The following is a 72089-nucleotide window of genomic DNA, read 5'->3' on the forward strand; positions in this document are numbered from 1 at the left end:
TCACACAAAATAAATTACGTAGTCAACAATTCGAATAGTAAACTTTATGAATCGTTTTTTTTTTAAATTGAATAGAATGACGTCGCACTATTTATATAATGTTTTTAGCTTACCTTCTCTTCTCTAACACGAATCTGATATTCTTCAACGCACTATTCATTCATCATGCAACATCTCCGAAACCATTTTTTTTCATAACTTTGACTACTTTGATCTACACATAAATAAATATATTGATTTTGATTTTTGATATGATAGAGACGGAAAACAGTGTTTCTACGATATTCTTCATTAATTCAACTCCAATAGTGTTTCAGTTATTTTCAATATTATTTTCTTATCACATTCCATCTCTTTCTTGAAGTTCTTTTATGAAAGGACAGACGAAATATGCTGAATTAAAACAAAAAATATTAAAAAAGAAACTCGTATGTTTTTAACATTTTCTCTGTTTTGCACTTAAACTATATTATTTTAATTATGTTAAAAGTTCTTCGAATATTTGTTGTTATTTTCTACATGATTTCTGAACAAAATAACAGTTTATAAATGATAATCTATGTGTTTTAACGGATTTTAGTAAATGGAGATCAATAAGTAAGAAAACTAATTATCCTCGTGATAAAATTTGATTTCCATTTTATTGCTTGCAATTCGAAGTCTGAATATTCATCCTTTATACAGCTCTACAACAGTGTCTGTCGTATCATTTTTTTTCGTGACATCTCTTGTCTTTTGAAGTTATGTTTTCAGTTTAGTAACAATAGTTTGAATATGCGTATTATATATACGCATTATACGTATTATATGAAATTTCTCTCTCTCTCAAGGCTCGACATGGTCAGGTTATTAGAACACTTGACTCGCAGTCTGTGTGTCGTGTGTTCGAATCCACTTACACCGAGCTTGCTAGACCAGGTGCCGTCATAATATGAAGACCATTCCCGTTATTCGTTGGCAAATACAGTAGCCCAAACGTTGGCAATGGATGGTTATGACTGACTTCCCTATTATCTTCCTCTGCTAAATTAGGGTAGTTAGGGCAGATCACCCTCGTGTAGCTATAGGGTTTATCAAAACCAAATGACACTAGGTAAGTAATACCTAAGGTTTCTTTTTTCTGCGTAGCTGACCAAGAAATAATAAACGAAACACAGCAAAAAACTGTAACAAAATGTCTTCTCATCTGTAGAATGTGTCGGTATATCTTCGCTTACAACGAAGTAAATGCAAACTTGTATTTAATTTAGAGAACTAGTGGATTATCGAACTATGGCATACCCTCAGGTTGAAATATAAAAAAATATCTAACTGGTAAGAAGTTTCATAATACAAATGTATTTTATATTACACAGTCAATAATTCTAACAAAACATAACACATCGTTTATTTTGGAAATTGAATAGAACTTTCTGACGAAGAACACTTATTCGAAAGTTCACCATTCTTTAGATAAAAATTACATAAAATATTGGCGATTGTTGAACATTTTATGCAATTTTGATATTTTCGTCATCTATGCGGCTCTAACTATATTTGCATTTTAATTATTGGATCTTTTATTGGATGTTTCACAACTAATCATTTATGTCATTTAATGGGCACATTTTATTACAATAAAAACAGCATATTTCATTAAATTCGTGCATCATTATTACTAAAATATTGTGTTTCCATTCTGAGCAGTCACATAAAAACTTTAACTCAAATTATATAACTGAATAACATGACCCTATTGCTGTCATCTTTTATCATTAATGAAAAGTGTCATTAAACTACAAAGTTTTAAAAATATATGAGTTTTATAGGGTATTTTAAATGTTGTGCAAAATATACGAAATAAATAAGCCAAAAATTCTGTTCTATATGATGTTTGTTTTCAGCAATTTTTTTCAGAAAACCCTAAGGTACTGTTATAAAACTTGAGCAGATGAGTAAATCTTGAGAGAAGATTATATAAAACTCTTTTACAAATATACTGAATAGCTCAAGGGATCTTACAAAGTATATTAATAACCAATAACATATTTTATTTTAAATTGGAGTATTATATAATATCATATATTAATTTTTTACAATGAAGAGCAATGGTACAAAATAACTTACTAAGGATATTTCTACTCCAATTATCATTTCCCTTAAGATCGGGGAAAATTTATTATAAACTTCAAATATATAAGTGTAATGATGTGACATTTCCTTTGTCAAAACACATTACGTCTGCTATTGTTATTGTAATTGTAATTCACCTCAATGTATCTGGTTTTATAATACTTTGAAATCTGATATACATTCAGTTTAAATTACTTTAAAAATACATGGATCGCATTTGTTATTTTTTTTTACTCGTAAATAAAATCAATTCGAACACGTTTAGAAAATAAACGTGAATAAGAAACGAGATTTAAAATTACATTGACATTTTATAATTCTACGGCAGCACTATTACAGCAGATCTATATTTGTTTTCAGGCTGAATTGCATGTAATGAACGTTACACTAAGTTCCTTCATAAGTACACGTTATGATGTATTGCTGAACATAGAAACATTATATAGAATGAATTATTTTATCACCCATTAACAGAAATTTCCCACAAAAATGTAGAAGTAATTAAACGAGAGCGAAATAAGTAGTCTACTCTCTACATGTATATACAACTAGAATTTATTTTTATCTTCCCAATTATTGTTCTTTATTCAACTAAGTTGTAGTTTTACCTGTCCGTCTCTTGTCTTCGAACGAAAGTGAAGCTTTTTTTCTACCTAGCTGAGGTAGAAATGTTTCTACTTTACTCTCAAACTAACCATCGTGTAGCTTTATCTACTTGTTCTCTCTCCATATATTCAACCAGAATGTTACTTAATTTGCGAGATTTTTCTCTGCTTTACTAAGGTACTGCTAAACCTTTTGGTTTCTTCTTTTCTTTTTATCATGGCAAGATATTTGTTTTGTGGGTTCTTTTCTGTTTAATCAGGGTGCTATTTATCTTCTATTTTTTTCTTATTTATTTAGTCACGATTCTTTCAAAAACTTAATATTAACATTGTTGATGCAAAACATTATGAAAAGAACATCTTAGCTTATGTCAAGATTTTATCTAAATGTCATAATTTTCTTGACAGAATAATTAAATAATCCGTTTTAATAAAAAAAAACTAAAATGCACAAATCGAAAGATTGGTTTCATGTGTAGAGACGTTAATGGCATTTTTAATATTTTAATATGTTGAACTTTGACGAATTCTCTATACACATTTATAAGGATTGAAATATATGTTTAGAAATTATTTTATTTAGTATTGATATAATAAGATGGAAAAAATAATTACCAACAGAAATCTGAAAAACTGTTTTAAATACGAACGTATTCTATTTCAAACTCCACAATATTAATAGTTTGCTTCATGGATAAAATTATTTAGCATTGTTTGATTGATTTGTCTTAACAATATAAATTAAATAATAATTGATGCATTCCAGTGGTACAGCGGTATGTCTGCGGGCTCAAAACGTAGTTTCGATACCTGTGGTGTGTAACTTTCTGCTTAATTCTAAATAAACAAATAGTAATGTTTGTTATTATTTTCATATATTACGAACTTCATAAACACGTGAATGAGAATGTTCGATTTACAAATGATCGTGTTCCAATTTAGATTTAAGTGGATTTGTGAACTTGTAGGATATTGATAGCTCCTGACGAAACTGAATTAGTAAAGTCACATTTTGGAGATATAGGAAGTGATGTTATTTAAGTTTATAAAAATCTCTAATAATAATCTCCAGTTTGTGTTAAATAAAAGTAAGAAAAATATATATATTTTTTTTAGATTTTCTTTTAATTTTTAATGAGAATGACTTATTTTTTGCTTCTCTTCTATTTAACTAAGGTACTTTTTCTCTTCTATATTTAATGGGGTACTGCTTTCTCTGCCGGTTTTGTTTTTGTCTAACCGAAGTGCTGCTAAACTTTATGGCTTCTCTACTGTTCATCAAAGCTAACCATGTTTTCTGGTTTCTTTTCTGTTTAATCAGAGTGCCGTTTTATTTTCTGTTTCTTGATATCTATTTTATCAGGATACTGTTTTATTTGCTGGATTTTGTTTTTTATTTTCTGTGTAATTGGAGGTACTACTACGCTTGTCTGTTTCTTATTTTCTGCTCCACAAAAGAAATTCTTTACTTTTCAGGTTCTTCTTCTGTATTTAACAAGAAAACAGATATATCTACTTGTTTCTTTTCTTTAGATCACCCTCTGTCTGTTTATATTTTCTTTTTTTTTATAAATCCATCTAGCGTACGAGACCAATATTATTAGCTTTATGATAGAAATGAAATAAACACCCTCTAGGTTGATCGCTTTCATAAAGTGGACCTTTCTTCTTCAATGGCAAACTGGAAATGGTGGTGTAATCGAACGAGAATAAAAAAAAAGAGAGCGGGTTTAATGACATCATAAAGGTCATCTGATTTTCCAAGAAATTTTTATTTCTCTTTGTTCTGTTGTTAGCGTCTCATTTCCGCTGCAAAGTAGCCAATGGCGAGGGTTTGTTTTTTGAATTTCGCGCAGAGCTACACGAGGGTTATCTGCGCTAGCCGTCCCCAATTTAGCAGTGTAAAACTAGAGGGAAGGCAACTAGTTATCAATACCCACCGCCAAATCTTAAGCTACTCTTTTACAAACGAAGAGTGGAATTGACCGTCACATTATAACGCCCCCCACGGCTGAAAAGATGAACATGTTTGGTGCAACGTGGATTCGAACCCGTGACCCTCAGATGACGAGTCGAAGGTTTTAACTCACCTTGCCATGCCGGGCCCGATGACGAGGGTGTATGTAAAAAGATGTTAGGGATATTTTATTTTTGAAATAGCTAAATATATGTATATTTAAAAATTATAGTTGAATGTTTAAGTAAAAAAAAAAAAAGGTGACACCAGGATACTGATTGAAGAAGATGTTATTCTAATTAATTTATAAAAAAAACAGGTATAAAAAATTATATTAAACAAATAATAAGTTTTAGGAAATTCAGCTTTCATATTACATGAAAAAATAAGCAAAGAATAAAATTATTTTTCTGACAAACGTAAAATAACGAACGCAATCACTGATTCAAGGATCTAGATTAATTCCGAATGGTTGAACAGTGTATAGATCAGCAATCCAGATAGATAGATTTCTCTATCTGCTTTAGTTTTTAATTATATTTCAGCTCCAATGAGAGTGACATTATTAATGGAATGACCGGATTGGTTAAAGTGTTGAGCAATAGTGAAATGTTTTTCGGTGTTAAGAGAAGATTTATGACAGTTGATACGTTCTCTGAGAGTTGTTTGTGTGAAAAACAATTTTTTTTGTTTCACAAGTGATTTCTTGACATGTTTTAAAGTTTTTTTGTGCTTGTCAGAAAATGAGTCAATGTTTTTTATGAACTTGCAGGTTTGACAACGGACTTTACTGCATGGACGACAAATATTTTTGCATTGTATGTAATTCACTTTTGTCTGAACAAGAATATCTTTTAGAGTTCTGCCTATTCGGAAAGAGAATGTTTGAGACGATTGTTGAGCTGTATGAGATAAAAATGTTTTTAAGAATTCGTGAAGCGTTTTTGAGTTTAAACTGATAGCCAATAAAAGAAGGAATTATATTTTAAAGTTTAGTTTTACTAAGATTTAGAATGTTTTTCCGCTGAGTGTTGATAGTCTTTTTACTTTGTCTGTCAATTCCGGTGTCCTTATATCCTCTTTATAACGTGGTTTGTTTTAGATCACTAGTGTATTTTGTGTAGCATATTTCACCTTAGTATATTTTCTTTATTCTAAGAGCTTGACTGTAAGTAATGTTTCGTTTAGTGTGAGAGGTGACAAATTTTATAGTGAAAATACTGTGGTCTGTCTGTAAGTGTTTTGTACAAATCAATGTGTAAAATTCTGTCTTTTAGAAAAACTGTGACGTCAAGAAAGCTACCCTGAGCTGGTGAGTAATCACTGGTAAACTTTATTGTTTTTTAAAATGAGTTTGCATATGTGATAAATTATTTAAATGATTTAAACCGGCTGACCAAATGAAAAATATGTCGTCTGTGTAACGTTTCAATGTATGAGGATTTTCAGGGGCGAGTTGTAAAAGCTGGTTTTCAGTATGACCCATAAATAGGTTGGTATAATTGGGAGCCATTTTGGTACCTACTTCAATACCGTTAACCTGAATGTAATATTCGTTATTAAATTATAAGTTGTTCAGAGTTTAAACCATGTTGGAAAGATCGGCTGTTGTTGAGATTCTGATGGGTCAGAAACGTTATATGCGCACTTTAAAGTTTCTAGTGCTTCATCAAATGGAAAGAAACATCCATTGTGCAAAAAAAGAGTAGTGGATGGCAGCTGTTAATCAGTATTAATATCTTTTGTTATGTTAAGGAAGTGGGTTCTATCCTTTAGGTAAGAGATGAAGGTACAGGGAATACATTTAATGTGCTGATCGACAAAATTGGACAGCGTTTTAGTCGTAATGTTGACATTTGAAATTATTGGTCTGCCAGGATTATTTGTCTGTGTATCTAGGGTAAGAGATAAAATCTACTAGGAAAAGCTTGTCTGGGTATCAAATACTAAAAGGTTTCTTTGTTAATTTTATTGTTTTGGAGAAGTTCTTTAAGCTTATCAGTTATGGTCTTAATAAACTGAGTTGTAGAATCATATTGAATACATTGTATTCTGCTTACATTCAGTGATTTTTCTGCCTAACACACATCACATAAAGTAAAACCTAACTTTCTCATTATCCCATTAGCCATATCACTAGTTCATTCCATCATTCTTCTAGACAAAAGAAATATTTATCAATCAATGAAATAAGTTTTTTACATTTCCAAAATGTTATGGAACAAATTTATATTATTACTTTCCGCTGAGGGTTTTGATCAGATTCATTAAAACCTTTTATTTATTTATCACTTGTTTTACTACAAAACATTTAACATTAATGAAAAGAAAGTCATACCATGTACACTGAAGGACGAAAAACAATTTTTATTTTTTGTAAGCCTAAGTTAAAGTACGATACACTGTAGACATAATTACAAAACATTACAGTTAAAAGTTAAATCATTACACCACAATCAAGAAATTAAACAAAGTTACTTTCAATGTTTACTGACTTGTACTTCACCAAACGATTGTTGTTGTTCTTCCAGGAAAAACAAAATCAATGACTTGAAAAGAGAAAAAGTTGCTTCAAGGCAAGAAAAATTACTTAAATCAAAGTTATTCCATAAACACGTTACAGAGGAATGTCTTCACAGGTATTAGTTAGTTAGTTAGTTATCACCATTAGATTCCATCTGGGAACATAAGGCCGCAATCGCTTGCGGATTCTTCAACAAGTATTTAAGTGAGTAAGTTGTTAGCCCACTGCACCGAGCCGTCCCTAATTTAGCAGTGTAAGACTAGAGGGAAGGCAGCTAGTCATCACCACCCACCGCCAACTCTTGGGCTACTCTTGTACCAACGAATAGTGGGATTGACCGTCACATTATAACGCCCCACGGCTGGGACGGCGAGCATGTTTGGTGCGACGCGGGCCCGAACCCGCGAATTACGAGTCGCACGCCTTACGCGCTTGGCCATGCCAGGCCATCTTCACAGGTATTAAGTAAACATTATTTAAATAATTTTGAAACTTATGAAAGGTTACTTAATAATCTGAAAAATAGGTTAATTGAATTATTACTTAATTTTATTTGTGTTTATGTTTTATTATATCACACCAAAAAACTAAAGTGTAAACGCTTAGCAACGTATGTAAATTTATACCTCACTATGTTCCAAAAATTAATACGTGCCTAAAGTTGAAGCATATTTTGCTCTTTGTCCTAGAAAATGCATTTGGGTTTCGAAGTTTAATCATTTGTTGATTTGTCTGTCGAATTGAATGTTGATTTTTATCTTTATAAGATTAAGTAACAATGTTAATATTGGAGCCACGTTGAGGTTAATTACAAAAGTACATTACGACAAGAGATGTTTCGTTCATTGAAAACCAGACAAACGTAGAAACAAACAACGTCTCATATTGGTGTTTCCATGTCTGTGGTAAAAATATTATGGATACTTACCAGTAGAATATCCTATTCACCACATAGACTAAAAATTATTGAAGATTATTTATGCCATGTAATGATCGGTAATTGCACAACACTACCATTAGAAATCACCAACCTCAGTCGATGGGCTCAGTATGAACTTCAGGGAGCTAATTAAAGTAATTACTATTAGTTCAGCTAAAGCTCGTGAAAGCTGTTTTATATTTCCATCTGGCCATGCAGACTCATACCGTTTTTATACTTTTGCCGAGATGACTAGATTAGACAGTATCAACATTGGGTCTTTATGAACTGTCAGTAACTTATATTGTAACCTGTGATTGAGGTGTCAGTGTTTAAAGAACAATGGTTGAAGTATTTGTTCATTACATCTTTCAATATGACCATTTTGTTAGTAGTTCAGTAATACTGTGAGAATGGACACAATGACATGAGAAGAGGAATTACAGCTCATCTTCTAGTGGTGTATCGGTAACTCAGAGGGCTTATAACGTTAAAAATCATGTTTCGATACCCTCAGTGTGTAGAGGAAGATAGCTCACTGTGTAGCTTTCACTTAAAAACAAACAAAAACTTAGTACTCAAGCTATAGACATAAATATAATAATTACATATAAAATCCAAGTTGTTATATGACAACTATTAATTTAAAACAAATCAGTTATGAATCACAAGATACCACGTTACATCGTTATATTGATACACTATATTACTATGAACGTCACTATAATAGCTTCGTGTTAAGGGCTTGACTTGAAGAACGCAAGAGAACATCCACTAACTCTGCAAAAACTGAGCAGTGATTTCAAAATAATACTAAAAAGAAAACTTTAAAACAAATATTCCACTATTTGAGGCCCGAAATAGTAAGTTAGTTAGGGCGCACGACTCTCAATCTGAGGGTTTCAAGCTCGAATCCCCGTCACACCAAACATGCTTGCCCTTTCAGCCGCGGGGGCGTTATATTGTGACGGGCAATCCCGCTATTTGATAAAAGAGTAGTTCAAGAGTAAGCGGTGGATGTTGATGACTAGCCGCTTTTCCTCTAGTCTCACACTGCTAAGTTAATGACGGTTAGCGCAGGTAGCCCTTGTGTAGTTTTACGCGAAATTACAAACAAACAAATCCACTGTTTGATGCGGGTTGGACGCACATAAGAAAATAAAATACAAATGAGTATGTGTATCACAGGTATTGTACGAACTAGAAATTTTCTCTTTTTTTTTTCTAACAACTAAATGGGTAATATGTAAATATCGAGCTTAAGTCAACTGTAGGTGTTAAACATACATTACCACAAAATTGGATCAAGCTCTATGTTCTTTCGCTGGCGCAAAAACACCACACTTCATTTATTAATTAATGTTTAGTTCAGAATTAAGTTCATCAAAACATACGTGGGCCTCATTCAAGGTCGTGTATGTCAGCACTTTCTTGAATCAGGTGAAGCAGAAGGATCTTCGCTAAGATTGATGGGACATTCTGCAATGTCATTTACCGATTGGTCAGAAATATGTCTTTCAGGTGCACTGACTAATGTAATGACACTGCCAGGTGACTGATATGCAAAATGGGTTTCTAAACCCGGTTTCTAGCGGTGTGAGTCCGTAGACATGCCGCTGTGCCACTAGGGGGCCTCGTTTTGATAGATATGAGTGTCTTATACATATTTACTGGGTGAGGTCTCAAATACAACTACTTTGAATTTGAAAGTATTCATGTCCCACAGTGTTTAACAAGTAATGCTCTTCCTCTGAAACTGGTTAATTAACTCTATTCTTTGAATAAATTGTGCTTCAAAAACTGTACTCTAATATTTGTCCACTTAAGTATGGTTACAGAACAATTTAACTACAAAATTTTGCCTTTAAATCTTTCATAGTAATACATTTCTAACTACAGCTTTATAGAAGAAACTGTTACCTTCACTTGTGATGTAAAGAGGTAATGGTAATGGTTATTCCTTATAACAGTACATTAGGTATCGTTCTAGAAAATAAAAACCGGTTGCATATTAACCCAAAGGGGAAATAAAGACAACTAAAAATATTAATTAAGACTATTACATTGTTGTGCGATTGAATACTAAAGTTGGTAGTTGGTTTACTTATAACTTCGAAAGAAAACCTTTTCAAATGAGCTATAATTCGGCTTCACTGACGTAATTTGCATAGTGTGCTAGAGAATATATAAATAAAGCAAAAGCATTAAAGAAGAGCCAATGGAATATGTTGAAGTATTTTATTTCCACATTAATCAAGGAATTCAGACCAATATAATCACACATTACAAAATAACACATTATATCGTTACATTTTTACACTGAAAATTTTCAACTGTCACTACAATAGCTACCTGTTAAGGGCTTTACTTATAGAACGTAAGAAAACATCCAGAAACTTCACAGTATTTTCTAAATAACAAAAATAAAACAAACACTATGAAACGCACAACTTACAGCCTGAGGCTTCTTGGAGTTACCTTAAAAGACAAAATACAAACGATTATATGCATTATAGACATAGAAGGAGCTCCAGTGAACTGAAGACTTCATTGGTTATTTATATCCAGACTGATGTCATTTAAACTAAATACAACCGTTAAAAATGAATCAGAAGCTTTCTAATGTTAATTCTACATCACAGAAACGAAACGAGCGAGAAACACAACGACGCTAATGCGATATATGTGTTAATACTTGAAATCGGTGAAACTCCATATTTAACAATTGTTGTAATAGATCAAAGGTTTGTGAAGCTTACAGCTCTCTTTGATTCTATATATTAACATACTTTCTCTGTGATTAAGATAAGACTAAGTCGTGCGTGTTTCTTTTTCTCGGAAATTTGCATTTTACTTCGACTGATTTAGTTTTGGTTTGAAAGAACGTTCCGGGTGGATAATAATACTTTAGGATTTGAAATTAGTCGTTTATTTCTAGTGATCAAGAAACACTTTGTGAAAATTAACGATTGGAAACACTTTAAATCATAGATAACTGAAATGTTTTGAATTCTCTGCGATTATAAGTGGATCGAGATAAACAAACAAGTAGAAAATATAATTTTTAAGTGTTCAGCAGGTACATCTTTTATAAAGGGCGTTTACAAAACATTATAGACTGCCAACTATATAAATAAATTCTAGAAATAAGTTTTAATTCTAAATATATTATTTCTGTACTTGGTTCGCCAATTCAGGTTTCTCTTGCACTCTTCTAATTTTATTCCATGAAGAAATAAAAAATTATGCTTGTCTTGAAGAGCAAATTTGCTGCTCTATTTTGTAATGAACACAAGTTATTTTGTTTATAACACAAACCAGTTCAACTTCATGTTGATGAGGCAACACACGTACGCCAACTAACGTTTTTACTAATTATACGTTGTTCGACCTGTATAGCGAAATTGCGACTAGTTATAATGACAACCATTTATTTAGTTTATAAATAAAGTAAATGGACATAAGAAGGTAAAGCAAAGTACAAGTATAGCACGAGCATATTGCACTTGTGTCAAGGTGACTGTAACGACACGTTACTTTATCTTCTGATTTAATTTATAATTTTTTTTTATAATTAAGATGCAAAAATATTATCATGGTTAACCAAAAGTATTAACTCCAAGTAATTATGAAATTTGTTGAACTGTACATCTTCACAACATAATACACATATAAAATATGTCTTAACCACACTAAACACAAGTTACCAATTCATTAATTACAGTTGTTTGGAAAACGACCTTCTCAGTTTATCTTGATAAAACACCCAGGTGTCTCATCGATAAGTATCAAAGCTTATAAAGCTAGAAAATTGGGTTTCGATATCCGTGGTGAACAGATTGCCCATTGTGTGGCTTTGTGCTTAACAATAAACATATGCTTACAAAGTAATTCATAAAACAAAAAATATAAAATTTTTAAACTTGTTTCAATACATTACTACTGAATTAATGTTAAGTACAATAACCGTCATAAAACATATCATGAGCTGAATAATGGTTACCTATTATTGTGTGGCGTCAGACACCGGCAGTCAAATATTTCCCTTCTTGATGAAATAATGAAACATTATTTAGAACACTATTAAATAACAGTATATTGTATATATGATTCATAGTTATCATACGGGAAGAAAACTTGTCTTTACAAAATAAATTTTTACACATGAAGACAATATAAAAATTCCTAGACAGCAAATGTCTTCATACTTTAATATTCTGAAGAGCACCGAAAACACGTGATCAAAGTAAACTAATTATATAGATCAGAAATATAAATAAGTAAATAAGTTAGCTAATTACAAATATTGGTCTAATTAGAATTAATGTCGTCAAACAAACACGATAAGAATGTATCGATTCATCAGTTTGATATCCTCCCTGTTATCAGTACCTTAGACCGTAATCCCAATAATAGTTAACAACGTACAGCAGATTAGAAAATTTTCGTTAATCGTAATGCAATATACAAATCTAACAAGAAAAATAATATTTATGAGTGTAAAAAAATTAATATATACACGTACACAAACCAGCTATTTGCCTTAAATGTTATCACTGATTCTTGTTCCTATAAATCTTATGCGTAATATACGTGACTTTATACAAAAAAGTGCTAAGCCTACATAACACTTGATATCTAAGTACCATTAAACCTTCTTTCCTCCACAGGCCTCAAAACTAACACATCTACTTTAAAGGTGCTTGAATGTCATAGGTACCATAGAATATTTATCATTATGTATACACTTGCTGGCCACTTTATTACGGTCGATACCCAAGTATGAGATTGACTGCCGTTTACAGGACTAACAGCCATGACATGGTTTGGCATGGAATCGATAAACTACTGGGAAGAGTAGTAAGTGTCTTAAAGATTTTTTACAAAAATATTCTACGCAATAGAAGTAGGCAGAGGAATATAACGGCGAAATCGATTTGTCTGAGGTGGTTATGGAAGACGTTTAAACCGATATTTTGAAACCATGCATGTACAATATGGACACCATTGTCGTCATGGAAGTAGTTGATCCCATCAGTGTACATAAGAAGTATTACTAGATGTATTCGATCAGAAATGATACTAAAGTAAGCTGTAGCATTCAATCATGATGTCTTCTCAAGACAGCAGGAGGTATACGTTAGAGTAGGAAAACTTGCCTTTAACCATTACTTCATCACCAGGGGCGTGAACAGTTTAAACCATGCAAAAATAGTAAAGTTATTCGTGTGGCCTTTTCCAAATTTGTTTTCTTTTCTTTGTGTAAAGGAGGGCAAAAACCTGGTTCATTGTAATGTATCACTTTTCGCCAGTCCTCATTAATTCAATATCTGTACTTTTTATACCACTTAACGTTTTTTTCATGTTTCTATCTAAGATTATCAGCTTATGCAATGGTCTACAACTTCCATAGTCCATTTGCTGCAACGTTCTTTCCAAGACAAGGCGAAGGTGGATATGACTTGCTCTATATTAAATATCTGCCGATTGGTGTATTTTCTGATGATGGTTAAAATGTGCCATCATATTTAACCATCTTTCTCTTAGTCTATGTTTGTGGCCACAGTTCTACTAGCAGGAAACATTTTATTCAACACATTTTAATTTTGTGTGTCTCCATGTTTGTTAGAGTGAATGCGAATGTGCTTGACTCAGTCATTTATAATACTGTAGAGAAGAGCAGACACATCATGTAATCATTTAGTATGCATTTCCTTACCAGGAAAATATAAGCTGTAATTCATAGCACAGTTATTCTAAATAAATATTTTTATTTTATTATATTTATCACATTTCTGAAGGTTATTTCCTGTTTAAGGACAAATATTCATATGCATGAACAGTGTCATCATACATTGTAGGACAAGAGAATAAATTTACTGCAATCGACACTATTTGATTGACGAACAAAAGAAATGATATGTGGATAATATATAAAATGAGAATGATGCATCACAAAATCCTTGCTTTCCCCAACTAATATATTATTATAACATAGTTAAGCTTTAGAAATATTTATGCGCATGTGGTCACCAGTTCCTGGTAATAAAATTGTACATTTTATTCTATGCATGTTAAAACTCTAGGACGAGAGCAGCACAACGTTAAAAAAATAGTGCTGTATTTTGATATCTATTTTTTCAACACCATATGATATTAAACTTTAATAATTAGTTGTTTCCATGAAAGAGCATCAGTGGGTCCAACACGTGGTTAAGGTTTATATAGAAAGAGCTTAATATATCTCAATCATCAAATGTTTTATAAGGGTTGAAATCCATGCACACCAGCACGAACACAATAGTTTTGGTTTTACACGTAATGACTAATCCAAATATAACAACAGAATATCCATCCTGCACGTACACGGTGTCTGTTTTCTACAGTAGCTGATGTGAATCTCTAAGCTGATAATGAAGTGAACTGAGATTACTTCGCCTCTTATTCGTTACATTATGAAACCTTGTTTTATATCTAACTTAAAATACACGATAGTACATCTTCTGCAATGATCATTGAAAACTATAAATACTATAAATAGTAGCCCATGAATATGTGACATTTGACATTGAATATTGATGAGATACACTCTAGAGCTTCTAAGATTCGAAGTGATAAAATTAACTCCATAACGTTCATTGTTAAAAAGGTCCAAATGCCACTGTAACTTACTGACACTTCGGACAGATCACTTCGCATATTACTGGCACAAAAGTTCTTCACGCAGCCATGAACTATTGGCGCAAAATTCCTGGACTTTATTATGTACTATTGTCTCTTCGAATTTGACATGGTCACATATTTTTACGAAAGACACACGTAAACCAATATATTATTCCGTAAGTAACTATATGTAGTACACATGAATATTCAAACATATTTACTACACGTGTCTTTTATTTGCTAAAACACAGATATTTTAACGAAGTATTTTTTCTTATAAATTAATCTAATGCTAAAAATAATTTGTTAACTTCAACTCATCGTTCGCTTTACTATTTGGCTTATTTCATTAATACATATAAAATAATGTTGATGATTTTAACAAAATATCTCTATAATGTATTTTCAGTATATAGCTACATTCTTAAAATTGTGTAGTATTTCGCAGCAAATCATTATAGGAATAACGCTGTAAGTTTCAACATTGATTATAACAATGTACTGAACATTGTCACAATTAGTTTAAAATCACATTATTTATTTTTGTAGTGCGGTGATTATTAACATTAATATTATAATCAATTTTTCAAAATAAAACCAGTTTTCAATACAGAATAAGACAAGGAATTTTACAAAGTAAGTACAGTAAAAAATGGGGTTGTATAATTTCCTATATTCACTGAACTCGTAAAATTTACCTATTGAGAAATACATTTCAAATATAATGCACGTTCGAACGAACATCAAATAAAACATTTGACAGTGAGTTTAAACGCCTGAGAAGAAAGAACCAAATCAAGTTCAAGAAGCTTCTTCGAGGAAATTAGAAGATTTTTTCAGACAAAGGACAGGAAAATGACTTCATCTTGATCAGAGGAGGGGGAGGAACATTCACCCTGTTGCAGTTGTTAGCTGTTACGATGACGTCAGTTGTTGTGCGGAAGGAACTGGTGTAACGGCTTCGAGTGAAGTGAACGTTCAGTCTCGTGATTCTTTTTGTCCTCCACGTATAACAGAGAAAACAGATTTGTTTCAAATCAGCCTAAGATAAGAAACAGCAATAGCCAAGTGTTAATTTGACTTTGAATATCTAATTAAGACATTATAATTTGAATTTAAAAGCTATTTTACAATTGCACTGAACTACTCGTAATTTAAAATAATTTCTTCACAAAACAAGTACCTTGGGTGATGATGCTCTTGTTACACAGCTTTTATTGCTGAGTCACTTTTACAAATACACTAATCCTTATAACTATATTATTCATGACATTTGTCTTCAAAGTACTATGAAATCTGATCATATACACACACACGTATATAGATATCATGTAAGAGCTTTAATATATCTAATTACTTAATCATCATACTTGAATAGTGGGAGGACAGTTATGTATAGTTAAAATCATTTTCACTTGATATTTTTGCATCCTAAGGAAAATAGCTGCTATCCTATAAGTAAGGTCCTCTAACGGAAAAGCAGTAAGAAAACGGACTTATAATGCTAAAATACGAATAGTTTAACTTCATTTATAAAATAAAATAAAAACTTTCGAATAGTTCTGTTGTAAATGTAATATTTCAAATTTCTTGTCTCAATGTAACATCAATTTTTGTAAACATAAGTTACAGAACGTTCTGTATGTAAAGAAAGACTAGATAGACCACTGGTAACGTAACTCCCAAAGGATGAAGTCAAACTTTATGGATATGTTTTTGCTTTTAGTGACAATAACTGAGTTACATTGAGGGTTCAGTATATTTCTGTGATGTAAGTAGATAATGCTACCAGAACACATCATTTTAACAATTATAAAAGCTAAGTGGTCTCGGGCCTTAATAAGTTGACGTTTCAAACTCCAAATGCTGCTTCGTCGAGAGATATCCGTTTAAAGGCTTTAATACAGTTGAGCATGTGTAACGTATCACTAATAATTTAGGTACAGATATTTAATAACGCCTGTCAAATTATTTTGTTTGTCCAGTGATTGCATGGATGAAATATGATCGATCGAGGTTGTGATAAATAAATATTGTGAATATAACGATTGGTCCTCGTATTGTTAATTCTAATATGAGACGCGCGTAATTCCACTGCTTCGTAATTGGGGTTAGATAATGTGAAGGCTTACAGCAGCATATATCAGTCGACGTTAATGCTGGTTAGCTAAATAATCAATGGTACTATTTTCCACTTTAAAAATGCTCTGCTGAATTTTATATCTTACCACTTAAATACAAAATATAGACGACAATTGTTAGAAATATGAAATCCTAAATTAGTGAAATAAAATATATAATATGTTTATTGATTGAAAATAGAGTTGTAACTTTGGTTTACCTGCTAGCATTTGATTATTTAATAAATACAGCTTTTCATTCACATAGTAAGAAAAAACGCTACGTGTTTACTTGGATTTATTTTCGTGTACATAAAAATTATCAAATATTTAACACAAAATTACCACTGAGTTATTATCTAACGACTGTTTTCGTTTTATAAATCTATAGCTATCAAATATTGAACAAGGTCACTATTGATCAATAAACACTCTAGTACACTGTTACTTTCAAGTCAGACCAGCTGGATCGAATGCAGATCAGTCTTTTTAATTTTAACCAAAATCATCGCACACTTACATTTTGAAGCTGTGGATGTATTATATAACGCTGACCGTTAAATCAAACCCAACTATTCGATTAATGGAAAACCTATATCCAACATGATAGCCCTTTCTTTAAGTGGGCGTTATAATGTTACAACCAGTCTCGCAATTCGTTATTAAAGAGTAACCAATAGTTGGTAGTGAGTGATACCGCCCAGTTTTCTTCCTTCTGGTCGACATTTCGAAATCTGAACCGCCCATGTGGCTTTGCTATAAGAAAAACACACACAAAGATAGATTATATAATATAATTAGTTAAAGTAATAGAGATATCTTAAATAATAGTAACTAGCATAGCATAAGAAACCAAACTAATTAATTGAAATTATAAAAGTAAATATAATAATAAATATATTGCAACACAGAACAAATAATTTTAAAAATTCCAAGAGTTAAATTCATTCAGTTAATCCAATGTAAATTATTGGGGCTGTGCAGTGCTCTTGCTTAGAAGAGACAAAGAGGTATCATTCAGGGTTAGTTACAAACGTCTAATTAATAAAGTCCTTCTTATTGACAATTATTTTGTATTTACCCCAAAACCATCTGGCCAGGTGGTAAGGCATTCAAATCGTATCCCCGTCACACCAAACATGCTCGCCCTTTCAATAGTCGGGGCACTATGTGACGGTCAAACCCATTGTTTGTTGGTAAAAAAGTAACCAACGAGGTGACGAGGGATGATGGTGATGGCTAGCTGTCTACCCTCTTGTCATATATTTCTCAATTGGCAGGTAGACTTCGTGTAACTTTGCTCGAAATTCAAAAACAAACCAAAGCCACGTGTTAATGGTTACCTCGCTTTAAAGAATTATTTCAGTAGAGACCGAACGAACATTGTAGATGACAAAAATTTATTAATTGAATATTTAGAACAAAGTCTAATGATTTGTTTTTGTTTTCATTTCACACCCATCAATATTAAATAACATATCAGATATTTTTTACATAAATATTTTAACGTCACATTACAAAATAAGAGGCGTCTTAGACCATAAAGCGCATTATGGAGAGTAAGAAAAAGTTTTAAAAATATAATTTTGCTTGTACTTAAGCTAAAGAATATATACTTGAAGTACATGTAACAGCCAAATCTAATGCTAATTTCATCACGTAAATAAACTAAGTGAAGCGTTTAAGAAACTATAGTAATATAAGCACTCAAACAGGAATCTGACAATTTTACAATTATTTATAGCTATACTTTCCACATCGCTGTTATCATGTTTTTAAAGAAGGTTTTGTTTATGCATTGAACTTTGTTTTTATGATGTACATGGAACAATAATGAATTCCTTAAGTAGGCGTGGTGGACGAAACAGTTACGGTAACATTACCAGTTTAATAGGTTGTTTTTTTTTCTACGTGCAAATTTCATTAAAAAGAATAATGTTTCTTTTCATTTCCGACAAAATGTACCACAAATACATAAGAATACTAATTTCAAACTGCTCTGAACGAAGGTCCCCAAAGGGTAATTACAATGTGTTGGTGAACATAAAGTAAAAACCTTTAAAAAACTCATTCCATGAAGGAAAGTAATATATATATATGTACATATAATATATATTTTTTCTGTGTACTGTTAATTTGATGGGTGTAGAACACCATCTACGTGGGTATACATAAAAGTTGAAAAGTAAACTTAAGAATTGTTTATTCTCTAACTGACTAGTGGAATTTTATTATCTATCTCACAATGCAACAATAACTTCATAAAGTGACGCACGTTCTACGTCAGTAGTACGAGAGTCATGATCTCTGCAGCTGCAATCACGTCAAGGAAATCCACGCCCAGTTCACTCTCGGTGATAAAAATACAATTAACACAGGTAAAATACCTAACAGAATTATCGCCTTTAGGTGCAGATGAATAACGTTTAATTATGTTTTGTAACGTTTGTATTTTATACTTTTATCAAGGGTTACAAATGCTCACGAGGCTCAGCTATAAATGAATGAATGAATCAGCTTTATTTTAAGTGTTTTTGTTTTATTTCATCCTTTGCTAGGATTTTATAAACATGTAATGAGAGTCTGTAAGAGCAAACATACAGACCAGTGTTATGCTTGCCACATATGACGTTAAGTAGTTGTTTTTTTTTAATTTTGTGCAAAGCTACACGAGAGCTATCTGCGATAGCCGGCCCTAATTTTGTTTTGCCTAAAAAGCGTCATTGTTCCGTTAACTTAGTTGTTGCAGAGGCTTAGAAATTTTACACCATCACAAAGCTGAAGATTGTGCAAGTTTTGATAACTTACATCTTTTTTTAAGTATTATTGTAGCAATAATAATGGTTTAAATGATTTAGTAATACTAAGATGTCGAGATGGACACAACAATTAGGTACAATAACAATAACAAAAATTACACAGATTGTAAGATGCTTTTCACACATTTCTCATAAATATTTCAAATTAGGGATGTGCACAAATAGTATTTTAATTTATTTTCTTAGCAGCATATCTGTTTCCAAAAAACACTTCGTTATTATTTTTACCTTGCGATCGACGGCGCTATTTTAAACATGTGTTCACCAATGACACTGACCAATGTCAAGGGTGAATTGGCACAAAGCAACTGGGATATCTGCACCAATAGACACTAAACAACCAACCAACTTATTTGATATGCAACACTAAGCATTTAATGTTAGGGTTTGAAACGCCGAAAGCCAGTAAGTAATTAAACGGACACTTTGAACAATAAATAAAGATTTTGCTTTGGAGCTTAAGGTTGTTTATTTATGAAGCGTCTAAAATACCCTACTATGCACTGAGCAAACTCTGAACAGATAAAATGGTAATAAACCTTATAGCGTGTAAAGATCTTTTGTTATATTATTATGAATGACTGCTAATCGAATTGTGTACTAACCGTTAACATAGAAGTACAATCGTGTAGTATATTATGTTTTAAGTATAATTTACCAATTACAAATTAAGTAGTATATATATATATAAACCATTATATTTTACAGCCAGTAAACATCAATTTCAGAAATTAATCTCATTTTCAGCGCTAATAAACAACTACATTTATACACAAGTATTGATGTAAATACGACCATGATTAAGCAGAGAACAAAACGTTAACAGTACTTATTGGTTGTAGTTTATTATTTCTCTAGATATGTTTGTAAAAAAAAAAGCTATTTAACAAAATAATAAACGCAGCACACTGACAGCCATAGCACAGATATCATTAATCAGAACTCATTTTGCAAGAATTTAGGCTGTTTGAGCTATAAGGAATTAATAAGAACAGGTGTTTTACTAACTGATCCTAATAGCTGAAAAATACTGCATGGATTTCTCGTGACACCACAGTATGTCTACGGAATTGAAACGTTACAAACCTAGTTTCGATATCTGTGGTGGGCAGAGCACATGTATCCCGTAGTATAGCTCAGTTATAGCCCCCTGCTGGTACAGCGGTATGTCTCCGGATTTACAACGCTAATATCAGGGGTTTGATTCCCCTCGGTGGGCTGAGCAGATAGCCCGATGTGGCTTTGCTATAAGAGAAACACACAGCTTAGTTATTAAGTACAAACAAACAGTCCCCTGAAATCAATAACCAAATCTATCCTTAAGCGTTCACGTGCAATGTTACATACAAGTACGAAAGCTTTATTTCCACCTTTCATCAGGCCGCCCAGACGTTAACAAAACTGTGTTATCACTGCAGCTAGTTAACAAGATTACTTAGTGTGCTTTTTCAAAGTATTACATGAAAGCAAATGGCTTCTGCTTCGTTTAGTTTTCTGAGTTATTGTTCGCGTAAGCCAAAAAGCGCGGTTTGACCAGGAATGATTATTTAAGGGGGAGGGAAAAACGACTTATTATTTATAGAAGACTATCTGATCAGAAATGTTTACATTTGTTCGTAATGAAATCACCTATTTAGTGAAGGACGGATAATGTTAGCCAGAAATGAAAAGTGAAGATTCCAGAACAAATGTTCGTGTGTGTATATATAAGAACAAAATAAATAAACTCATGATTAATGTGAAAATCAATATTTCTTCTAATATTACGGGTACTAGCGTTTTAGCTGAACACATTTACGTGCTACGCTGATAAAAGTTTAATAAAGATCATAGAAATCACGAGGTTTTTCCATTGTTTATTATCTTAACATTTTAAGTGTCGCTATAACATCAATTACGCTTTTTATGCACACATAAATTTACCACTACTATAAATCCTTTTTACACTGTGCCCTTTATAAAATATTTGAAAGAAAAATAATTTACACTTACATACATATTTCTTGATACTGCATTTCGCACAAGTTAGTTTTCAGATATGCAACATACAGAATTTATCAACTCGAGAGGCTCCGATGAAAAGAAAAATCGGCCTGTCATGCCCAGGTGGGTTAAGGCGTTCGACTCGTAATCTGAGGGTCGCGGGTTCGAATTCCTATCGCACCAAACATTCTCGCCCTTTTACCCGTGGGAGCGTTATAATACGATGGTCAATCCCACTCTTAATTGGTGAAAGAGTAGCCCAAGAGTTAGCGATGGGTGGTGATGACTAGCTACCTTCAGTCTAGTCTTACACTGCTAAATAAGAAATGGATAGCGCAGATAGCCTTCATGTAGCTTTGCACGAAATTCATAAACAAACAAAATGATGAAAATTATTTTATAGAATGATGTACTTTTTTTTTTAAACTGAAACATTATCTTTCTAATAATCCAGTTTAATCACTTCTATGTGAATACATGGCGATTTATTCAAGGAATACTGTGTAGAAATAGAAATTATTTATAAGAAACTTATTTCAGTACACTGTTATAAATATATGTTAATTGTTACTCACTCGCTTAAAATGATAAAAATATTTTGTCAGCCATTTATGAATATCAATTTTTTCTAATTTTTTTCTCTATTTGTTGGTGGCGTACTTTCACAATACACAAAGATGCAACTCTACTAAGTTAAACTTTCACAGCTCCAGAAAGTCATTATAGACATTTTTGCCATTAATAACATAGAAATATTCAATCACAATTTTGACATACAATTGTACTAAGATCAAAGATTTCAACCGATCTCCATGACTTGCTTGGAACACTAAACAACGCAATAAACCCACAAGGTATGTTTGAGTTGACGGTAGCTAACTCAATGCACCCTCTCCAGCTTCAGTTATATCTGAATAAACAATTTACAGCATTTCCAACATAGAGTATAACTGAAATTAATTATCTTAATTTACATATACTTATAATACTGACACTAAACAACTCAGTACTCACTTATAATCTACTTCTATATGCTGATAAAAAGAACAACAAATCATTACACACTATAACGCTGTTCCTACTAAATAATCGACTCAGTGATACTACCAACCTACCTCTACAGATACTAAATAATTTAATATTTGTTCTCCACTTGCCTCTAATGACATGTAAATGTCAAACAAACAATTTAAAACACCCTCTAAATTTTTTTTAACTGACAAAAGGTCAGTGGAATACAGTATTTACACTTTCTTCTTCTGACAAAAACAACAAAATACGACCCTTATAGCTGTCTCTATCAATAATGTTTTACCTAATACTGCTTCTACACTTGCTTTTAAATACCATAAAAAAAATACTAAATCTGCATTTGTCCTTAGAGGCACTAAGCAATTCTATATAGTCTCTCATGTGCAGTTACTAACACTAAACAAATCTATACAGCTTCTAAACCTATTCACACTGATAACAAAATGTTGTTTTTTTTCTTTTCAGCCGCGGCAAATCAGCTCACAGAATGTATCGAGCTATTTTTTCTCTAATATACAAACTATTAGTTCATAGCTTCATCCTCTCTTGCCTGATGGGCCCGGCATGGCCAAGCGTGTTATGGCGTGCGAGTCGTAATCTGAGGGTCGCGGGTTCGCATCCCCGTCGCGCTGAACATGCTCGTCTTTTCAGCCATGGGGGTGTTATAATGTGACGGTCAATCCCACTATTCGTTGGTAAAAGAGGAGCCCAAGAGTTGGCGGTGGGTGGTGATGACTAGCTGCCTTCCCTCTAGTCTTACACTGCTAAATTAGGGATGGCTTGCACAGATAACCCTCGAGTAGCTTTGTGCGAAATTCAAAGAAACAAACAAACTTACCTGATGTTGGATCTAATTAGAGTTTTATATTCAGAAGTTAAATCCTTTCGACTGATGTATTTGATCACGCCTCTAAGGTCTCATCGATTAATTTACTCGTATCTTGCTTGGAAAAATTTGAAGTGCCGCGAAGTATCTAAGATAACCTAGAAATAAAAGACGCTGTATCCAGTAGTTTGTAGCGTCGTAAGTCATCGTTATACAACCCTATACAGTTTATCACATGTCCATCATATTTGATTTCCTATTCAAATTGACTATCTACTAGTCCAGCCTTCTATATTTATGATTTTAGTTTCTCTCTTTTCTGTAATTATGAGTTTAACTCCACTTTAAAAATGCATCCTTGTTTTTTAATCTTATAGAATGGCTAAAGGCCTATTTTCGAGTTTTTAGGTTCAGTCATAGAAAAACTAACGATGTTTTAACGATATAGCAGTTGAACAAAACAGAATAATTTAAAAAAAAACTTTCAAGTATTTCTATAATTGCTTATTCTGTTATTTGTTCGTTGTGGTGAAAAATAATGCTGTGAACACCTGTGAAAGAAGAAACAGGAGTTGTATTTATAAAATGGCACAAAACTGTTTTCTACTCCAACATATATATATATTTGATAGTTTTCCTTTTATAAAACACGTTTTTCAGTTTACATGTTAAATTAGAGTCAAAATTGATTGGGAAAACTACATATTTTACCCAAGTTGCACAACAGTAAAATTTTGAAAGAATATTTTAGAGAGCAAAAGATCGGAATATCTTTAGTTGTCCAACCAGTTAGATATGTTAATCCCCTCAAACCAGTTAGATATGTTAATCCCCCCAAATCAGTTAGATATGTTAATCCCTCCAAACCAGTTACATTTCTTAATCCTCCACTTACTGTGGAAAACAGTAATAAAATTACTGAACCGCTGAGTAATTTATTGTATATTGTTTTGAAAGTTCTTAGATTTGAAGGTATATATATCAAAGGCAGTAAAAATTTTGTAATTCAGGTACCTAAAAATGTGAAACTACTTCGCATTATTTTAGATTAAAATGGTTCACTAATTCAATCACTAACTGCTTCTCCCTGTGTCTAATGATTCAGTTAAATAAATGACTTACATGCTAATAATATGTTTCCTTGAAAGTAAAACACTTTATTTTTGTTTAAAGCTACCGAGAATTACCTGCGTTACACGTTCCTAATTTGCAGTTTAACAGTAGAGCGGAGGCATCTGGTCACCACCACTCACCACCAACTCATGGGCTTCTCTTTTACCAACGAATAGTGGACTTGAATGTCACATTACAACTGCTGAAAGGGCGAGCATGTTTGGTGTAGCGAAGATTCGAACCCGCGACCTTCATATTGCGAGTCGAGCGCTCTAATCTCCTGGCCATGGATCAGAAGTACAGAAATTATTGATGTCGAGAAATTCTTTTAATTGTAATTCCCAAAATGAAATTTCTCTTTTAAAAAGTTCCACTCGAAGAATTGCGTGTTGGAAAAACTACTAACCTGAGTCTGAGAATTAATAGATGTAGGTATCATATTACAAATCCGAAAAATTTTTCCTCCTAATTAAGTACACATTTTTATTTCTGTAATTCCAATTAATTTAACGGACTGAATGATCCCCTTTTAAGATTTTCTTTTCTCGGAATTTTAATGAAAAGAAAAAACGACTAATTTAAAAACACTTCCCTGAATTGGAATGTTTGTTTCTTTTCGCAAAGCCATAATGGGCTATCTGTTGTGTCTGTAGTAAAGATTCGAACGATTAATTTTATAGTTGTAAGCCTATAAACATACAGCTGCCCTACCAGGACACAATTTGAACGGAAAGTCGTTAAGAAGCGAATTGCTAATAAAATAGTTTGTTTATTGTAAAGCAGAAAACTACACAATTTACTATTTGTGATGTACCCCCACAAGTACTGAAACCCGATTTTTAGTGTTAGAAGTTCGCAGGTTCACTGCTAAGCCTCTGGAAGGAAAGGGCTACTGATAGTGAGTCTGGAAGTTTTTGCTCGTACCTGAAGGATTAATGTCATTTAGGATAAACTAAATTGAGCTTTTTTTTAATAACATTAATATCTGTAATATGTGTATTTTGTGTAATCTATTGTAATTTTGTCGTTAACGTCAAAAATATTTTATTGTTGATTTTCATTTAAGGACGCGTTTTAAACAAACTTGAATATTTAATTTTTGTCTAAACTATAGATTTTTAGACTTCAATATTTTTACTTTTCCAAACGTGTTGAGATATTTTCTGCATTTTATAGATCGTATACTGCAGAGTACCCTATGCTGTGAAACCGGTATAATAATAAATAACAATTTGGAAAACATAGAGTCGAATGTAGTTACATATATAAATGGGTGTGTCTGTGGGTTTTATGTGTGACTGCTATAACTCCTAAAGGAAAGAACGTAGAACTCTAAAATTTTGCACACAAGCTAAGTTGGCCCTCAGGGTGTGAAGTTGGGTATCATTACTCATTCATCTACGTGCGCGAGTGCATATATTGTGAAGTAAGTAAGCTAAAACACACGTAGAAACGAATGTGTGACCGCCGTAACTAAGAAGAATGAATCTAGAAACCTTAAATTTTGCACATCTACAAAGTGGACCATGAGGATGTGCAAGTGGGTATCATTATTCCATGTGAATGTGCGCATCTTTTTATGAGGCAAGCTATCGACAAACCACTATAGAAAAGTAAATGTGATTGCCATAGATCTAAGAGGAAAGACCCTATAAACCTGAAATTTTGAACCCATTCTAGGTGGACCTTGAGAATGTGCACCTGGGTATTACTCATAATGAGGCAAAGCAACAGAAAAACACATAGAAGAGAAGTGTTTTCTTACATTACTAATAGAAATACAGATAGACAAGCATATGGGTTAGTGCACGCGTGTAAAAAAGAAGTGGTTTCTTATATAATAAATTTTAATATATAGAAAAGTCAGTGCGTTGTGATATAAATGCGTTCAAACAGTGGCTTTTATGTCATGTTGCTCAGCAACAAAAGTATATAGGTTATATGTTTATGATAAAATTGGTTCAGAATACACACACTAGCATATTCAAATAGAACGAAGCTGGGTACTTTCACTAGTACATATATATAAGAAGATAATATGCAACCCTTGATTAGTCAATTACGAAAGAACAATAAAAGAAGTTAAAGTGACTGAATGTGTAAACTATAAGACTTGATTAAACAAAACACTACTGAGGGTATATATTGACTTGCTCATAGTAATTTTATAAAACTTATTTTATATTTTAACTTAATATAGCGAATATTCTCAAAAGTGATACAAGGAATGTTCACATACTTTAACTACTGTAAGTGAATATTAATTCTTATTATTATCTTTATACTAAATACTGGCAAGTAAAACCTAAAATCAGGTTTCTCACCTCTACAATAAACAGCTGGTTGTTTAGACTACTAATAAAAAAAATGTATATTTCGTTACCTTGAAATTCTCACTCATGAAACAGTAAATGATCGGATTCACGAAGCTGTTGGCCATGGAAAACCAATGGCAACAAAAGAAGGAAGCAACAAAAGCAAAGTATTCTCCCTGGCTGCTAACAACGGTGAAGTTTTCCTTGAAATATATTAACATGTTGAAAATATGAATCGGAAGCCAGCAGACAGCAAAAAGCAGGACAACAACAGCCAACATCTTGATAACCTGAAAAATATAGACTGCTGTGTTCATTAACCTTCATTGAAATGAAAAGTTTTCGCTTCGATGCATGTATGTTGATCACCAAATTCAAAAAATTTCAGTTAATAAGACCAAGTGTATTGTCTGGCTAAAACTAGAACGTAATTAAGTTGTTGTTTTTTTTATCTACCTCAACTAAAATAGGAAACAATTTTTTATACGACATTATCGTTCATACAGTAACAAGAAGTAATATTAGATTTCTAGCAACTAACTTCAATGCTTCCACTATGAAAAATACGCCATCAATATTATTTTTTGTATATAATTTCAAAACCATTACCAACTAATTCTGTATCAAAACAGCATTTGGTCTTTCTCACTTTAACGTATTTTATTTTATCATAGCTTTGGTATGAAAAAGACCAGCTAAAAGTAAGTGTGAAGGTAATATTACTACAAATATGTTATAATAAAAATGATTTACGTCTGATATTCAACAATAGAATAAAGTAATTTTTCTCTCTTAACTACTGTTTAAATTTCATTACAGAGGGACACATCTGTTTACATATTTATCCGAGAGGCTAATTTCACAGAGCAGTTTAAATGACTAAGTCTTTCAAGAAATACTTCGTTATTCAGGCGAATAATCCTAACAAAATCTAATAAGAGATGTTAAAAAATATTCATGTTCTCAGTTAAGAAAACGATTAAGTGTGCATTGTTAATTAAAATAAAAAGATATATATAATATATATATACGTATATATTATAAATTCAACTTAATTTCCTATATTACAAATATATACATCCTTGTTCAAGTACATAAACCAGACGGAATTATTACACAGTAGACCTTACCTTGGCCTTAGACTGATGTTGTTGGCTATCTCGCATGTTATGAGCGTTCCCTGGAGCACTGTGCTTCCACATTTTTAAGCCTATGGTAGCATACGCATAAGATAAAACCAGCAAAGGAAGTAAAAACGTCACAGCGAATACAACAACCGTGTACAGCTGAAACAAAGTTGTAGATTGCACAAGTAAAACAAATATACTCTCAGGTATCTGATACAAACTCTAAGCAATAAAAAAATGCATAGACAGCATTAATGTGGCAGCTATAGTGTTGTTGAAATACTACTTTTATGCACAACAGTCTAAGAGACTGAATGATGTAGCGGTAAAAATAATAAGCATAACATTAATGTCTTAGGTGAAGTATAATTAAATACAAGCATGCACTGTAGAAAAAGCTTTTATGTAATTATAATGAATATTTTAATCAGTTTCTTTGTTTGTTTTTGAATTTCGCGCAAAGCTACTCGAGGGCTATTTGAGCTAGCCGTCCCTAATTTAGCAGTGTAAGACAAGAGGGAAGGCAGCTAGTCATCCCCACCCACCGCCAACTCTTAAACTACTCTTTTTCCATCGAATAGTGGGATTGACTGTCACATTATAACGCCCCCATGGCTGAAAGGGCGAGCATGTTTAGTGCGATCGGGATGCGAACGCGCGACCCTCAGATTACGAGTCGTACGCCTTAACCAACCTGGCCATGCCGGACCTATTTTCATCAGTTAGTACCTTCTATGTTATCGATAATGTTCGACAGTAATTTCAAAGATATCTCACAAGTTCCATCTTAGTTTTGAGTCTATATAATAAGCTAAAAGTGCAAGTTAATTATTATATCAAAAATGGTAATTAAAAATGGAGTTTAATGTATTTACAAAACAAAAACACTAGTTATTTGCGTCACGTAACATCACTGCTTTCCGTCTGTAAGTTTTCGTCAACTATTTCACTTTGTCAAAATATCATAACCCTTTCAAAACTTTCATGTCTACACTTTAATTCTGTGGTATCTTGTTTCAGGTAATAATGAATTTCTTTGTTGTATTGACTACCATAAATCTTCTATTGTACGAAGAATTTTACTAGTATATCCTAAGAACTAAACTTTCACTAAATATACCGATGCCAGAAGAAAGTTATCATGCATTACACCTATCATGCTAAACAAATTGACATCTTAGTTAGATACTTTTCTTGTGCAAAACACAGAAAATTTACATCAAAAAGAGCCCACATTAACTACAATATAAATTTCTAATTAAAGATAACTCAATTTTTTTTGCTCGTAGAAACACAATGGTGTTACGGGAAGAAAATGATAAATTTAGATACGATACAATATTTTAACTGGTGTAGAGAAAATAAGAGTTAAATAGCTGTTGCAATATTTGGCCATACCTGACTGTCGAATTCACCCATTACTTCCTTGCAATCATAAAACATCTGGCCTTGCAAGTAGAAAACTTCTGCTCGTCCATATATCAACTGAACACTAGACACTCCACAAGCAACTCCCCAGATAGCAGCTATGACGACTGTTTCCTTAGATTTTGTCCACTGCAGTCCAAGAGGATACATTATGGCGTAGTATCTAAGTAAAAAAATTAAATGACAAAATGTGGTCTTTAAATGTCTTAAGTAATACATTATCTTATATTTAATTATGTTATTTAGAAATAAACATTTTTGTGATAAGCTGCTGTCACAAAACCGGCGCATCTTTGATTTCTTGTCATAACTTTTAGTTACAGCTATAATTAAGTCACAATGAAATAAAACGTATCTAAACATCATTGGTCTAAAAAAAGACTTTTGCGGCAGATTTACTATTATTGCATATTTAGTTTAATATTAATGTTTTTTTCAGTTAAATACCTGTTTAGAAATGTGTGTACCTGATACTGTTATATGCGTATTGCGAAATTTCCGCCTATTCACTAAATATGTAGAAGTTTTCGAGTGTATGAATCAACAATATATAAATGTATGTAAAACCAGCATTTTTGCCTTAACTAAAATTTCTAGACTCTCCTCTCAAGCTTATAAAATTAATCAACACAACTCACCAAGAGACAAGATATATATTGCTAGTTTCTTACAAGTGGTATTCTATAAACATCGGAAGTTACAACTGTAATTAACGCTCATTAATTGGAAAACTACAGATATTTTATTGTTTATAGCTTTCAAACATTACAAACCGCTTAACTTCGTATTAATATCTTACGTTATACCTTTGGGAATACATTATATAACATCAGCAGTGAAAAACTCACGTGTGATACACGAAAAGCTGGCTAGCTCCCCGTTAAGTGAATTTCACCTATATCAATCCCAAAGTAATTCGCTCATCGTGAACCCTTGATAAGATGTCATGAAAGTTCCGTAACAGAGGCCCGAAATGACCAGGTGGTTAAGGCACTCGACTCGTAATCTGAGGGTCGCGAGTTCGAATCCCCTTCATACCAAACATGCTCAGCCTTTCAGCCATGGGGACGGTCATTCCAACTATTTGCTGGTAAAGGCGTAGACCAAGAGTTGGCGGAGGGTGGAGATGACCAGATGCCATCTTTCTAGTCTTATACTGCCTAATTAGGGAGAGCTAGCGTAGATAGCCAACGTGTAGCTTTGCTCGAAATTAAAAACAAACCAAACCAGATAAAAACTTAATATAGTGTGTAGAACTTCTGTACATAAATCATTATTGTAATAATTGTTTATATTCACCTCACTTCTTCACTCTAAACAAGCCAAATCAAATTACAAGAAAACTTCCACGTAAATTTAAGTAATCTTCCATGAACGAGGACGAAGAGGAACCACAATGTTCCTGACCACCCCTATTGGGGAGAGAATTCCTCAGACTTCTCTTTCTCTCAACTAAACCCCTGCCAAGTTCAAAGGGAAAGCAATTGTTTATATTAACCCTTATTATAAATGGTATTGTTGTTTGTACATTAAAATATATTTGTATTAAGAAGATTTGTTTGATTTTGAATTTCGCGCAAAACTACATGAGCGCTATCTGCGCTATCCGTCCATAATTTAGCAGCGTAAGACTAAAGGAAAGGCAACTAGTCACAACCACGCTCTGCCAACTCTTTTACAAACGAATAGTTGGATCTACCGTCACATTATAACGTTCCCATGGCCGAATGGGTGAGCATGCTTGATGTGACTAGGATTTAAACCCGCGACCCTCAGATTCCGAGTCTAACTCTCTAACCACCTAGATATGCCGGGCCGTATTAAAAAGGAAAACTGTGTGTATCAATCTTGTTGGCAAACATCACAAATTTGATATATCTCTACATCTAATTAACTTCTAATTCTAAATTATAGTCTAACTCCCTTTATGCTTTTTTGAAATATGATTAATAACATAATGAATTCGAGGCTCGTCTGAGATAAATCGTAATACGTAATACTTTAAAAGTATAGATGAGCTGCTTCTACACTCTCTAAAAATGTCCAAGTGTATTATTTCTGTAAACTATATTTGTAAAGTTCGTTTCAAAGCGAATAGGCAAAGTAGTGACACTTTAAGGTTTATTTTTGAATTTCGCGCAAAGCTACACAAAGGTTATCAGCGCTAGCCGTTTCTAATTTAGCAGTGTAAGACTAGAGGAAAGACAGCTGGCCATCAATATCCACCGCCCATTATTGGGCTACTCTTTTACCAAGCTGGATATATGTACTATATCATACAGGAGCAAATCTAAACGGGGAAACTGACAAATTCGCGGGAGAAGCCCTTTTATGAAGTGCAACGTAACTCTACTGGCATGGTATAAGCCTTCTGTGGACTAGTAAATTGGAAGCGATAACCATAAAAGATATTCATAGACATTCAAAGACTGTTGGAAAGCAGCGTACTACATTGTGTAATTAGGAAAAGCATAATATGAGAAATCAGTAGGACAATATACAGCCAGAAAGCCATTGGTAACTTCATTAAAGGGGTTATTTTACACCTTTTGGGAGGAAGTTGGCTTCCGCATGAGAGATTAATAGGTGAAGGCGCAAATCCTACAACTGTCACTTAGTATTCAACTAATTTCAATTCAACACAACATATTCTTTGTTACTCTACAAAATTAACCCATTAATTATGAACTATAAAATTCACAACACTTTTACTCATGAACTATGAAAAGAGTTAAAGATTGAAACAATGCAGACATCACAATTAATATAATTTTACATTTAGTTCTGAACACAATAAGGACATCTTGAAAAATCTACTCTTCGTGTGATGTCCAAAACACGTGGAAATGCTTAAACAAAATCTTCATTGAGCAAATTTTAAAATAGTTAATAAAATGATTTTAAAAAAAACATTCTTCTAGTTTCTCACACAGACTAAAAAAACAACCTAAAAACCTGCTTGTATTTGTTTCATTATAAAGAAATCACTTACTGACAACAAACTGAGTGTGTATTCTCTACATAATATTTATATCAGTTAATTCTTAAACAACCTTATTTAATCCTACGTAAATATAAAATTAATAACAAATACTGTTTGTAAGAATTTAGGAGTGAAATGAAATATATACTTCTGCGTATTTTTAGCAGTATTGTTGGAGAATGTATTGTAAAATAGCAACTGTTGTCTAGTCAGTAACTCTGGTCAATAACAATAGCAGAAAGAGAGAGGGAGAATTTTACTCAGGTGTAGACTACGCCTACTGTATTCCTTGAATTGAAATAGAAGCTATTATCTTTAAAGGGGAAGTGTCAAGCCTTTATGCCTGTATGTAGTAATATAGGAAATGATCAAAAATCATCCTGCGTAAAACATAAGAGAGTGTCGAGAAAATTAAACTGAGGTCACGAAAGATGTAGTCGAAATATATTCAAATGGAAACGAAAGGAATATTGAGTAAGTCGAGGCAAACGGCATAAAGGTAAACTTAGTGAAGACTTACATCAAAACGTTAATGAAACAATAGGATTGGTCAACACAGCCAAAGTCATTAAATGGACACATGTATAAATCAAAAAAGGCTAACACTGACAATAGCAACGGATGGCTCAGTCAAAAACGACGTGACTGCATGGGTATTTTGTTTTTGAATGGTCAGTGACCAAAAGTGGATAATTAAGTTCATTTAGAGCAGAAAGTGTGGATTAATAACAATAACTATCATAAGAGGAAGATACACTCATACTCTTTACAGATTCCTTGTTCCTTATCATAAAACTGAATGCAAATGTTTCCAAAGAACATGAGTGAAACGTTTTAGAGACTTGAAAGCTCATCAGATAACGACCTACATGGAAGTGGGAGGAGTACAAAAGAATAAGGTAATAACATACGTTAAATCAAATTGAATTGGATATCGTAGCTAGAAACACCTTGAAGATAATATGCTCCAAGATCGGTACCAAACTCTTCAACCGCAAAATAGCAGTAGAAGCAATAACATTAAAACAGTTGTATTTACACTCTATACCAGGTGTTTAATAAAAGTAGAAATGAAAAGTATACAACATAATAATTAACAATTATCAATTAAAAGTAAAATAGGTTGTTGCTGTCGGCCAGTTTCCTCCCCGTGGTTGTTAGCTCCTAATTAGGGACGATCCACTGTTCTTTGATACACGCAGCGACAAAGAAGATGATGAATCTCCACTTTTGGAAGATATGAGTGTGTTCTATGGTCGAGGCACCTCTAGCATGTAAACATAAAAGTGTAATTATAAATGCACCTGATAACAAGGATATTTGGGTTGATAATAAGAGAGTTTGGGATTTTTCGTTGCTGTCAGAAAGTTGAATATATATATATGTTTTAAAATATTTTTGCCTTTACAAGAAGTTTAATAATAAGTCAGCAAAAATATTTAGTATAAATAGGCATGAAAATATTAGAGTTTATAAATGTTTCAGTAATGAATTAGTTAATATAAAAATTATTAAAATGTTCTTCCAGGTAATAAAAAAGAAATAGAAACGAGGGAGGAGAGGGGTGTTCATGACCTTTGAGATTTCATTGCATTCTTCTGTATTGTTATTTATAATAATAGTTCAAATGCGTTAAAGAGATATTGAAAGAAATGTAACATACTTTTGTCTCCAGGATATTAGGAATGTTATCTGGAAAATAAGTCATGCTATTAAGGCTTTTGTGGACAATTATTTTCTTTAAATAAGATTTATTTATATATAAAACATAAGAGGCTTATAGTTTTGCTTCATTTACAGTAAAAAATTAACTTATTAAATACTGATGCTATTTCATTAAAATAGGTCGGGCATGGCCAGGTGGTTAAGGTACTCGACTCGTAATCCGAAGATCGCGGGTTCGAATCCCCGTCACACCAAACATGCTCGCTCTTTCTCCGTGGGTACGTTATAACGTGACGGTCAATCCAACTATTTATTGGTAAATAGTAGCCTAAGAATTGGCGGTGGGTGGTATAACTAGCTGTCTTCCCTTTAATCTTACATTGCTAAATTAGGTACAGCTAGTGCAGATAGCTATCTTGTAGATTTGTGCGAAATTCAAAAACAAACAAATATTAAAATGTCCATTTTGTTTCATGTTTTAAAGTATTCTTAATGTGCCTGCCGAAAGGAACCTTTATCTGACAGAAAATGAAAAGAAACGTAGGATGAGTCAGTTGTTTTAATAAAATAGTATTTCTTGTTGTTAGCACAATGTGAACATTTTACAATAACAAGTATTGAAACCAATAACTTGCTGTTATGATTCGAGGAAACAACGCAACGTTAATTCTAGAAGTTGGTGTTTATCTATGCTGTAAAAATAAAATAGGAACCAGTTATACCTGAAAATTTAGTCTTCTTACTCTTATTATCAGTCTTACTTGTAGAATAACATGACTACAATTAATATTTTCCAAATTCATCAGTAAATCATATTAAAGATAATGGCAAATTAATATCTGCAAATGGATAGAATTTGCAAAAAATAAATTTCGATATTTTTCAATCTACAAACGATGTACATTTCTTGTGTTACAACGTCTTATTTGATGCTATTGAAATCAGATTGTCTTGATTTCTTCTTCTGCTATATTTGTAATCTGTATATCGGTGCTAAGCTTTATTATTGTTGTTACATAACAGACTTATTTCCATTCCACCAAAAGTAAAACTGAAAATACAGTCGGTGACGGAGAGGCCTAAGATATTCCTTGGTTCCCCGTACCCGCTGCTGTGAATTACAGTTTCTTATATTCAAAACTCGTCAGCACAGCTTTCATTAGCAAACCAAAGTAATACAGGAACGTCGCTTATAATGGTAATGTGCATATAACAATTGTTTTCTTTTCAATTCTTTTTAACTTAGAATATTGAAACCTAAATTTAATTATGTAAATAGGTGAAACTGCAGTTCAAGTGGAGGGTGCAGCGAATCAAGGAATGCATCAGGCGACTACATCACAGATTATATTTTAAATTGTACCTTTGGTGGAAAGAAAAGAAATCTGTAATACAATCATCACATAATTGGTCCGCAGTATGATATCAGATAATAAATTAGGCGCAATGCCATAATATTATTGACTCACCTAAATTAATTTATGTTACTATATGGTAAAGTAAAAATAACTCAAACCCCATAAATATTTATTGTTGTTAATTTAAATCGAGCTATGATGATTGACTCATACTATGTTTTGAAACACTTAAAATAATGTCTATTTTTACATCAAGTTTCTATACATCTATATGAACATTATAGTATAGTTATCACATTTGGTACCATTAAGACTTTAATAAATCCAAGAAATTGGTATAATCAAGAAAATAAATAATAAAGAACTGAAATAGAAAAAAATTAAAAGAAAAAACTATTTTTAAGGAGTATTTTACAACAATCAAAAGTATGTAGTCAAAGCTAACAGGAATTAACTTTAAGCGAATTTGTTCTCTATTGAAAGTTAAAAGCATCAAAGATACTAGTGCAACAAAAGTAAATAAGTATTAATTTTATTTTCACTAATAAGGTTACTAGTCACGTGTTTTTTGGTACTACAGTAAAATTTGTAAATTGAAACATTACAGTCTTATACGACTAGAATATAAATATAAATATTATACCTACAGAGAAAGAGAGAAAGATATCCAAATGAGAATCTGAAGTGTTAAAGTGCGGAAAATCAGCAATCTGGACTTTAACAGGCTAAAAAATATCCAGTTTATTTCCTGGTTATTCTCGTGTTAAGTTGTTCTTTCTGATGTCTGTAGATAGGCTAATTGATGTTACGATTATCCTCTGCTTCATATATCATTAGAAGAACCCCATCCTTCGTAATAATCCTCGCTAACATCTTAAAAAATTGTGTCTCGTTTGGTACACATAAATGACTAGAAGGTCGACAAAAGATAATTACTTGATAAACAGTTTTTTGGGGAGGATCCATAACACATTCAAGTGAGTTACACAATGTCCTGTGAGGTTTGACAGCAAGTTTAAATAGTGTCCAAAATGGCTTTATTGTAATTTACATAACGTCCTGTATAGTTTGATGGTAAGTTATAGTTTTGTATAGTTTAATAACAAAGAAGGTAGCGCGCACTCGTATAACGGCGTTAAAGTAAAATATTCTAGAAATACAAAGGACTTAGCTTTTATAACATGGAGGAAGATAGTCAACAGAATCTATGAAATACTCAGCGATAGCTTTATTACTTTGCATAAGGTACAAGATTCGTCTAAACATATATATCTATCAAAGACTCTACCAGACTCATTGTATTATGTTTAGACTTGGCCACGTATCATCTTTCTGAAGACCCTCTTGTTTATTGATTGGGAAAAGCTAAGCATCTCGTCGACAATTCCGCACAAGTATGGAAGTACGTGTGTCTATGTCATAGTTAGTAATGACACAAGAAGAAATAATGCTTTCTTATAATGTTGGACATGGCTGACTTCTGTTCCAAGAGATAAAGTGATAAATATCTAACAGGGACTATATGTCAGTCACTAGAACTATATTTAAGAATAGCATATTTACTTTGTGTAAAACAACGTATCATAAGATTTTGGAGTTGCCACTAGCTTCCTATCTCCATGGAAGAATTTGTCATGAGATTTTTAATTGCCACTAGCGTCCTATCTCCATGGAATAATTTGAAATTTACGTATCAAACTTTTCAAACATTCATATGTTGATAATAACAAAAGTATAATATCTACGATTTTTTCAGACATTATGATTAAACATTAAAACGCATAAGAAACATAACTCAGAGTAAAGTACTTGACTTTTCTTTTGGAGCCCATATCAGAATTTCCGTCCTGTAAATAAATATTTACTTTTCTAATAGAGAATATGAAATCGTATATTGTCAAGATTTGAATCTGAAAAAAATCATTCAGTAAAAATCCTTTAAAATTTGCATGTTTCAAGAATATATCGACCAACTCAGACTCAAACTTGTTTTCAGAGAACCATCCAAAGTAATGGTGAAGGAAAGAAAGAAAGAAAATTATACATCATGACTTTCTAAATGATCTTCTAGCCACTGGTTTTAGTTCATATGTGCTCTTGCTGCGAGATCCACTTCAATATACTTTGAACTACTAACAAAATGGTATCTGTCGTCTGTATCTTTTAGAACTAAAACGTCATTTCCCATCGAACTGTATAGATGGCATTGAAGACACGATAAGATTTGTGTGTTTATTATAAACGTCTGATGGCAATGAACGTTTACGAGATATGATATGCAATGTGACGGTGGCAGAGCTTTGTGAAGCATGAGTTGGGGATAAAAAGGTGTAAGAAAAACCTAGAACAGCCATGAATAATTTTTAACAACACGCAAAAATAACTCGTCACTTTGAGAACCATTAAAAATTGAACAAAACAAAATTTTTTTTGTACATGGTTTGTTTATTTCAAATTTTGTGCAAAGCTACACGAAAGCTTTCTGCGATAGCCCTCGTGAAGATTTGCGCAAAATTCAAAACAAACAAAACCCTATAAGTAAAACACAAAATACTTTCTCTCAACACAAAGACAGAATTATTTCTCTGGCTTTCCACTATTTTAAGTCTACTCTTAAAAAATATATTACATTTTGCTCAGTTCAAAAGTGGTCAAGTCAAAATTAAAGTATTTATGTGTAATATTATAATTTAGGTATTTTTGGAAAGTATCAAGCAAATAAAAATCTATATTAAACTGCATAAGTTTGTTTTCTAATATTTGGAGAATATTTTGGCTAAATTTGGCTACAAAATTCAAGTAAAAGCAATAATCAATATAGAGTAGCAATATTTTCACTACCTTTCATAGGTGTAGTAATAAGAGGAGGATAGTGTAAAAGAGTGAATGGGAACCGCTTAAATTTGTAAGCAGGGGAAATAGGTTTCTGCTAAGCAGAAAGAAAACGAAAAAAAAACCCATTGTAATTGGAATGTTGAACGTGAACGACACCTTATATTTAAATGATTAGAGAACTCTATGAATCAGCTTAGGAGAAAGACCACCATTCAACAGTACCCACTACCATATAACTTAACAGTTCCTTCCATTTCGAGATTCTTTATTTCTGTTTTTTTTCTCTTTATTTTCCTTTCTAGCTTACCCACAACTCTAAATTTTGATTAGAAGCTTAGAACATTTAGTTATAATGTATTTATTATTTCTACCAGTTGTTTAGATATTCGAGCTTAATAAGCGAAATACTCCTTAAAATACCATCCTTCGTTGTCATTTGATACACCTAAAAACATTTTAAAGTAATTTTTATTTAGTTTTATCATGGTTTAAAAGCTCTTGCCTCATTAAAAACTACAGAGAGTTTCCAATCTCAGTTAAAACTGAATTGGAGATAATATGATATTTAACTTCCAATATAAAATATTTGAAATCTAATACTTTTTACTCAACTTTAAAAAAAATCTTTAATGTATTAATGTTGTTAAAGAGCTATCGACTCCAATCGTTTTAACATTATTTTTCATACGAATGTTCTTAAATACGATAAGTTATCACTGAAAGGGTAGAATTATTCAACCTTTTTCTACGTATTTCTCTCTGGTGCTTTGTCTTTGTTCTTCTTTCTTCACCTGAGTATCAATTTCCGTTCCTGTGCATGAGTGTTACCACCATTGTAGGTATATCATCTATAATATCTTGTTCTATTGGTAATATTACACCAAATAGTTTAAAGGATAGTGGACAATAAAATTACAACAACAGAATCAGAACAGAGACAAATACAAATATGGGCGAATGTTCAATCATTATAAGAACAACAAGAACAAAACTAAATAAAACAAAAATCAGAAAAAATCGAGTGCTAAGTAACTTGAAACCTCTGTGTTGTCTTACTTAGTATATTTTCATGAGTTCTTAGAATCTCATCCATGCTTTCTCACTGGATTTAAAATTTCATCAATGTATGCAGCTGAGTTCCGACATTCTCATGTTTCAGTCCAACAGTAAAGAAATTATTTTATCCGTAATCTACTTAAACTCTCCTGATATTACGTACAGAAAGTCTAGATTTTTAGTCTTTTGCAAAGCTTTATTTGACAACACTTTACCGCTTCATTTCTTTTGTGTTTTTGTAGACATTATTTTGTTTCTAGGTAAAGAAATAAAGTGTTCTATGAAAAATCCACTATCTCTATGGAAGGTAGCAGAATTTATAGTCAAATTCTGCTACTCATAAAGTACATTTCTTGGAAACGTGACAGGATTAGAAAATATTTTGTATAGAAAACGAGTTGACATATTATTATAATTTCTGAGCAAGATAGAAGGATTATTGAATATCATAAGAATGTATTTTTGAGACAAACTTGGTTAGTTGGTAACATAACAGTTTTAATTCCATTTATCAAACAACTTCGATTCTATATGTATTTTGTGTTATAGTTTTTGTTCCTGAGCATATGTGCTTTTATATTTTTCTCTTAGTGTCGACTATTTTCTCCTCCTATGTACCTGTACATATTTTTAAGTGCATTTTCACCTTTCATATGCCTTGTTGTTGTGACCGTATATTTTCGTTTTTCTGTTCGTTTTCCGTGTCTATTCCGTGTTCAGTGTTTGGGTGTTTCCTTCCTTTATGTTCCTGTGTCTGTTCCTCTAGTGTCTCCTTCTCTTTCTGTGTCAACTCATTTTCTTCTTCTCGTGTGTTTTTTGTTTCTCTGCCTGTGAATCTACGTATCTCATTTTCTTTGTATATTAGCCCGTCTCCCTCGTCTTGTATGTGTTACTTTACCTCTTTCTGCTTACGCGTTTCTCATTGCTGTCTGTTTTCTTATCTCTCTTTTTGTCTGACGCATTCGATTTTAATTGTTCTAGAACAAAACAGAATGACACGTCAGTTATTTTCTTGCCTCAACTTGTTATCTGAGAGTTGTAAGTTCGAATTCTCGTCATCAAATATGCTCGTCCTTTCAGCCGTTGGAGCATTACAATGTGATGCTCAAGTATGAGTGTTTGTATTTCGGCGATTTTCTGTGTACAACGCGAGAAAATGAAAGTCTGATTTTAGAGTTGCAAGTGCGCAGACATACTGCCATCACATCAGGGGACGTGACGGTCAATCTCACTAGTCATTGGTAAACAACTAACCCAAGAGCTGGTTGTAGGTGGTGTTGACTAACTACCTTCACTCTAATGTATCATGCTACAATTGAGAACGGATAGCGCAGATAGCCCTGGTGTAGCTTCGCGCGAAAAAATTAACAACACTCTTCATTGTTGCACTGGGAACAGTTCAATATACTTTCCATTCACATTAAACTCAGTTTAATTAATTTAAACGTTCTAGTTTTATTTTATCTGAAGGCTACAACCTTCCCAAAATATCGTTTTGGAAGAAATATAAAAAAAAAATAGTTATTTAGACTAAAATTGAGCGTATAACATGCCTCAGCATGAAACATCACCAAAGTTACCAAATAAGATATTAAGACGGAAGGATTAAAGGTCAAGACTTTCTATTTTCTGCACCAAAATCTTGTACCATAATTCAATAACAATTCATCCATAATAATTCCTTCTTCGGTGTGATTATACACACACAAAATATTCACCGTTAATAACAAGTTTACAGCAACTTTAAAGATGAAGCGTTTCAAATTATGTTTACTGTGATCTATGAAAACACTGTTTTATTAAAACGAATATAAAGCAACGATAATAACTAGAAACTAAAATAATGAACCTGCTACAGTCAATTATAGAGCGGATGCTGTAATTTATATCTAATTATATAATATATTTTAAATAACTAATTAAAGGATTTACAATTTATACATCATAAGGTGTAAATATTGCAGGCCAAAACAGTTATTAAGTTAAGCAAGCGAATGATCTAATCTGGACATATCTTAATTAAATACTCCGTTACCACGTATCGATTTTTCTCAAAACATGTACAAAAAGCACAATAGTGGTTTATACTTCAACGAAGGAATACTACTATTACATTTATATAATGTATAGTTGTTCTTTGAAATCAACAGTAAGTAGCAGAAATCAATATAATAGTTTTAACACTTTAACTAACGAATAGTAATGAATTTACATAGTGTTGTTCCTCGAGAATCCTAAAGGTAGAACATGTGTGTAGAACACTTTCTTTAAAAGAAAACGACTGTCAAACAGGTTTACGTATCATAACTAAACCACCTCAATAATCTATGTAGGACGATTGCTTGCTGTTTTCTAACAATTATTTGTTTGTTTGTTAGATTTTTTGCAAGGCTATTCGACAATGATCTGTGATACAAGTGACCAACAAGAGGGGAGGCAGCAGCTAGTTTGCATCGTCGTCCGCCAACTTTGAACTAGTCTAATCAAAAAATAGAATTGACAGTCATAACTGTTTGTTTGTTTTTGAATTTCGCGCAAAGCTACTCAAGGGCTGTCTGCGCTAGCCGTCCCTAATATGGCAGTGTAAGACAAGAATAAAGGCAGTTAGTCATCACTGCCCACCGCCAACTCTTGGGCTACTCTTTTCCAACGAATAGTGGGATTGGTCTTTACATTATAACGCCTTAACCCACCTGGTCATGCTGGACCTGAGAGTCATAATAATGCATCCATGGTTTTAGCGTTAGTTTGACGAGTCACTTTGGGTTATTAATTTACGTTAAGCTAGAAATGGATAGGTTTGGGAAAGTGTTTCAAAAAAACGTGGTTACTTTAGGGTAAGGATAACATTAGAATGACTTTCACATTAGTTATTTTAGGTTAGGTAAATTAAAGTTTAAAACAATCTTTAACTAATTTAGGTTAGGTTACTTTATGATAATTTAGATAATAACTGTTGGTTAAGTAATTTACGTTAGTTTATGATAAGCTAGAGTGCAGAGTCAATTTCTATTACGTTAGATTAGGTTATTTTATGATAAGTTAGAGTCTATAGTAGCTTTCAGGTAAGTTTGAGAATTACTTTCGGTTATGTTAGGTTAGATTATTTTAGGATATATTACAGAAGGACTTTCGGAAAGGCTATTTTAGAATACGTAGGGCCTAGAATAACTTTTGGTTAAACACAATTAGGCTAGGCCAATTTAAAATATTTAGAGTGGTATTCGGAGAAATAAACATAGATTAGTTAATGTCTTTAGGATGTGTTAGACTTAAAAGTGATTTTGGTTAAAAACAATGTACTTAACGCAGCTTGACACTTTTTATATTTTCTGTATTTGTTTCTTTTGCAATAACACGTTGTTTGTATGTATCATGTAGCTCCGATCGTACAAGCAAACCCTGATACGTGTAGCAAGAACAATAAAACCACAATCATTATTCGTAATAAAGAACGCGTGAGAGGAGTATCATTGGAAAAAAAAAAAAACATTTTCCGAAGAGCTGGATAATATCTGGAAATAGTCGGTTTTCACTGAAGCTAATCTGGACATCATTTCTCATGAGATTAATATAGGGATCTCCTGGTGTTTCCTTTTTATATATACTTTTATTTTTATACGGATCTTGAGCGTTATCTGTTGAGCTGATTCGAAAATACTATTGTTGTTTGACTTGGATACAAAAGTAAGGCTTTGTTTGAATGTCTATTAGGATCTGTGGCACAACTAGTGACATATTACTCAGCTTCTTGGAATGTCTCTTCTAGATATCTGTCTAAATTAAAACAGTCATCACATTGAAGTCTTTTATTCACGGTTATAAACAAATTATGAAAACATTTATGGTCCACTTCATCCTAAGTTATACAATAATATTTAATTATTTAGTATAATTAAATAAATGTTATTAAATAATTGCCTACATTTTAAGCAGTGTATTAATTTCAATTATTCTTTTCTTAATAGAATGTTAAGAGAAAATAAGCAAATTTTACATGTTTAAGAAAATTTCACTGAATTATAGTTTGATACCTTAATATATAGTTAGTTAAATACTAAATTGAAAGCTACGTAAATATAATATTTTATTAAATGAATAAAATAATTACAGGTTTAAAAATAATCATAAAAGTACGATAACATAATTATTGGAACAAGGTGAGATCGCTGAACATTAATATTTTGTTACCATACAGAAGATGAACGAAATCATTGAAACTATGACCTCTGATATTTGTTTACAGTTAAATGTATGACATTCTAAGAAACATTATGGTGGTTTAGAAAGTAATTTTAAAACGGTTGTTACTTAGTGTAAAGCTACACAATGGGTTATATGCACTATGTAAATTAAAAGGAATCGGAGCCTGGATTTTAGTATTAACACGTTTTCCTCTCGATCAACACTAAGTGTAACATTATTAAGTGATTTTAACACGTGAATACGAGTTATTTAACATTAGTAACTGAGTTAACTAAGTAATTATGGCTATTTTAGCATTATTAAATGCGATATACTGAATAGGTATGTGGGTTTATCAAATAGATACATCAGTTTCCTATGCACTAAAACTGAATAAATTGCTTTAATCTTCACGTTATTTATAACATAAGCATTATTAGTGGTCTAAAATTAGTAAAGTTGCACGCTACAAATACAATTGCATGTATGAAAACATACATCTATATAGTTATTTGATTATTTTTCTTTTATAAGATATTTGCAGGTACTACATTCTTAAGATTAAGAAATATATGTTTCATGCTCCCACTTTATTAATCGTCACATAATTTGAAAATTTTTAAATCAGTTTTGAAATGCCGAGTTGCAATTCAGAAGGTCTAAGGTTTCATTCAATACGGTCCTTAAAACGAACCACGATTTTAAGTTGGATGCTTTATGAGAGGGGTTGTCGATTCTACTGCTTAGTTCAAAGCCGAACAAAGCATTTGTAACAATTGGTGCTATTGACTGACTGCCTTCGTTTTGGTCAGGAGCTCAAAACTGGGGAAAATATCTTATCACATACATGGAATAACAGGCTCGGTAACAGATCCCAAGTTTGAACACTATATGATCCTAATTACACAACAGATCATCAGAAACATGGTAATTAATCTGCAGTACCCGACATCTACACGGATGTTCGTTACAGAACAGGGAGACTGATTTTTACTTTTGTACGTATCCACACCAGGCGTGTCAGACGTGTTTAGTGTTCTACAAACACTTTAGTTGACGTAAAAATATATCAAGGTTTAAAAAATATTTCAACTTGACATTAGATGATATCAAAATGGAGAAAAATATTTAAAGTTGGGATTAGATGACCTCAAGATGCAGGAAAAACATGTTTTACCATAAGTGGGCATTGTCTACTGTTCTTATTTTATTTTTAGGAGAAGTAGGCTAAGTAGGCTATTGTTTGTCGTAAAAATTGACAAAACAAAGTCTATGTCTAGGAAAACACTGACCTACTACAATTGTGTAATTACTCTTTCTGGTGGAAAAGGAAAATAGGTTACTGTTTATTACGCTGTTTAATGAAAAACCATTCATTTAATTTTTAGATTATTTGGTTGTTGTTTTATTTTGTCGCTTGTTTATCGTAACAAAATAATTAAATCGTCAATTTTTGTGTAGCGTTGTCAGCGAATAAACATCAAATGTGATGGTTTTAATGCATTATTCACTTCGAGAAAACATTCCTTCAGTTTTCTCTGATAATTTATGTAGTTATAAAGATAATTATGAAAAACCGAACTCTCACAATTTCTGAACAGAAAATCGTGTACTGAAGAGTTCTCACGATCATATTTGAATAAAATACTATATACGTAATATTTCACAGTCACACATCAATTGAAGATAATTTTAGGTATACTAGTCTTTAACAGTTGGGATAGGTAAAGATTCTAGATAGTTCACACGCGAAAAACCATCCTATCTAATTCCTAAGCACAAATCCGGCTATTCAAAGTATTAGTTACACTGGCTATGGTATATTAAGCATAGATGTACAAAGAAAGATTGCTAACGTATCTGATGCAACAATTCGAACTGTCTAAAACAACAACTTTTTCGTCCTCTATCTATCTAGATAACTCTGACTTTCGCTACAACATTTCTCCAGCAGACTTAATTGGTTTGGGGGTATCCACTTTTGGTATTCCGATAAAACATCCATGTATACCCATATCTATATTAATTTGTTAATACCAAAATCAAGCAAATAAAAAACAAAAAACGCTGTCTTAATTGAAAGGATCCCAGGATACAAACTATAATGTGGGATATAAAATATACCCTAGGTTTTGGAGGTGATTGGGAAGTATAACCCACATTACGGTAAGGATACACAGTCTATCAGTCTTTACCTCCATTCGTCAGTCTCACATAAAAGAATAAAATATAATAAAGGAATAACAATAAAAATTGAAATGAAAATAATAGATGTAGAAATGGAAATTAGGAGAGTGAGATGTGAGTTCTCAAGCCCACAACATCCCACACCTTTTTCACCTTCCACTACCTACAGAGAGTTGTGGGAAGTTGACCGCTCTCCAAAGTAAATAGGAAGAAAAAAAAGTACTACCATTTGGGGATAAGTAAGTTAAATAAACTTATCTCTTGAAGTTACTATGCCAGCCCCCATTATGGTAGAGAGGCACTAATTGGTAGGCCAGTAAACAAATTACACTAGTATTACGGGTTTCATCCAGTTATCTAAAGTAACTAATATAACTCCCAACCACAGCCATACACACACACATATATATAAAGGTATAATAAAAATGGTAAACATATCATCTACCCACTTAAATATCTCTTCAACCCAATTCAATTGAATATCGATGGATAAAAACATGACGGTTTCTAAAATTAAAGTATATACTTAGAAAAGGAATAACATAAAAAATAAAGAAACAAGAGCATTAAAAATATAATTTTTAAAATAAAGTGGGAATTCTGCAATAAAAATCAAACAAACAAGAATTTTTTTTGCTTTGTTTTGAATTTTCCGTAAATCTACTCGAGGGCTATCTGCGCTAGCCGTCCCTAATTTAGCAGTGTAAGACTAGAGGGAAGGCAGCTAGTCATCACCACCCACCGCCAACTCTTGGGCTACTCTTTTACCAACGAATATAAACAAGAATTAAAAGCACAAACACAAATTTATACAATTTAATCCGTATTTTGGTTGTTTTACACATTTGCCCGTTGGTCAAAGTAAGGATTCAATTTAACAAATTTTGTGATGGTGGTTTAACTTCTTGTTTCGTTACTTTTTATAGCAAAATCACTAGTTTATTTTTAAATCATTTTTAATTATCTTTACTGCACACGAAATCTTCAATAAACGATCAAATAGATTTAGTGCAATATATTCTAAACATAAAACTTTATACAAAGAGATTAGTATACATTTTTCAGTAGCAAGTTACGAAAAGAACATTTATTCATACAAGCTCACCATTATGACAAAATATATTCAGAGCTCTTAACAAACACATACATTTCGAAAAATGACCACATGGAACGCTCAACACACGTTCCACAAAAGAGCACATCACAGAAAACTTTCTACGCACACCTCTCAAAAGAAGACGTCACAAAGCATTTTAATACACGCCTGTCACAACCATCCCTATTTCTATAATATTTTTTAAAACTTCGCGTTTGCTATAGTACTTTAAAGATAACATTTTTATGATAATTCAACATTGTAATAAAAAATCCATTCCCATTTCTATAATATTTTTAAAGCTATGCGTTTGCTATAGTATTTCAAATACCACATTTTGATGATAATTCAACACTGTAATGAAAATATAAATAAATGAACCTAAAATTTGATATAATACAGATTATTGAACTTCTCCATAACCCTGACTTACAATTGATGTTAATTACTTTTGAATCGTATACCTTAAGCATCGCCATTATCCTATCAAGTGTTCTTAACTAACATATACAAGCCATACAAATGTATCCAAACACTTTATATGGTCTTCCTCCCACTCTTTATCGACCGCAATTTATATATTACACGGGGTCATAGTTTACATCAGCGTTGAGTTGACGTTTCTGGACGAACCGTTATATAGAGCTTATGTACGTTATATTAAACCATTTTGGGGTACAACCACTTCGTTACAATAGTCATTGTCACGTTCGGCTATTCTCTATATAATAATTATATTTTAACGATAGACCTAAAGCGTAGTAACCATTGCAAAAGACTCAGTCAGAAGGCTATATGTTACAAGCACGCTCCATCCTCCATGTGAACATACGTGTATGTACAGTTCAGGGAGATTAAATATATTTTAAATATTTCTTAAATACAAAACAATAAACGATTAAATTAATTGAGTTTTAAGAACTTACTTGTTTTTAACTCCATCATCAAGCCTTAAGTAAAAACGTCCACATCAACTCTTTATACTCTTTAGAGATTTTTATCCATTATGAATTTTGTTAGGCTAGCGGATTTGTAAGACGATGTTTTTCTAAATATTTCTAATTATATACGAGTATAGAGTGTCTTCTCCTATAGGTGTCATTAAAAACAATATACACTTTCAATATTTCACCTCTTCGTTTTATTCTTGACGTTATTTACTTATACCTGTTACTAGAACTTTTTATGCTCTTGTTATTGAGAAAAGAAATATCTTTAAAAAATGGAAATGAACAATGGAGAAAAGAGACGTTGGTTATAAAGTAATAACGAGCTTCAAATTGTAGTCGAGTAGAAATCTTTATAGATAAAGTTTCATTAAATGAGAAAGTCACAGAAAATTTAAAGTGAAAGTATATGAACGTTTTTAATACAGAATAATTTTAATTATTTGTACGTGCACAAACGTTTATCGTACTTTTAGACAATTTGGTAACTATTTATATCTTGTATTTTTATTGAAGAAACGAAATAAAACAATTAAATACACGTTTTAGTGTTAGCAAACATTTAAAGAAAACACACACGATAGAAATTATTTTACCATAATGAATAAAAAGTTTCAGGTTTAAATTTTATTATTTTGCCCCTTGAACTTATAACCCGGTTCTAATATTTTAACAGAATAAAACTGATTAATAAATGTTTTATGTACAAAGAGTTATTGTTTTAAATTTATACATTATACGCTATGCATTTTTTCGCATCTGTTTGGCGAAATTCAATAAAAAAAATATTAACTGACCTGTCTAATCCAATTACCGTTAGTGTGAATACACTAACTATAACTGAACAGTGTTGCATGAACATCACAATTGGGCAGAAAAACGGCTCGAAGATCCAACGCCCAAGCATGAAGTCTGTGTATGTAAAAGGTATAGAAAAGGTCGCCATGGTGATGTCAGAAGTTGCCAGGTTGATCAGGTACGCCCTTAAGTCGCGGGAAGACTTCTTTCCAAATGTTAAGACAACAATGACCGTGAAATTCCCGCTTAAGGCTAGGAATGCAGTTAGAGAATATAAAACGATTAAAAATATCTGCAAATCCGGACCCAAGGCCTCCAATTGACGTCCGATATTAGAAATATTACTGTAATTTATAAAGTTACTAGGATCCATTTCGGAATTTGGCACGAATCAAAAGAGAAGCTAGAAAGAATGCTCAAAAAGCTTTTAAGCTGTTCTTTACTGATACTGTTAGGAGAATAATGAAATTATAATGTACACGAGAGAGAAAAAAAACAACTATAATTTTTAAAGAATTTTCTAAACTTAATTGCTGTTTCCAACTTAGTTTGGGATCTAGTTGTTGCGCCAGGTCAGATGCTTCTCGATTGGCAACTTGTTACTGTCTAACTTTGAGGTAGCTAGCTCATCATTCGAACTGCTACAGCTCTGATCGCACTGCGCGCGCAGGTAACACATATTTTATATTGGAATACCGTCTTGTGCGGAAATGAAAGTGACAATTCACGATGTTTTCTAGCAGATATTGCCAAAAAACGTATCTTGTAAACCTAGAAATATTGGAGGTTTATTTAAAAGTGCTTAAAAGAATTCAGAGTATTCGTTGTTTGTGCTAAAGCTTTAATACAAATTATGTAGTGAATTGCGGATTTTACAATTTACTAGACATTTTTTTGAAAATGGAGTGGATATTTAGGGTTTTTTTAATAATCAACCCTTTTAAGTACAGAAAAAAGATATTTATAGGTACGTTTTAACAAAAAATTAAATGATTATATTAACCCTAAACAAATCAAGGGAGTAAATATTTCTAAATATCTTTTAACAAATACTGGAGATTAATCATTATGAAGTCCAAGGACTAGGTATTTGTAGAAAATTTTAAACTAATGAATTGTTAACACTAATACTTTTCAAATCTACAAGGTTCAAACACTAATTTGTTTCCTTTTCTATATTAATCTGTCTATTTAATTGTTTGTTTCTGTACGTATTTATCTATCGAAGATAGAAAACTACTCAGTAATTTAAATAAAGAATTTTTCTTTGAATAAAAAGGATTTTGCCAATAAAATTCTGGGTTATTTGGTGAAATATGTAACTTGTAAGTAGAATTCTTTAATATTCCACTATCAAGCTATATTAAAGGTGGCGTGCAGACGAATTGGTGTTGTTAATAAATAACTAAGAAACGTGTTCTAAATTTTGTTTATGAATATATGTTCTAAATAAAGACCTGGAGAATTAAACTGGAACAAAATTTCTTAAAGGTCACATCTTTCAAACAGATTTTGCAAAAACCAGTTAAGATAAGCTTTTCAGATATAACCATAAGACTGCATTCAGAAAACACTGCAAATTTTGCCGCTCGCTTATCCGTTGTAAAAGTCCAATATACATAACAGAATAATGCTCCAGCCTATGTCAGAGCGTCGATAGTTCCATTGTACGTTATAACGAAACGATAACAATCTTACATTTTAAAATAAAATAAAAAATTTTATCAGGTGTGCTGCGATACAATGGTTAAAATGAGAAATAATTGTAGCTTTCAGATAGCATGTATTGTGAGTGACTGATTTTTCAGAAATTTTAATGAAGAATACACTGTATTATTTCAGAATAAATGAAAGTAGTACGAAAACAGCTATTCAAATTAGACCCGGTAAGGACAGGTATTTAGCGCGCTTGACTCGTAACCTGAGGATCGTGGGTTCGAATCCACATCACACCAAGCATGCTTGCCCTTTCATACGTGGAGGCATTATTTGACGATCAGTCTCACAATTCGTTAGTTAAAGAGTAGCCCAAGCGTTGGTGGTGGGTGGTGTTGACTAGCTGTCTTTCCTCTAGTCTTACACTGCTAAATTAAAGTCGGCTAGCGCAGATAGTCCTCGTGTAGCTTTGCGCAAAATTTCAAAAACAAACAAACACTGTAAGAACAATTTTATAAACCAACTTTACAGTGAAAACGAAAGGCCATTCTCTACACTCGTTTCTCTATAACAGACAGTTGCTGTCCAGCTAAGTTTCCTCATTGACAAACAAACAATCTTCAAATCGTGTTGTGTATATACACATATAAACTAAAAAGTCGTAATGCATATCATCAAAGACGTTCTTATTAGATAACTGGATAAAACATTTATTTTTGCCTGCCTCACAAAGTTAGGTAATTTTTAAACATTGTATTTCCCTATTATTTTCAAGTAATGTGAAAAAAAGTCCTCAACTATCTAAAATGAAAACATAGACTAATATTTGTGTTAAATTTACAAGTCTTTACATTCAAATGAAGCACTAAAAAACTAATGTGTTTTCCTGCAATTAAAGTTGTTCAAAAACAAACAAACAAATTCGAGTATTGATTATTCAATCTTGGACGAGGTCGCATGAAAAATAGTTATATAAACATCTTGCTAGTTAGAAGAACGTCATATTTAATAAAACACAAGTATGACCGTTTTATCGAAGAAAACCGTCTTACATAACTTTGTCTTCCTGCATAAAACTTCAGACTGATTGTTCTCCAGTTGTATATAAAAAACAGAACTGCTTGATAAGATCATTATCCGCAGGTTTCTACAGGGTTAAAGGGAAACAAGAAAGCTGACAAACTCATAAAAGAAACCCCTTTAACAAATACTACACAACTAGACTGACAAAATATCGACCTCCAGTAAATATCTACACCAGTGAAGTGAAAGCGGTAACCAGGAAAGTTCTGACATTTAGAGAGCATGACACTGCTAGTAAACAAAGTACTGCATGTTGTAGCTAGGAAAAGCAAAGGTCTAGGCACATAATGGTATACATTCAGAAGACGACTAATATTATCAGCTCTATTCCATTTTATACGAAACAAACATCCTCCACTCAATGGGTCAGCGTCTGTCTGTGCAACATGTGGGATTGTTACTTAGTGCTCAAGTTAAGCCCCCCTTTGTTTGCCTTTACTTATATATTTATGCACAAGAGATATATAACAATCCACAATTATTCGAATAAATACTGTTTTTTGTGCAATTTATTGAGGTTGTAAGTATGATATGAATTCGAATGAAACTCAAATAAATGATGAACTATTACCATAAGTTTAAATGGCGTATGACTGTTTGTGTTATTAAATTAGAGTAAAATTTTAGTCATTTATCTTCTAAATCCAAACGTTCTCACTAATAATTAGGTTAATCCAATTGGGTAACCTCTTTGAACAGTTTTAAACCAACTAGTTCTTGGCATTAATTTGAGTAAATATTTTTAATTTTTAATTCTTCTAGGATCTTGCGTCATTCGTATTTAAATAGTGTATGAATAAGGAACTGTTTTTAATATTTACCCTTCTAGAACATTTTAATTATTAAAATCAAACTGAATAAAATTTTGTTCGTTACATCTGCAAAAACCATTAAAATCAATATTGAACTTGATAATGATTTTGAACATCAACTCTTGTGAACTCCTTCGTATTCTGTATTACACTGAATATAGTTTGAATATTGTACAGTATAGAGCTGCAAATTACAATTATAAAGCACTGTAACCCTTTTATATTTCATATTCTATATGTTAAATTCAGTACTCTATATGAGCATTTCCACTTTTTCTTCTAGAATTACCAGTCATTGATATCAAATTGAGTAGCTATTCTGAATATTTACATTTCTAGAACCATTATTCATCATCATTATTAGTCTCGGTAACCATTTCGAATACTTACTGTTCTATAACTGGAATAATTCGCCATCGCTATTGATTAAATTGGGTAGTTATTTAGAACGCTTACCCTTTCAGAAATATCAGTCATCTGTATTAAAACAACCAGTTTAGACACCTACACTTTTAAAATTATCAATCACATGTATTAAAGTGGGTAACTCTTCTGAGCATTTACACTTCTAGAACTAATAGCCATTATTACAGCATTGGGTTACTATTGATTACTTATTGTAAAACAATTGTATATATGCAAATCAGCAAGTGTTGTGACAATTACAGATGATTTATAGCCTCATTGGAATGGAATATAACAGAATTACGTTTTGGCATTGTTTACTGCCATCACAAATTGATTGATTTTTTGAATAGGTAACAATGGTCCTTTTCAATGTCGTCAGATAATAAACATATGTTTTGATCAGAAATTTATAATTTTTAAAATAGAGTATATATTGTACTTAATGACATTGAAAAACAAAGGAATATTGACAAATGGAAGCATCAGTACTATCTAGAAAGAGACCTAAACAAGTCATTCAGCCATAATTAAATTGGTATTGATTCTTTTTTGTACAAAAAACATGTTGCATAAGTTGTCTATGTATTTCTTTGCTGTCTGACTCTTGAAAGGAATACTGAAATAAAGCGACATACTGATTAACTGGATAGCTTGTGAAAGGTGTGCAGAGGGAAAGAGAGTGTTTTGAACATTAAATCTGAATGAAAGAGACTTTCGCAATACAATTAGTGTTTTCTAGGTTCGTTGTTATGATGCGAGATCGTTAAATGGAATACGACTAGACGTTTCGTCGTGGAATTTAACTAATAAATCCTGAAACCCTCAAAGGTCTTTAACCATTAGTTATAAATGTTGTATTTTCATATGTGAAATGATTATACACATTTTACACAGATAGAAAGAAACGTATAAAAGTAAATCCTTGCCTACTTTACTCGTGTATCAAACCGTATTATGTATTCTAAAGACGAAGTATGGCTTATGAAATAAAGCATAAGTGAATATCAAATTTACCTGAGAAAATATCAACAATGTCTAATAATATGGCAAAAAATCCTATTTCTGTAGATCATGTGGGTATTTTATGGCTCGCTAAGGCGTTATTCAGGGATAATTTTGTTTTACCGTTTCTACCCTATCAAATTGGACCATCTGCGCAGTAGGAACATGCTACCTCAGCACTTCTCTTACCATTATATCTACTCATATACAGCCATAAGACAGAATCTTACATTAACATATGTGAAATATCAAACATGACACACAGACTTCCTTATGATTCACAGACTACAGTTTGAAAAATGCTGTTTTAAAACATGAAACATTTATTGGCATAGTTGTATTTGTTACTTGTCAAAACGTCTCGCTCTACTCCTATCAGTACAGTTTGTACAAGATGAATTTTTATATTACCGAAAACACACGTTGTTGTTATTGTTATAACTTGTGGCACAACAGAAATGTTTACATTGTTACTTCCCGAAGAATTCCTTCTTTATTATGTTGCTTTTCATTGAATTTACTACTTATTATGTCTCTTTTTGACATTACAGCGTTGTAAGTTGGCAGTAAGTTCCATCAATTTTGTGTAGACGTCCTTTAAAGCGGTAAAATATCTTATAGCATTTTTACTGCCCTCAGCAAATTTTTAACCATAGTGGAGTCAGTTGTTTTTTTTTGTTAGGGTCATTTTTTTAGTATTACAAAACATTTCAATCAAAAAATTTAATGTGGTCAGAAATATAATCTAGAACATGTCCAGGATATGACCACCAATTTCTACTTTAAAAGAAATTGGCAAAGGAATTTGTTTGATGACAGAGTACTTACTTCAGTGTAAGGAACTGGGAACAATTCAGCCAATTCTATCCAATTCTCAAACTATTACTTCGAAGTACTTTCAATGTAATAAAATGCACAGAAGGGAACGGTTTCTCAATACCAGAAAAGAAAGTTTTTAAACTCATTCTAGCTGGCAAAGCAATTCGAAAATTACAGATCTATAACACTGGATTTATTCTTTGAAAATATTTTATCAAATTTTAATTTCCTTCTGCTAAATTTGGGAAGACACCTGTTGAAAACTCTTTTGTTTGATTCATTCAAAATTTGTAAGCTTTGATTCTTTAATTATGTGACATCTTATTCAGAGATTTTGAATATTTTCTGACAGAATATATATATAAAAACGACTAGTTTGGGTTGAAAAATGTTTTATGTAGAGAAGCGAACAAAGTTTGACTTTCTTCGGTCATCGTCAGGTTCAGAAAGAAAGAAAGAGGTAATTGACCGATAGCTGACCACATGTTTGAAGGGGGTTGTGTAACTGAATGTAGGAATGTAGACGGCGTGCTTGGATGTTTGATTATATTTATTAATATAGGTATAAAGGTGTTCCTTTGTATTGATTTATTTTGGGCTTGAGTTGTTGTATGAGTAAGGCTTCTTTAATTTTGCGTTTGTTTATATTTGTTTTTTATTTAATATTTGGGTGTTTTCTATGGTTATATTGTGATTATTTTATTTACATGTTCGAAAACGTGTGAAGATGACTTTTTTGTGTTCTTTGAATCTGGTTTCCATTTTTCTACTTGTTTCTCCAATATAGGTTTATACTATGTAAAAACTACACTGACAAACACCACATCAACATTATTTGTAAAATACAATGTGATAACTGCCACGACTTCTATATTGGAGAAACAACTAGAAAAATAGAAATTTTCTCAACCCAAACTAGCCGTTTTTACATATATATTTTTCTCTACAATGGGTTTTATTGTCATCACTGATTAATATTTCTGACAGACTATTCTGGAAGTAGAACCGCTCCATTATTTTAGTTTTGTCACATTTGTTTTGAATATATAACACAACCAGTTTTGTAGGAGAATTGCAGACTGAAACAAATGGCTGATGAGTGGGAACTAATTAATTTATGAACAGACTGGAAGTTGAGACTAAAACAACTATACTTTATTTTTATTATTAAGGATATACATATATATATATTAAGCTATTTGACAGTACAGATTTTTCTTTTTTGTATACGTTATTTCATAATTCTCGTACATATATATGTTCTGTGAAAAAGAGTTGGGACAAGAGAATATTTTGTCATTCTTACCGTTTCATATTATCAGATTTAGGGTCTGAAATAATTTTCATGGAACTCTGTGCAATGTCTTAGTTATATGGAAAGAAGTGTGCAAAGAGCAAGCATATGGTGTCGGTATATGCTAGAAGAAATCAATTTAATAGCACTTCACATATAAACGTCCCCCGCTGGGACAGCAGTAAGTTTACATATTTACAACGCTAAAATCAAGGGCTCGATTCCCCTCGGTGGACACAGCAGATTGCAAAATGTGGCTTCTCTATAATAAAATAAGCCACGAATATACCTTTATAAAAATGGTTTTAACATTATGTATTATGTTTTGTTGTCACGGCTTCAAAAACCTAAATAATTGTCAACAGAGAAAAGAGATCGCAGCACCGTGAATGCTGGTTGGACATTCTGACAAACTGATGCAGACTTGAAATGCTTTCCAAACTCTGTCAAGTACACCCTAGATCGTAAGACTGAGTCAGAGAGATTTCAAAATATCACCTTAACTCACTGATACTGACGTTAAGTATCTTCGTTTATGCAACATTCATGAGAGAAGGAAGACTACAACTGTTTCAAATATTAGATAAACAACCACGTATCAAATTAAAGAAAAGTATCTAGATCTAGTATCAAGAAGATTCAATGAAAATGGAGTATTTGGTAGTGTAGCTGTTAAAAAAACTTTTACTTCGATCTCCAGATACCGTAAAGAGTGTGAAATTTGTTAAAAGTACCAAAAGGGTATTATATACAGGTGAGTTCAAATTTAAAATATTTGGTTCAAAATGTAAGTTGTACCTCCGAAGGAAGAAAAGCGAAAGCTACCTTAAAGCATTGTGCCTACAGTGAAATATGTGAGAGGTAGTGTGGTTGTTTGGGGTGTTTTTCTGTTGAAACAACAAGAGGTATTTGCAAAATAGATAGAATAATGGACATGTACAAGGAACACCAGATACTGATCCGTCTTTGTTACCCAGAGATTTGTGTATTATTGGTAAAGTATTCTACTGCCAAGAATATAATAACCCCAAACATTTATCAAATATATGTAAAAAATTTTAGCTGAGAAATAAGCTGCTGGAGTCATACAAATGATATAACTCAATTGTAAAGATATGTGATTTAATAGATCAAAAACTTGACAAGTGAAAAGTTTCTTCCAAATAAACTTTATGGGAACGTATTAGAGAAATTTAGAATAAGATTCCAAAGAACACTTTGACTAAATATGTTGCAAAAATGCCTGAGAGACACATAAAATATTAACTGTTTGTTGAACTCAAGCACTTCTACTGAATTACTGTTGTACTAAATATAAAAATTAATAAAAATTTGATGTTTCACCCGTGATTTACCTTCCATGAAAGTAGCTTAAAATATAATTTTTTTCCCTAATACTTTTGCAAAGTACTGTGCGTGTGTGTACATACCACTTTTTCAAATCGACTATAGCAGCTTTTGTCATTAGTCTTTCTGACTGTTTGCCTTTTTTCCAGGTAACTATAAATATATACTTTAATAACTAATAAATTCTCATGACGTAACGTTTATAAAATGATATTATCTAAATAATTGTAAATAAAAAACGTAAAAGTGCAGACTTAACCCAAATGGCGTCTATTTAACATTTTATGTATGCAGCATGTGAAATAATTGTCCTGTGATACCTGTGGATGACATGCTTGAGTTATGTATTTGAAAAATGTATTTACTAGTAAACGTGCTGGTTCTTCTGTTCGTTTGGTTTTGTAAATTTCTATGTTATAAAGAACAATATAAAACATGCACATAACTTTATTCACCAGTAGAAATAATATATTCCGTGATAAGAAATTCATTAGTGAGGGTGAATAAATTTTAGACTTTTCCATTTAAAATGAGATAAATATTATTAAAAATATAAACTTCACTTACATAGCCTAACTTACAACACACTTTTTACGTCTCAAAATTATTGATTTATACATTAGTTAATTTGATTTTATTACCATCTAAATATAACATTTTACCTATTTCTTTCTTCCCTTAACTCATGAGTTTTAAGGGTATTTATCAAACTTAGAGTCGACATACATCTTTCATGGCTCGGTATGGCCAAGCGTGTTAAGGCGTGCGACTCGTAATCTGAGGATCGCCGGTTCGCATCTCCGTCGCGCCAAACATGCTCGCCCTTTCAGCCGTGGGGGGCGTTATAATGTGACGGTCACTCCCCCTCTTCGTTGGTAAAAGAGTAGCCCAAGAGTTGGCGGTGGGTGTTGATGACTAGCTGCCTTCCCTCTAGTGTTACACTGCTAAATTAGGGACGGCTAGCGTAGATAGCCGTCGAGTAGCTTTGCGCGAAATTCAAAACAAACCAAACCAAACATCTTTCATATTCTAAATCGAATGGCACGAGGCGTTGGTGTAATGTTAAGTTACTTAATACAGTTATGCATACAGTGCATAATAAAGAATTACGAGTTAAATGTTTTCTTTAAAACTGTTACAGAGATATTGATTTCACAACTGTAACTTAAATAATACGAGAAATTGCAAAACTTCCTAAAAACTATATGTATAAACGGAAATAGTCTTTGGATTTTGTATATATATTTGTTACATGTTTTTCAAGCGATTGTGGTTTATACTGCACAGAACGTATAAACCCGTATTTTCAAATGAATAGCTCCAGAAATTTATAAACCTATTATAGTAGGTAAGTATAGAGTACGGTTTCTATAACAACATAATGTAAGTAATTACTATACCGTATTAATTATACCATTTTTCTATAGGGTAAAGAATAACTTACAATCTTTGTATTCTGTTTTGCAGTTTTTGAGAGCTTGGATAGAATAATTACTTAAGTCAGCTTTTCCCAAACTTTTGTTATCCATGCCACTTTAACAAATATGGTTTCTTGCACGATATATTTTTTTAAATGAGTGGATGAGTGGGTTAGTTGATGAGATATAGTCGACGGATACACGTTAAAATGTGATAGATGTTGTAGTGATTAATTATTTTTATTAAATGAAATATATTACAACACTCATTTTTGCATTATTTCATTACTGATTTTTTGAAAAACTCTGATTGCTTCATGTTCAGTTATTTATTATTTTTTTGTGAGTTCTGTAATATCAATAGAAACTACGACTAGGCTCAAAAGAAATAAAAAATAATAAATATCTTAAGTCAAACCCTTTGGTAAACATATCTTCTAGGCACAGCGTGAAGTTTTCTTTATTTTTTCAACCGTTTAAGATGGATTCACTAATTCTAAGGTCACAAGCATGTTGAGTTTCTAATTGATCGACTTATCTTTGGCAAAATATGGCTTGCGTTTACGTGATAATTTATCCATCTTGTAGAATAAAGAACTTAAGTCGTGAAAACCAAACGTTACACAAAAAATCAAGAAAACGATCTTTAAAATACACACTAGGAAAAATATAGACATTAACCGTTAGGAATACATGCATGTTATCTGACTGTAACTCCGTATCTAACAATTGTTTCTCTAAATCATCCGTTTGTAGTGTTTATAATAAGTGATTTAATACGTACACATATTCAATAACACATGTATAAAATGTTAAACAATAAAAGAAAATCTGCAACCATTAATTATGAAATCGTTATTATGTTACCGGCATTGAGATGTCTTCATAATACTTTTGTATCTGAAATCCAGATGGATTGTGAATACAACACAAATTAATTCTGTTAAAAGTTTAAAGAATATTAATTGAATCAGTTTTTTTTTTATTACCAACGAAAGAAACAAATGCTTAAAAACAATATCTGACGTGACTATATTTTGTGCATACCCATGCAAGCGATTAAAATAAAGCTATAGCTGATAAATTTTTAGCGATTAAAATAAAGCTATAGCTGATAACTTTATAGCGATTTATGTAGGTATTTTCACTTCCTCTTCATGTCTTGGACATATAACATTTTAGGAGAAATAAAATGTATTATCAGATATTAAGTTATACAAATAACGTAACTGATTGATTTTCTGGTTTGAAATTTTGGTAACGAAATGATTATTTAATTAAGTAGCTAAAATGTCGACAATATTTAACTTCTCTTTTTATAAATAAGAAAAATGACGAAAGGACGATCCAAAACTGAATGCACCATAAATTATAGCTTCATTATTTAAATATTAATCGTGCTACAAGTTACGGTAACTACAGAAACTGTTCGGCATTCTTAGAATGGAAACAAGAAAGACCTGAATACAATACAAGCAAAAACATGTTTCTTATGTAAAAAACGTTTGAAATCACTAGAAAGATGACACAATAACATCACCATTATTAATTATTTTGATTTCTTTCTCTGTTAATCAGGACTTGATTAATATCACGTTAAGTTTGTTTGCCTTTGAAATTCGCGCAAAGCTACCCGAGGGTTATCTGCGCTAGCCGTCCCTAATTTAGCATTATAATACTAGAAGAAAGGAAGCTAGTCATCAGTACTCACCGTCAACTCTTGCGCTACTCTTTTAACAACGAATAGTTGGATTGACTGTGATATTATAACTCCCCCACGACTGAAAGGGCTAGCATGTTCAGGGTGACAGGGATTTGAACCCGAGACTCCCGGATTACGAGACAAGCTCTTTAACCACCTCACCGTCCGGGTCTGTCACTTTAAGTACTTTTAGTTGCGAATATGGTATGCAGGTAACAGTCAATCCTGTTATTCGATTCAAACGGTTGGACAAAGTATTTTCACCGGCGGGGGGTGTTTAGTTTTGTTTTGTTTTGTTTTGGAATTTCGCACAAAGCTACTCGAGGGCTATCTGTGCTAGCCGTCCCTAATTTAGCAGTGTAAGACTAGAGGGAAGGCAGCTAGTCATCACCACCCACCGCCAACTCTTGGGCTACTCTTTTACCAACGAATAGTGGGATTGACCGTCACATTATACACCCCCACGGCTGGGAGGGCGAGCATGTTTAGCGCGACGCGGGCACGAACCCGCGACCCTCGGATTACGAGTCGCACGCCTTACGCGCTTGGCCATGCAGGGTGTTTAGTTGCTAGTGCTCCAAAGGTGATTATTTCAAAACTATGAGCGGCCAGGCCTGAGAGCTGAGGAACTTGACCTGAATATTAAACCCATGTATCACATAAGGTGATGTTTAGTTTAAAATTCCAATTGTCATAAACCACGATAGTGGTTCATAATAGGGATCGTGCATTAATTTACTCGAATGTCTAATATAACATTTTAGACAAAAAAAATCTAAATTTGCCTGTTTTTTCATGCTGTACGTTTATTGTTTCACAAGTCTATAGTACTAGTGCCTCGGTATTTTGCACAAAAAATTTTCAGGTACATTATATGAAAAGAACGAATGTTCATGATTGAATCACAAGTCTGTTAATTTTTGATTTAAAGTTCAGTAACGTGGCTATAAATACATAATAGATGCGATGTTCTTATAAGCGTCTGACTTTTACTCGAAGCGTGTTAAACGTGAATTTACACTAAACCTCATTACCTGGCTCGGTAGGTAACTACTTTAAAAAACACGAAGTTTTATTTAAGCTGTGTTTTAGACATATTTATGTTTTTTGAAAAGGCTGTTTTTCTACTAGTAAAATATTATACGCGCTTTGTGAGGGTTGAGCCTTACTCTACGCATATATACATTTGCCTATTACTTAATAAAGTCAATATACAACATAATTAAAAATTGAGAATTTAAAATATAAAAATAGAGATCGCACAAAAGTAAGCAAATCTACTACTGACAGTTTGTTCAAGCTACAACTCTATTATAACTCTACTATAAAATGATTGTAAGTAATATCTACACTGGGATAGGATCGCACAGAGATTTTCAAAAACCTGAGAGATGTTCAACCTACAACTCTCTATTATAACTCCACTATAAAATTATTGTAAGTGATATCTAATCTTGGATAGGATCGCACAGGGATTTTCAAAAACAAGAAAGAGTACTTTAAATTTAATTTGAATTCCCTATGTTTCTCATAATGCGAAATTTTATAAATCCTTCACTTTTTGTCATAAAACAATCGGGAGTTTTTCTTGTCTGCGCGTTTGGAAATTACAACTCTAGCATGTTTTGTTTTTAAGCACACTCATCAAAACCTATTTGGCCCGGCATGGCCAAGTATGTTAAGGCGTTCGACTCGTAATCCGAGAGTCGCGGGTTCGAATCCCGGTCGCACCAAACATGCTCTCCCTTTCAGCCATGGGGGCGTTATAATGTGATGGTCAATCCCACTATTCGTTGGTAAAAGAGTAGCCCAAGAGTTGGCTGTGGGTGGTGATGACTAGCTGCCTTCCCTCTAGTCTTACACTGCTAAATTAGGGACGGCTAGCGCAGATAGCCCTTGAGTAGCTTTGGGCGAAAATGCAAAAACAAAAAACAAACATCAAAACCTATCACGTGAAAGATTCCGATTTTCCTGTTGCATGTCATTACTCGAGTCGCTGTTGTTCATTGTTACTTGAGTTTGCTGTTTCTATTTGGATTTTCGTCACATTATTTCTGGAAATATTTAACACCAGATGATTAATGTAGTATATTGTCCTACTCAGACAATGAGGTGATTTTTTCTATGTTTCTTAAGCTTAACTGAAATCGTGAGCGCGTTTTCAGTATTTACTTCCCTTGTATATGGTACTACTGCATATACCAGTACATGTGTTTATTATTTGAAGTACATTTCTTATTTATTTTGAATAATGTCAGTATGGTGCTTGGGTGAAAAAAAGCAATGTAACAGTAAACTATTGAAGAATAAGTAACATTCAACTGAACGTATATGCACATATGTAGCTTAAAACTTATTCTCCATAAATATAAATAAACAAGATTAGTAAAAAGTATATACTCAAAAAGGAAAAATAGAGATCGTCGAGAAGCTACAGAAATAAATTAATCAAAATGCATAGATTGTGTTTTCAAGCCACAACAATGAACTCCTTTTTTTTAAAAAAAAGGTAAACAAAGGAAATTAAAAGTACTGTATATATTATTTTCTCCAGCTACAAATCCATATTTTGACTCTACTAAAATTGATAAGTACTGTGAACAGGGAATCAAAACGTGGATTCGTAGTTTCACAAAATAATGTAAACACCATTCATTGCCTGTTTGTTTACTTTTTGTAAAGTCCTCAGTTGTAGGCTTGAAAATATGACACTTGCATTTTGATTCAACTTGTATGACGTTTTCTATTCCCCCCTTTTTAAATTAACGATTTTTACTAACCTTGTATTCATATAAAGACAATTGTTGAATGTATTTACATACTTTGCACATTTACGACACATATACCTCTGGAACTATTTCGTTTTACCATAACATTTAGGACAAAAATTACATTGCATTATAGAAATATATCCTCATGTGAGCCCCTATATTTATGCAGGTTATTTCCATCTTATTTTACTTTTATGCAAACTTAAGTAAAAGATAAGAGAAACCTCCGACGAGCAGCAAAAGTTCTGTATTCAGTTTGTTCGTGAAAGGTATTATTATTATGTACTGTCAAAGTTCTTGTCTGAGTCGCTTCTAATTATCACAATACCATCTCTTCAACAAGTTTGGTATTGTATTTGTCTTTTGGCGATAATCCTGGCTTGATAATAACCACTAAAAAATATATAAAGAATACAATACACGACGGGGGAGCGATACGTTTATTCAAGTTAGAGATCCTTATTTAATCTTGTAATATTGATTAATTTTGATTTGTTTTGAAATCAAGTAATTTCCCGATGATTCTTCGTGACTTCTGATGTCAGCTTTTATATTAAATTTAGCACAGTCTTAAGTTGTGCATCAATGCGGATGATGGTCTAACAGATCTAATTAATTGTACATAGTATCTGATGCATGTGACAATATATATTGTGAACAATAAATGGCTAGCATGATATGCTCAGCTGTTTCCTTAAAGAAATCTAAAATGTATCTTGTTCAAAACTTAAGATAAACTGAATCAATTTTTCAAAGTCTGTTACGATTTCTGGACATTATGTTGTGTCGACGTTTCAAAATGACCATGTTTTTTCAAACCATTTAATTGAACAAAGGAAAAATAACTTGTGTATTGAGCCAAGAGTATTATAGTTTCCACTTGTACATGTGCCAACGGATTCTAGCTGCAATTCTTTTGTTGGCTAGAAGTTCAAAATAAGCGATTTTCAACTTTGCAACTTTCTCTAAAGAGATTGATCCTATTGATTCTTCAGCAAATAAATGTTTCCAGCGAAGCTAAAACATCAACAACTAGTAGCACATAGAAACCGAAAACGTTAGCAAATAATAAAGAATTTTACTATGAATTTTCTACGCTATTATTTTAAAATTAAGACGATGTGTTGTGTCTAGTGTGTTGTTAATATTCGACAGAAGAAATTAAATCCTCGAAACTCGAGCTGTTTTTTTCCGACTTGTACAAGATGTCGCCTCGATCTTCTACTATTTAGTTTTGAGTGATTTACATTTATAATGAGTATCTTATTCCAGATCTGCTGTATTTCTTTATGATACATTTGCGCTCAAAGCAGTCATACTATGTTTTTCATACTGTCTATTGATACCGATATGAAGACATTTCTTAGCATTATTAACATCAACATTAATAGTCTTTTCTTCAGTATTTTATTTGATTTTTTTTAATTTACAGTTTCTTCTTGCAAATAACATTACCTTGTTGGTCTTAAAAAGAGAGAAATAAATTCCATCTATGCGTAATATTTTAGTTTCTATAAATTTGAAAGAAATGTTGTCAAAATATTTTATTACAATTTTGATATTTCCATGCATTTGGTATAGAAATATAATTAAGATAAAAAAATATTGAGGCCCAGCATGGCCAGGTGGTTAAGGCACTCGACTCGTGATCTGAAGGTCGCAGGTTTGAATCCTCCTCACCCCAAACATGCTCATCCTTTAATCCTTGAGGACGATATAAAGTCAATCCCACCATTCGTTGGCGTACGAGTAGCTCAAGAGTTGTCAGTGGGTGGTAATGACCAACTGCTTTTCTTCTTGTCTTACACTGCTTAATTAGGGATGGCTAGCGCAGATAACCCTCGTGTCACTTTAAGCAAAATTGAAAAACAATAAACGATATCGAAACTTATGCATTCTTTTCTTGCTAAACATACTTATAATTTTGGTATTCTGGAAAAACAAACAAGCTATTTAATTCTTTCTGGCAACTATGACCCAAACGAATATTTTAGAGACTTCAACTACAATAGGCATTGTTTATATAGCATACAGAGTAAAATGATTTATTGTTTTCTGAAGATCAACTACTGAAACTTACCAAGTAAGTTTTCAAGCTCTTCGGTGGCTCAGCAGTAAATTTGAATCTGCTTCCGATACCTTTAAGCTTAACAACAAATAAAACGTTTTAAAATAAGACTTAAGCTAACCTAAAATTCTTCATGAAGGGGGTAATTATATTTTAGTAGTAACTTCTGTATAAAATATCAAATGTAATTTTTGCAAAATAAGAGGTTGGAGGTGGCTTTAATGGTAAATAAAGAAAACCTTATTATAAAGGCACAACGTTTCTACAATATTATGCCATCATCAGAAGTTTATGTTTAATGGCAAGGTTTCTCCAAGTGTTGATTATTTTTAAACGCATTTCAGGGTTGAATGGGAAACTACAATCTAATGTTGTGTTGTTTTTTAATGTATTAGTTTCAACTGCACAACTTTGCACTGTGATTTACCATTTATCCCTGAAATGTATATGTATACATGTTCCTGTACCTTTGTAAACTATTTTATCTCATGATGACATAACTTTATGAAAATGTTGCATATTCCAAATAAAATTTTCTTCATTACCATTCAAGCCATCTCCAAGATTTTATTTTCTAAAAAACTAGATTCCTCATCAAACATATCTTTTGTATTTAGTATTGTAATTGATCTTGAGACTACATTGGCGCAGTGGTATATTGACGGACTTACAACACAAGAAACAAAGTTTCGATACCCGTGGTGGGCAGAATACAGGTAGCCCATTTTGTAGCTTTGTGCTCAACTTCAAACAAATAAGCAATATTTTAGAATAAATAACCTTTCTTTTTAACAGCATAATAAGAAAGTGGCAGTAGCACATCGTGACTGAATGGACAGCAAGTAGTGCATTATTACGCGGGACATCGAGAGATACATTATGACTGAGAAAATATCACGTCGTGCTTCGTTGTCCTAGGAATGTCAAAGACTGAGAAAATACCATGTCGTGCATCATTGTCCGAGGGATGTCAAATAGCACATTATGTTTGAAAGAACAATAAGTAGTCTAGTATGGCTATGAGGTATCAAATAGTAAAGTATGGCTATGAGGTATCAAATAGTAAACTATGACTGAAGGAACATCAACGATCAGATTATTACTGTCAAGAATTAAGTAGCATATCCTAGATCCAGGAACATCAAAAGAAATTATTTAATACATTAAACAGTTCATAATATACCAATCTTAGGATCATATTTAAGAAATTGTTAATAACAATTTTTCTGACACACACACAATGTCATGATGAGAATATGTAGTCCAAACGTTACTTATTAGCTCAAGTGTCATGATAAGAATGTATAATATAAATACTCTGTTTGTTCTTACCTCGTGAATGCTATCAGTTTATCTTTCGAACATGAAATAATATTCCTTCTCAAATCTAGCACAGTTTCAATTTAAACCATGTGAGATGTTTGATTAAACGAATTTTGTAGCCCATGTTTTGTATTCCTACGAAGTTATTTCTACTGATCTTGTTAAGCTGTTTCATCGCTGGTGTGCACAAACTAGACGAAATAGTAGTTAAATTCATTCAGTTTGTTTTTAAATTTCGCGCAAAGCTACTCGAGGACTCTCTGCGCTAGCCGTCCCTAATTTAGCAGTGTAAGACTGGAGGGAAGGCAGATAGTCATCACCACCCACCTCCAACGTTTGGGCTACCCTTTTACCAACGAATAGTGGGATTGACCGATACATTATAACGCTCTCAAGGCTGAAATGGCAAGCATGTTTGGTGCGAAGGGGATTCGAACCTGCGACCCTCATTCAAACGCCATAACGACCTGGCCATGCCCGGCCACGTTCGTTCAGCGAGGTCTTTTATGCTTGTAGGAGAATTTTAAAAATGCATAAGGTATTACAGTTTTCGTGATAAGCCTTTACATACAGAATAAAATGGCAAATGTTTTATGCATATATATCTATATAAACCTCACTATCAATTATAGAAAGCTTTCAATCATGAGTTATGCGATAAATGATATGAGGCTAACAAGACAAGCAAAGTTTTTTTTCATTAAATAAATTATTGCCAGCATAGATAAATATTAAGTATCATAAATAAATATAATTGTATGCAAAAATATAACTGGACATGAATAATTCATCACAAATGAAACTTAAATTAAGAGTGAAATAAACAAAACTATATATATAATTGAAAACAATTCCAATTTAAAAGCTTGCCTATGCATTAGTATTTCGTAGTTGAACAACGCTTTATGTGGAAATGGAGTAGACGACCAAGTCAGAGACTCTTATCAGGGTTCAAATGTAGCTCCTCATTTTGACTTTAGATAGGATGGCGCCCGCTGCCTTCTGCAACCAAATAACGAAACTGACTGTCATTTCTTACATTGCACTCACGTATGAGAGGCTCAAGCATGGTCAAGTGATTAGGTTGTTCGACTCGAAATTTGAGGTCGCGGGTTCGAATCCCCGTTACACCAAACATGCTCGCCCTTACAGAGGGGGGGATTGTAACTCCACAGTCAATCCTTCTATTCAATATGGTAAAAATAATTTCTGAAACACGTGATAATTCTGTGACCGTATTAAGAAATGTTAAGTGTTCTTGAATACTTGTCATTAATTAAGACCTTCCAACACTTTGGTTGAAAAGGCTATTTTTAAAACATGCCATAACATCGAGATAACAATAAAGATAAAAGTAGCATAATTTGTTTAGAGATGCAACAATACCTCTGAGGATATTAGTACAAGCAGGAAGTGATATTTTCTTATGAATAATTTGTTGGGTAACGTCTATCACATATTAAATTTAACTCTAAGAATTCTTTCGTATGAGCTCAGGGATCGTTTTATCGAGTTATCTAAAAAAATATCTATTTCGGCGTATCAAAGCTGAGTTATCATTAAAGTTTTCAAATGCTAAGCTTCTGAGCACGTTCTCTGCTATGGTTATTTAATTTATTCTTCTCTTTTCGAGTACCTTTTAAACCCAGCTGTATAGAAAGCCGTAATTATTAATACAACAAAATAAAATACGTTGGGCTATATATATATAAGTTCTTTGTATACAGGCTTTCAAAATAGTACATTAAAAATTTTACTCGCCCATTATCTCGATTATAAAGCAACTAACTATAAACTTCCATAGCAAATCATTGGAGCATTAAGTGCCCAATTAGATTTATAATGTCACACGTCACATCACGAGTATACTTTCCTGCATTCATTCTATCTACGTAGGTGATATTTCTAAATTAACTAAATATTAACTACATCTCTTCTTCTTTTATGTTTCTTCTGATGTACAGTTGCTTTCAGCATTACCTGAGTTTATTTTATTTTCATTCACTTTTCTTCAGACAACCTTTTTATTTCTCTTCAAATACGAAACATGAACAACCTTTATGTAAAAAAATGAAATATATTAACATTGCTCGAAAATAAATACTTTCATTTATTGTCTATGGCACGAAACAAGTTTGGTTTTAATATAGATAAAACGACCATAATTATTTTTGTTCAGGCTCGGCATGGCCAGGTGGTAAGCACTTGACTCGTCATCCGAGTGTCGCGGGTTTGAATCCCACTCGCACCAAACGTGCTCGCTTTTTCAGCCGTGAGAGCGGTATAATGTGACGATCAATCCCACTATTCGTTGTTGAAAGAGTAGCCCAAGAGTTGGCGGTGGGTGGTGATGACTAGCTGCCTTCCCTCTAATGTTACACTGCTAAATTAGGGACCGCTAGCGCAGATAGTTCTCGAGTAGCTTTGCGCGAATTTCAAACAATTCAACCTGTTTAATTTTCCCAGTTATTTTTATTGTCTAATTTTTCTACTAACAACACAATTACATTTATTTTATCTTTTATATGTAGATAGTTTCTAGATTAACAATTTTATTGTATTTTCATTAAAAAAAGATTGTTTATGTCATTGTGGTTTATGAATATAAATTTTACATCACTTCCAGTAAGGATACGATAGTGGCATGTGACAAACAGAAAGTACTGAACGACATAATAGTAAGAGTGGAAAATATTGAGGTTTATGATACTAAGAAATGGGTTTGGATATATGTGGTGGATAAAGCACAGATAACCCGTTTAGCAATTTTGTGTTTAACAATAAACACACAAAACTTTTCACTTTAGCGGTTGGTAGTAGCGTCCTCTGGCGGCAAAAACAATTCATAAGTCAAGAAATAAAAAGAAAAGCGAACGCACATTTTTCATCTATTTGTTGTAATTAATATTTTGAAGCTATATTTTAAACATGTATATCAACAACATTTGCTGTTATAAATTAAGCACTTCTACAAGATTGTCACAAAGTTTGTTTAATTAAGAAGTAGAATTAACCCACAATACTAAACAATGTAATTTTCATGCTGATTTTCATATTCCAAATATCAGCAAATAACACAGGACTACAAATTTAAACTTCATAAAAGCTGTTTTAGGTTTAATTACGAATTTTACACAATTCAGTTATGCAGATTTCAAAAATAATATTATTTTTTTTCTATAATGTAAAGATATTTTTTTTACAAATCGAGAAGAAAAAAAAACTTTCACTATGAACAAATTAATATTTCGTGTACTACAGTGAAATGTTTTTATTGTGATGTTTGTTATGTTTGAATTCTTGAACGACCTATAAGACTCCCATGTTGCGATTGGTCACGAGAACTGTGTAGCTAGCGATTGCCAACATATCAAATGTGACCCGATTTCTATGAAAATAATTCATTTATGTAAAAGCACATTTGACATTTTGTAAAAAATATGAACGTGATGAAGAAGATGGACATCATTTTTCGATTTAGTGTACACGAATTAGTGTAGAGCACGTAAACATATCAATACAATAAAACCATCGCAGGCCTGTATAATAAAAAACCAAAGCTGAAAATCTTTCTTATGTGTATTCAATTTTAAATTTATCCTAATTTTTATATGTTATACCTTTAAAAATGTAATTGAACAGCGAATTCATCGATTTTTAATAGTGTTAACTCAAGTACAAAATTTTGTATTTAGTTTTTACTCTTGCTATAAAGTTTCTTTTTCTTCCTGTTTTAATAAATCCGGCTATTTTGAAGAACAATTTGAAGCTAACTTTGATAAATCGTTATCGAGAGAACTTTAAATGTGTTCTACACGAGTAAAATTAGCCAACAGATAAGTAGGAAGTGTTTACCATGCTATCGAGGTTTGCCACTTGGCTAGACTACAACCCTTCATGCTTATATTTGAACAAACCTGATTTAAACAAGTCAACAGCTTGTTCAACGTATTGAAGGAGCTTATCATCCAAATGCTGTCAAGTATCTCTACGGCAACAAAGTGGTATTATTAGATTATCTTGATCTGTTATATATATATATGTATATATAATCCTGGACTACGTAGTGAATGCGAAACCTGGCACAGATTTCACACCAAAATGGTAAGAGAAGCTGCTCATTCAACTTTTCCTTGGGAAAGACGTCAACTAAACGAAGAAGATGGATTTTTTGATTTCATGATTACATCTTCTTTAGCTTTGCTCAATGTTTCAGACCTAGAGCACTGTGGAAAATTTTTGAATTTATTCAATGATTCATTTCCCGATGAATTCCTTGAGACAATGTTCGAGTTTTTAGTGTTTACTGGAAAGCAAAGTCGAGGTTCAAAGTGTGAGGATCCCAAATGGGCGGTCCTTTCTTTCCCAGTAACATGGAAAGTATTATTTGTCATGATACTCAGCATTTTATTTGTTACATCGTTGCTAGGCAATGGAACTAGTGCATTTGTCGCTTGGTCTTTTAGAAAAACTAGGACAGTTTCATGTTTCTTAATTTCGTCTTTGGCCATTAGTGACATATTACAAACCGTGATGGTGTTGCCAGCAGAAGTTGGCAATATCGTAGCAGATATGCGATGGGTGTATGGATCTTCAGCATGCAAAACTATCCCCATTATTCAGAACATGTCTTCTATGGCTAATGGTTTGACTTTGTGTTGCATAGCAATTGGCAGATACGTCGCCATCACGAAGGCTTTACACTGGAAATCATTGGAAAGTAAAAATATATTGATATTCATTGTCGTCATCATTTGGGCAACATCACTAGCACTAAGTATTCCAGTGGCTTTCATATTTTCTTACCACGTTCCTGAGAAACAAAATAGTCAAACAACTGACTTAAACTGGTCGCCGCTTCAGCTGAAAGCTTTAGCAGAAACTGCGTTCTCTAAAGATCTTCCGGGGTACTGTACACAAACAGAAGAATACATGGATACAAACAGTATCAAATACTATACCTTCATCTTCCCAGCAATCATGTTCCTTCCGCTCTTCTTTATCATCATGTTCTTATACACGTATCTTTCATACTTTCTATGGGTTAGGAAACCAATAGGAGATTTACAGTCCATGTCCACTCAACAGCATGGTATCCAGCAGCTCAAGAAGAAACGTGTTGTTAAGATTTTAATTTCTCTCATTGTCCTCTTCTTCGTCTGCAGAGCACCAACTAGCTTGTACAATCTGTGGCTAGGAACAGTTGTTCAAGAACCCAAAGTCTCAGACTTGGTCGTACGTTATACATTTGTGGTTATGAAACTTCTTAATTGTTCTCTGAATCCTATATTTTATTCTTTGCTCCATGACCGCCTTAAAATACACCTGAAGATGGTTTGTGAACAAATTGTTTATATTTTTACCTGTACACCTTGTAAGAAATGCTGGGAAATGAAAAGAAACGATAACGAATCGAGTACAATAGATACAGAACTGACTTCATTTACGTGTCGTCGGAACCCTCTTTTCACCCAAAAATTTTAACTGTGTCGTAAATATTATATTTGGTTATTCTGACAAGGCTACATGTGTACGCATTTTCACTGATTTCTAATGTAATCATTACTGTATTGTGTTATCACTTGAATTTAGGCAAGTAGAAATACGTCAAATATTAATTGGTTTGTAATTTGTATTGTCCGTCATGCACAGATGGCAAATGTAAAAATATAACTGTTATTATTCCTTAATCATAGCAGTCATTTTATTTATATGTAGTTAACTAAAAATTTC

General features: G+C 32.4%; 2 protein-coding genes across 3 annotated transcripts; one reads left to right on the forward strand and one right to left on the reverse strand.

Annotated features, from left to right (window-relative positions):
• Positions 1–14666: 14666 nt before the first annotated feature.
• LOC143228101 (QRFP-like peptide receptor) lies at positions 14667–49217 on the reverse strand. Of its 2 annotated transcripts, none has more exons than XM_076459427.1 (5): positions 48653–49217; positions 29514–29706; positions 28119–28274; positions 27057–27278; positions 14667–15822 (listed from the first exon to the last, which is right to left on the reverse strand). In XM_076459427.1, the coding sequence occupies exons 1-5, from the start codon at positions 49024–49026 to the stop codon at positions 15604–15606; spliced, it is 1164 nt and encodes a 387-aa protein (XP_076315542.1). In that variant the 5' UTR covers positions 49027–49217; the 3' UTR covers positions 14667–15603. The 2 variants fall into 2 exon arrangements, with proteins under 2 accessions (XP_076315542.1, XP_076315543.1); XM_076459428.1 differs by lacking the exon at positions 14667–15822 and adding an exon at positions 17463–17656.
• A 21240-nt stretch (positions 49218–70457) lies between these two features.
• Positions 70458–71840, forward strand: LOC143228372 (pyroglutamylated RF-amide peptide receptor-like). The gene has a single exon (XM_076459638.1). It carries the CDS (start codon positions 70458–70460, stop codon positions 71838–71840), a length of 1383 nt encoding a protein of 460 aa, XP_076315753.1.
• Positions 71841–72089: the final 249 nt, after the last annotated feature.

This window comes from Tachypleus tridentatus, chromosome 10, assembly GCF_004210375.1.
Source record: "Tachypleus tridentatus isolate NWPU-2018 chromosome 10, ASM421037v1, whole genome shotgun sequence".
Lineage (NCBI taxonomy): Eukaryota > Metazoa > Arthropoda > Merostomata > Xiphosura > Limulidae > Tachypleus > Tachypleus tridentatus.

Excerpts from the sequence above, each read along its gene's own strand:
- LOC143228101 (XM_076459427.1), bottom strand. The coding sequence starts at position 49,026 with ATGGATCCTAGTAACTTTATAAATTACAGTAATATTTCTAATATCGGA. Across the intron at positions 28,275-29,513 it reads TGGGTGAATTCGACAGTCAG|CTGTACACGGTTGTTGTATT; the intron begins GTATGGCCAAAT and ends ACTTTGTTTCAG. Across the intron at positions 15,823-27,056 it reads TCATGAGTGAGAATTTCAAG|GCTGATTTGAAACAAATCTG; the intron begins GTAACGAAATAT and ends TTCTTATCTTAG.
- LOC143228372 (XM_076459638.1), top strand. The coding sequence starts at position 70,458 with ATGGTAAGAGAAGCTGCTCATTCAACTTTTCCTTGGGAAAGACGTCAA.